General features: G+C 39.7%; 1 protein-coding gene across 3 annotated transcripts; it reads right to left on the reverse strand.

Moving 5' to 3' along the window:
- Positions 1-18,394: 18,394 nt before the first annotated feature.
- Positions 18,395-53,590, reverse strand: CEP78 (centrosomal protein 78). Of its 3 annotated transcripts, XM_070375735.1 has the most exons (16): positions 53,068-53,590; positions 48,600-48,772; positions 48,436-48,508; positions 47,134-47,237; positions 45,219-45,393; positions 42,714-42,827; positions 40,261-40,325; positions 39,861-39,984; positions 37,611-37,746; positions 36,151-36,196; positions 34,406-34,534; positions 22,866-22,943; positions 21,226-21,392; positions 20,216-20,387; positions 19,838-19,885; positions 18,396-19,032 (listed from the first exon to the last, which is right to left on the reverse strand). In XM_070375735.1, exons 1-16 carry the CDS (start codon positions 53,318-53,320, stop codon positions 18,469-18,471), a joined length of 2,421 nt encoding a protein of 806 aa, XP_070231836.1. In that variant the 5' UTR covers positions 53,321-53,590; the 3' UTR covers positions 18,396-18,468. The 3 variants fall into 3 exon arrangements, with proteins under 3 accessions (XP_070231838.1, XP_070231836.1, XP_014332848.2); XM_070375737.1 differs by lacking the exon at positions 22,866-22,943 and having other exon boundaries at positions 18,395-19,032; XM_014477362.2 differs by lacking the exon at positions 19,838-19,885 and having other exon boundaries at positions 18,398-19,032.
- Positions 53,591-62,325: the final 8,735 nt, after the last annotated feature.

Genomic DNA, 62,325 nt, shown 5'->3' on the forward strand with positions numbered 1-62,325 from the left:
CAGGTTCACGTTTTGCTTATTCAAACACATTGAGATGCACCTCTTTTAGGGCCAACCAAAATTGAGCGACTGAACTGAACTGAACTCTGGGCAATGTATTTAAAAATATATAAGGGTTGAAAGGCCCCTCTGGATGGTGCTGTCTAGCCCCTCATCTTACAGAGGACTAGAAAGTAAATCATCGCTGATCATACAGCACATTTAATGGCAGAAGCAGAAACCAGATTGCTCTTCTTTGTTCTTAGACCAGTGTTCAAAAGACTATTTCCTGCTATTCTCCATTTCCTTGTGGAGGAAGGTAGTAGCCTAGTCCTGTCACTAGTCCATATTTAGAGGAACACTGGATGGCCTGTGCTCAATTCGCTTAGCTGCATCCCTGGGCTCTCCTAATTGCAACCGCCCGAAATCTCACTCAAACCATCAGAGGGGAGATGAATCCATCTTTGAACCTAGAACCAAACTTCAGAGCAAATGGGCAAAGGTAAGGATTTGCTTCAGGGGCAATTTGGACAAGACACCCATGTGCTGGGACTCTCTTCCTTTGTTTTTGTTTTGAAAATCATGTTGGAAGGACTCCAAGGGCCCTTGGGTCACACACCCACTCCTACACTCAGAGGCAGAACAACAGGATAAGCAGCAGCCACTGAACTGTGATACTGAAGCGAAAGGAACTAGTTCAAACCCCAAAGGGGATGCTCCTGGCAGAAAAAAGCCCATGAAGGCTGGAAAGGCAAACATGACATTCTCCCCTTTACGTTTCCCCTCCTTTGCACAGCTGGGCCCAGTGACTTCATCTCAACTTCTGTCAGTGACCAGAATCCTGAGATGTTCTGCTGATTTGCCTGGCCCCCCAGACATTTCAGTTCATCACCATGCAGGCAGATTCCTTAGAGTGAGATATTAGCCCAGCAGAAATCCAAGTTTCAATAGAAAATCAACAATTAACCTTATATTCTGAACCAAAGTTTTAAGCGATATTACAAAAGAAAGACATTTTTATTTTTAAATCAAGTTCTTAACCACTGCAAATTGCACGTGAACTTAAATGACTGAACTCAGAAGACTATACATTACTGGAAAATATTTATCACAGGCAAGAACACTTTCTATCCCAGAGCTTCAAAAAAAAAAAAAAAAATCTCTTTTCTGTGCACCCTATTCTATTATTTCAGATTGAGCTTCTGAGATTTATTCATTTCATTCTTCTTCACTCTTCTCAAAAAGAAGAGATATTTCACCCTCTCGTTTAGACTGGTTTAAAAAACTACAGCATTGTTTGTTCTACAAAAGTCTTCTGTTCCATTTATGTATTTCAGCCACAGATTCCAGAGCTTTCCCAAGTCTCACTAGTTTCAAACAGTAAGAAGGCCAACAGGAACAGACCCCCTCTCCACAGGAGTGGAGGCTCAGATGTTCTGTGCTGCCTCAGACTCTGGCCACAATTGATTGCTTTAAGTGTTACCCCCAATCCAACGTGTGCTCCTCAAAAATCTTTTTTAGGATTTTAAGGTCAAATATATATACCAAAAGATGTTCCATCTTAACCATTTTTAAATGTGAAAAGAAAGTGAAAGTCACTCAGTCATGTCCAATTTTTTGCAATTCCATGGACTGGGGCCTGCTGGGCTCCTCTGTCCATGGAATTCTCCAGGCCAGAATACTGGAGTGGGTAGCCATTCCCTTCTCCAGGTAATCTTCCTGACCCAGGGAGCAAACCCAGGTCTTCCACGTTGCAGGCAGATTCTTTACTGTCTGAGCCACCAGGGAAGCCCATTTTTAAATGTACAGATCAGTAATGTGAAGTACATGCACATTGTCGTGCAACCCATCTCCAAAACTCTCTTCATCCTAAAGAACCAAAGTTCCATACTTAATAAACAACTCCCCAGGCCTCCCTCCCCCTAAGCCCTGGCAGCCACCACTCTACGTTCTGTTCCAGTGACTATGGCTACTCCAGGTGCTTCATAAAAGTGCAATAATACAGTATTTGTCTTTTTGTGGCTGGCTATTTCACTTAGCATAGTGTCCTCAAGGAACCTTTCAGATTCCCTTCTTTAGCATATGTCATAGCATACGTATGTCAGAACTCCCTTTCTCTTTAAGGCTGAAGAATATTCCATTGTATGTATATACCACATTTTGCCTATCCATTCATCAGTCAATAGACACTTGGGTTCCTTCCACTTTTTGGCTATTGTGAATACTATGAATTCACAATACTGCTATGAATATGAGTGCACAAATACCTCTTTGAGACTCTGCTTTCAATTCTGAAGGGTATGTACCCAAAACTGGAATACTGGATCATATGGTATTCTATTTTTAATTTTTTTTTGAGAAGCCATCCTACTATTTTCTACAGCACCTACCCCATTTTACATTCCCACCAACAGTGCATAAGGACTCCAATTTCTCCACATCCTTGCCAATGATTGTTACTTTCATTTTAGTTTTTTGTTCTATAGTAGTCATCCTAATGGGTGTGATTTCATTTCCCAAGATTTTTAAATGAAACTAAGGGAGGAATTCTCTCCCATGATGGAAGCTATGGAGATGGGACTCTAGAGTTAATTGTCATATTTCTTGACACGTGAAGACAGTCTGTGTTGTTATTTTAATTTTATCCCATTCAACCTTTTATTTATGTATTTGTGGTTGCATTGGGTGTTAGCTGCGGCATGTAGAATCTTTGTTGTGGTGCACGAACTCTCTAGTTGCAGCACATGGGCTCACTATTTGAGTTGCATTGGCTTAGTTGCTCCATGGCATATGGGATCTTAGTTCCCCAACCAGAGATAGAACCTGCACCCCCTGCATTGCAAAGCAGATTCTTAACCACTGGACCACCAGGGAAGTTCCCATGTTGAATTTTTAGGACACAAATTAATTCTACCCATTTCCCCTCCAAAGTTTGGAACCAAACTAAAACCTTTTTAAAAAGCACGATAGACTTCAATGGGGATAAAAATAAACAGCATCAGTACCTTTCAAGGACGACTGGAAACTATGACTGGAAGTCTAGCTTGTCTTCCCATTCCTCTTCCCCCACTAAATGGAATTTATTTACCAGGCAACAGAGGCAAAGAAGGCCCTGGTGGGTTTACTATACAGAAAGACTGCATATGGCCTAGGGACAGGCAGGATCCACAACAGAACCAGAGGGGGAAGGCAGTGCCTGGAACTACCCCTTCGCCTATCTCACCACCAGAATAAGCCACTCCTTCATCTTGGAAGAAAGGAGTCTGGAAAAAAGAATGGAAGTTCAGTCCCCAGAAGCTCTGAAAAACCTTATTTTTGTGGACGTTGAAGAAATCTCCCTCCCCTTGCTTCCCCAATAGTTATAACCTTTGGGCTTCTTAGGGCTTCCCTGGTGGTTCAGACAGTAAAGCGTCTGCCTGCAATGCAGGAGACCCGGGTTCAATCCCTGGATTGGGAAGATCCTCTGGAGAAGAAAATGGCAGCCCACCCCAGTACTCCTGTCCGGAAAATTCCATGGACAGAGGAGCCTAGTAGGCTATAGTCCATGGGGTCGCAAAGAGTCGGACACGACTGAGCAACATCACTTTCATTTTCACTTTGGGCTTCTTACAGCATAGGACTCAGCTCTGCAAAAAGGCAACTGTTCTTGCTGTGAAAGGATGCTGTATTCACATGAGTAGGGCTGTTTCCTGACATCGTTACAACTTCTTTGTGAAGACACTGAGGTCAGCTCTGGGACCTAAAGGCTCTGAAATGGGTCTGCACAGAACATATTAAATTTGCTCGAGGCTGTTCTGGTGCCCAAGCATGAAAATTCACTCTCCAATCTGTCTTCCACTTCACATTCTCCCACGTAGGACATTCAACAGAGCTCACTGGAGATTATGTAAGGAACTCAAATGAAGGCATGAAATGACTCCAAATAATAAATGCCAGCAATATTAAAATGCCCTGATTTGAACTATATGAAATGTCTCTACATTATTAAATTCTCAGGGAGGAATTAAAGTCCAAAAAAAAATAAATATCCTTTCTCTTGAAGGTTGAGCTCTAAAGAAATCAAAAGTTGACAATTATTTCCTGCCCAATTTCTTTTTGGTTCAGGGTCAGGAAGAGTGTCTCATTCAGCAATGGTGGTAGAGTCTGGCTCTTTCCACAGCTGCTTCCCCTGCAGAACAATCCTGGCTTCAGGTTCTCCAGGCTGTCACTCCCTTGGTCAGTTGTCTGGAGTTGGTGACTTGTGAACTTAAACTCAGATGGGAGAAACCCATTCTCATGGGGTCAGTACTGCAGCCAAAGGGCCCTCTCCTCATCTGGCGGAAGTCTAAGGCTGGCTGAGGCGTGGGTGCCGTGGCGATAACTCTTCTCAGAAGCTGCTTCTCCTCAAACCCAGAAAGAGGAGGCCCACCTCAAAGATGCATCTCTGCCTGCTTGGAAGTTAAGACTGACCCAGCTATAGCAAGCACATTGCTTCTTCCACATGGGCCTCTGCAGTTCTTGAAGAAATGGAGCTGTTTTTAACTTCTCCAAGAGTCTCTCTCTAAAGGGAGGCAGGCCTGTGACATGAAGAGCGGCTATAGGACCAGAGCAGCTGCAGATGCTACCACGGACTTAGAAAGCCAGTCACCTGCAAGACCAAGGCTGTTTAACTCAAGGCCCAAGGCACTCGACTCTCCAAGGGAGAATGGACGATATGGAGAAATATTATTGATATTTATAGTTATTATAGTTATAATATTATAATATTAATAGTTAGGTAAGACACATCTTTTCATTGTAGGGAAGAATTGTGGGTTTCAAGTTAACCAGACATGGAGAAGCTCTAAATGATTACATTGCCTCTGTAAATCATGGAGGCAATTTACCTCAGGTTAGTGGAAACTTCAGTCCTTGTCCTCTTTGAAAAAAGAAATACTCAAAGGTGTGGACAACTGAAAGTCTTCAGCCTGGTATTTATTTTAACCTAAAGGTCTAAAATGCTAACCTCCAGAGGATAAACAAAAAGGACTTACTGTATAGAATAGGGAACTATATTCAATATCTTGTGTAAACCTTCATGAAAAAGAATATGGAGATATATAACTGAATCACATTGCTGTATAGCAGAAATTAACATCACATTATAAATCAACCATATGCCAATAAAATCAGAATTTTTAAAAATTCTATGAAGTTTTCTCTTTCATTTTACTTTTTTTTTTTTTAAGAGAGAAAAACTTGCTCTACATGTTAAGGACTTTGAGAACATTAAATAACCCAACTAATGCTCACTGGTCTTTCAAGAACAAAGTTAATGATTTTCTGGTCTATAGGTAGCCTTACCCCCTTCTAAACTGCTTGGTTGGTTGTTGTATTTTGAATCCCCACTGGTTTGACATTTAAAGCCTGTGCAAAGAGAGCAGGGGTGCTTGGCCAAGCCCTTTCAGCCCTGTAGTACATGAAGTGCCTGCGAGCAGCCAGTCACCCATACTGGTTGAAGTCAAAGGGTACTTGTCCTATTGTTTTTAAAACTCTTCGACCAAATTATATTTTAGACTTCTCCTGTAGGTGTGTCAATTTGAAAACTCAAGCTTTTCATGTAACAAAACGGTTTTTAAAAGGGGAATCTAACAAAAATTACCTGAAGAGTAGTGGGAATTTAAGAGCTCAGGGAATCTAGGCTTTGGACTTCCTTGGAGGTTCAGTGGTTAAGAATCCACCTGCCAATGCAGGGTACATGGGTTCAATCTGTGGTCCAGGAAGATCCCATATGCCACGGGGCAACTAAGCCCATGGGCCACAACTACTGAGCCCACACGCTGCAACTACTGAAGCCCGTGCCCCCTAGAGCCTGTGCTCCACAATGAGAGAAGGCCGTGCTCACCACAACTAGAGAAGGTTCATGCACAGCAGTGAAAGCCCAGCACAGCCCCCAAAATAAATAACAGATAATAAAATGAAGTTAAAAATTTTTAAATTCATATGAAAAAAGAGAGCTGTGCTTTGGAAGTAATAATGCACAAATGGAGAAGGACTTCAAGCCATACAATAAAGCACGTGTATGAAAGACCTGTGCTTTCTATGTGGCAGTTCTGTCAGAGAGACAGGATAAATATTTGGGGACAGGACCCATTAGTGAACTGTGAACCCTATTGAGCAAGTTGCAAACCTAATTCTCATTGAAGAAATGCAAATAGAACACATCAGAGTGAATCACTAGAAGTACAGTAAGAACAATCTGATGAAAATTTCCACTCATTTTGTGTACTCACAGGTAGGTGTGAACCAGGACAATACCTATCACTTTGCATAAAATAGAATTCTTACTGTGGGTTGTGGCTTTTTTAAAAAGTTTGAATACACTATTATGTAGAAACACCTCAGGCATCCAAAACACTGAGAGGAGGTTACACGGTGAAGCTCATTTTCCACAGCTAGACTAGGACAGACACATTTTGAAAAACAGACACAGGACATACAGTGTTAGAGATTATATATTTGCATTATCCAAGTTTTCTGTGATAAAGAAAATTGTCATCCACAGAAACATGATTATAAACAGATCAAATAACCTAGAAGTAAATGGAGTAAATAATATAAACCTCTTTTTTCATTCCTCCTCTTCCAATCCTAGTGCCTTGGGCAAAGGAAACCATCAACAGTTTGATACGCATTATTACAAACGCTTTTCTAGGCACGCACAGACACACATATGCCATACATATGTAAATAGGTTCCTAACCATACGTACGTAAACAGTCAGTCAGTCAGTTCAGTCGCTCAGTCGTGTCCGACTCTTTTCGACCCCATGAATCACAGCAGACCAGGCCTCCCTGTCCATCACCAACTCCTGGAGTTTACTCAGACTCACATCCATGGAGTCAGTGATGCCATCCAGTCATCTCATCCTCTGTCGTCCCCTTCTCGTCCTGCCCCCAATCCCTGCCAGCATCAGAGTTTTTTCCAATGAGTCAACTCTTCGCACGAGGTGGCCAAAGTACTGGAGTTTCAGCTTTAGTATCATTCCTTCCAAAGAACACCCAGGGCTGATCTCCTTTAGAGTGGACTGGTTGGATCTCCTTGCAGTCCAAGGGACTCTCAAGAGTCTTCTCCAACACCACAGTTCAAAAGCTTCAATTCTTCGGCACTCAGCTTTCTTCACAGTCCAACTGTCACATCCATACATGACCACTGGAAAAACCATAGCCTTGACTAGACAGACCTTGTTTATTGGCAAAGTAATGTCTCTGCTTTTGAATATGCTATCTAGGTTGGTCATAACTTTCCTTCCAAGGAGCAAGCATTTTTTAATTTCATGGCTGCAATCACCACCTGCAGTGATTTTGGAGCCCCCCAAAATAAAGTCTGACACTGTTTCCATTATTTCCCCATCTATTTCCCATGAAGTGATGGGACCAGATGCCATGCTCTTAGTTTTCTGAATGTTGAGCTTTAAGCCAACTTTTCACTCTCCTCTTTTACTTTCATCAAGAGGCTTTTTAGTTCCTCTTCACTTTCTGCCATAAGGGTGTTGTCATCTGCATATCTGAGGTTATTGATATTTCTCCCAGAAATCTTGATTCCAGCTTGTGCTTCTTCCAGCCCAGCGTTTCTCATGATGTAATCTGCATAGAAGTTAAATAAGCAGGGTGACAATATACAGCCTTGATGTACTCCTTTTCCTATTTGGAACCAGTCTGTTGTTCCATGTCCAGTTCTAACTGTTGCTTCCTGACCTGCATATAGGCTTCTCAAGAGGCAGGTCAAGTGGTCTGGTATTCCCATCTCTTTCAGAATTTTCCACAGTTTATTGTGATCCACACAGTCAAAGGCTTTGGCATAGTCAATAAAGCAAAAATAGCTGTTTTTCTGGAACTCTCTTGCTTTTTCCACGATCCAGTGGATGTTGGCAATTTGATCTCTGGTTCCTCTGCCTTTTCTAAAACCAGCTTGAACATCTGGAAGTTCATGGTTCACGTATTGCTGAAGTCTGGCTTGCAGAATTTTGAGCATTACTTTACGAGCGTGTGAGATGAGTGCAATTGTGCAGTAGTTTGAGTATTCTTTGGCATTGCCTTTCTTTGGGATTGGAATGGAAACTGACCTTTTCCAGTCCTGTGGCCACTGCTGAGCTTTCCAAATGTGCTGGCATATTGAGTGCAGCACTTTCACAGCATCATCTTCCAGGATTTGAAATAGCTCAACTGGAATTCCATCACCTCCACTAGCTTTGTTCGTAGTGATGCTTTGTAAGGCCCACTTGACTTCACATTCCAGGATGTCTGGCTCTGGGTCAGTGATCACACCATCATGATTATCTTGGTCGTGAAGATATTTTTTGTACAGTTCTTCTGTGTATTCTTGCCACCTCTTCTTAATATCTTCTGCTTCTATTAGGTCCATACCATTTCTGTCCTTTATCAAGCCCATCTTTGCCTGAAATGCTCCCTTGCTATCTCTAATTTTCTTGAAGAGATCCCTAGTCTTTCCCATTCTGTTGTTTTCCTCTATTTCTTTGCATTGATCACTGAGGAAGGCTTTATCTTTCCTTGCTATGTAAACAGGATACTGCAATTAAATATTATTGTGCAACTTGTTTTCCACAGCACTTTGTCTTACAAATATTTTCATGTCCACACTATAAACCTGTTTTTATGTGCTGCAGAGTATTGCGTGGTAGGAATTGACATGTACTAATTCAACAATTTCTTCATTTATGTACAATTACGTTGTTTCTAATTTATTATTTCAAAAAATGCTTCAATACACATTCTTATACCTGATTCCTAGGACACTTGCATAAAGATTCTTTAGACTGGATGCCTACAGTCAAGAGTTTTAAAATCAGAGTCTTGCTCATGTTGTTTAGTTGCTAAGTCATTTCCAACTCTTTGTGACCCCATGGACTATAGCCCTCCAGCCTCCTCTGTCCATGGGATTTCCCAGGCAAGAATACTGGAGTGGGTTGCCATTTCCTCCTCCAGGGGATCTTCCAGCCCCAGGGATCAAAGCTGTGTCTCTGGCATTGGCAGGCAGATTCTTTACTGCTGAGTCACCAGGGAAGTCCAAAATCAGAAGGTAGATACATTTTAAAAATTAGTATACACTGCCAAATTGTCCACCTGAAAGGCTCTATGGACTAATACTTCCTCCAACAGTGACAGAGTGCGCACTTACTCACATTATCTCCAGTGCTGCTGCTGCTGCTAAGTCGCTTCAGTCGTGTCCGACTCTGTGCAGCCCCATAGACGGCAGCCCACCAGGCTCCCCCGTCCCTGGGATTCTCCAGGCAAGAACACTGGAGTGGGTTGCCATTTCCTTCTCCAAGGCATGAAAGTGAAAAGTCAAAGTGAAGTCGCTCAGTCGTGTCCGACTCCTAGTGACCCCATGGACTGCAGCCCACCAGGCTCCTCCATCCATGGGATTTTCCAGGCAAGTGTAATCTCCAGTACTAGCTATTACCAATCCTTTCAAATCTGCCTTTTCAAGGAAGAGGAAAGTGGTCCTCATTTTAATTTTTGACTGTTTATGAAGTTGAACGTTTATGCTTGCTTATAGTTCTTTATAAAAATATCTTTATGCCCTCTGTCCATCTTTTGTCTGGTTTATAACTGCTTTAATATTATGGATCTTTAATTATTGTTGGGGGCCAGAGTGAGGTACTCCGCCCGTGACAAAGGTCATGAGGAAGGAGGCTCGACATACGCAAAGGCGGGATCGAGCCTCAGGAGTCCCCCTGGAACTCCTCGAGCATCTACCCCCATAACCAGAGCCTGCCTACTTTACTACTTTGTGCTGTCACCTACATCTCTGACTTTACGGGGGGCTGTCCCCCACCACCTCTTTCGGAGAAGGAGTTAACCTAGAGCTCCAGTTAATAATAATTCCTGGGCGTGGTAAGAGTGTTTTAACCTACAAACTCCTCTGAAGGTTCTCTAGCCTGCCTGACAGGCTTGTCCGGCCACATGTGATTGCTCACAGCCTCCCAACCGTGAGAGGCACGAGATGCTTTAAACCTTCTAAAAACAGGTTCCTTAGAAAAGTTAGAAAACTATTAGTATAAGTATAATGGGCTGATTAGAAATTGTATTGGTGAAGGGTTTTTCATTTGTTGAGCCAATGTTTGTTGCTAAGTCTCCATATCCCCTGCCCTTACACACATTAATGAATATATAGAAGAAATAAGTATTAACCTTTGATATTAATCACGTTAGACCTTAGGCTAAGTAAATTCTTTCCTTAACTAAAACCCACTACACCGCCACCCTATAGGAATGTAACTTTATTTGGGTGGTGTCTGTTTTGAGAATAATCATCCCTGGAGAAATAAGTGTCCTGGTTGACTGACCGCTGTCACAAGGAGAGGGTCATAAATTGTCAGCAGGCCCCCCTGGCCAGAAGATGATGTAACACCCCTAAGATCTCTGTATACATTTGTATGAAGCACCTGACTTTGATAAAAGTCAGGACTGCTGACCCCGCATGACTTTTGCATAACATCTCAGTGTATAAAAGTAGACCATGGAAAATAAAGAATTGGGATCAGTTTCTCGAAATACTGGTCTCCCCATGTCTCTCTCTCTTTCACTCTGGCTGAGTCTCCATCTGGAGCGCGGAACCCACCATGCTTACTAATTATGCCTGGGCTTCTAAGATCCAACCGGGGAGGCCTCAGTGTCTCCTCTCCTTCGGGAGAACGGAAGGACGCCTGTGGCCTACGTAAGTGGTGCAAACTTCTTGTCTTGAAGTTTTATTGGTCTCCCGCGTAAACCAAGCCACTCAGCCTCTTTTCTCCACTGAATTTTCCTACTGAGCTATCCTCATTCTATTACTCTTTATATCCTTAATTAACATTTAATTAAGCAATTGTTTCCTGATCTTCGCCTACGCCGTCTCTCCTTCGCATACCCTGGATCAGCCGGGGCTGGTCCCCGGCAAATTATGTTGTATTTCAGATAATCTCCCAATCTTTTGTCTCCTCTTTATATTTATGTATGATTTTTTGGCCATGCCACATGGCATGTGAGGGATTGCAACTGTTCATGCTGCAATGGAAGCATGGAGTCTTAACCACTGGCCTGCCAGGGAAGACATTAAAAAAAAAATGCAATCAAATCTATCAGTTTTTTTTTTCTTTCTTTCTTTCATGGATATTGGGCTTTTCGTCTTGCTTGATAAGGTTTTCCTCACTCCACCTTTATAAAAGATATTTTCCCCCAATATTTCCTTCTAATTATATTCATATTTCCATGCAGAGTTGGACACGACTTAGCAACTGAACGATTGCAGTTCAAATTCATTTGGATTTTAATTCTGGTACATGGTATGAAAGAAAAAAGTTTTCCAAGTAGTCAATAATCTCAGCATCATTTATGGAAATGTTCAACTCTTTCTGATTAGCTATCAAACCCCCATCTCCTGCATTGCAAGGCAGATCCTTAACCACTGGATGACCAGGAAAGTCCTTTTAGAAATGGTTCATAAGTTCTCCAAAAGAATGTTTTATATTCATGATGGATAGAAAATACAATGTTTTGAAATCATGGTGGATAATATTTAATATCTTCCCTCTCCTATTTTTGGGAGGGGGAAGGGCCTGAGATTTTTATTTTAAAATTATACAGTAAAAATGATGCTTTTGAGGGGTGGGTACAGTTCCATTAAATTAACTTACGTATGGATTCATGTTACCAGCAACACAACCAGACTATGGAACAGCTCATCGCTGAAAAAAAATCCCTTGCTCATCCTCTTGGTAATCAAATCTTCTCCTGGCAGTCAATGATCAAATCTCATTGCCATAGTTGTGCCTGTTCAAGAATAGTATATAATGGAATCACAAAGTATGTATCTTTTGAGATTACATAAAGATGTAACCTTTTGGCTTCTTTAACTTAGCATATGATTTTGAATATACGAGTTAAAAATTTACTCCTTTTTAATTGCTGAGTAGTATTTCATTGTGTGGTTGACCATGATTTGTTTATCCATCTACCTGCTGGAAGCTATTTTGATGATTATGAATACAGCTGCTATAAACCACTGCTATAAAACATGTACATGTTTTTATGTGAACACAAGTTTTCATGTGGGCTTCCCTTGTGGCTCAGCTGGTAAAGAATCTACCTCCAATGCAGGAGACTTGGGTTCGATCCCTGGGTTGGGAAGATCCCCTGGAGAAGGGAAAGACTACCCACTCCAGTATTCTGGCCTGGAGAATTCCATGGACTGTATAGTCCATGGGGTCACAAAGACTTGGACACGACTGAGTGACTGTCACTTATGCTTTCAAGTTTTCATGTAACTTGTGAAACTGCTAGTATATTTATGTTTAAAGACACTGCCAATCTGTTTTGAATGCAAAATGCATCATTTTACATTTCCACCAGCAATCTGAGAAGTTCAGCTGCTTTGCAACCTCATCAGCCCTTGCTTCTGTCAGATCAGTTCAGTTGCTCAGTCGTGTCCGACTCTTTGCAACCCCATGGACTGCAGCACGCCAGGCCTTCCTGTCCATCACCAACTCCCAGAGTTTACTCAAACTCATGTCCATCGTGTTGGTGATTCCATCCAACCATCTCATCCTCTGTCATCCCCTTCTCTTCCCACCTTCAATCTTTCCCAGCATCAGGGTCTTTTCAAATGAGTCAGTTCCTTGCATCAGGTGGCCAAAGTACTGGAGTTTCAGTTTCAGCATCAGTCTTTTCAACGAATATTCAGGACTGATTTCCTTTAGGATGGACTGGTTGGATCTCCTTGCAGTCCAAGGAGGGACTCTCAAGAGTCTTCTCCAACACCACAGTTCAAAAGCATCAATTCTTTGGTGCTCACCTTTTTTTATAGTCCCACTTTCACATTCATACATGACCACTGGAAAAACCATAGCTTTGACCAGACAGACCTTTGTTGGTAAAGTAATGTCTCTGCTTTTTAATATGTTGTCTAGGTTGGTTATAACTTTCCTTCCAAGGAGCAAGATTCTTTTAATTTCATGGCTGCAGTCACCATCTGCAGTGATTTTGGAGCCCGAAAAAATAAAGTCTGTCACTGTTTCCATTGTTTCCCCATCTATTTGCCATGAAGTGATGGGACCAGATGCCATGATCTTCGTTTTCTGAATGTTGAGTTTTAAGCCAATTTTTTCACTCTCCTCTTTCACTTTCATGAATAGGCTCTTTAGTTCTTTGCTTTCTGCCATAAGGAGTGTCATCTGCATATCTGAGGTTGGTATTTCTCCCGGCAATCTTGATTCCAGTTCGTGCTTCTTCCAGCCAAGTATTTCTCATGATGTACTCCGCATAAGTTAAATAAGCAGGGTGACAGTATACAGCCTTGACGTACTCTTTTCCTATTTTAAACCACTCTGTTGTTCCATGTCCAGTTCTAACTGTTGCTTCTTGACCAGCACACACATTTCTCAGGAGGCAGGTCAGGTGGTCTGGTATTCCCATCTCTTCAAGAATTTTCTAGTTTGTTGTGATCCACACAGTCTAAGGCTTTGATGTAGTCAATAAAGAAAAAGTAGCTGTTTTTCTGGAACTCTCTTGCTTTTTTGATGATCCAGCGGATGTTGACAATTTGATCTCTGGTTCCTCTACCTTTTCTAAATCCAGCTTGAACATCTTAAGTTCACGGTTCATATACTGTTGTTACAGGCAGTATTAAGATACCTAATGTAGGTTTTCCATTCTCACTCTACTGTTAAACAGTCAACACATCTTGTCCATCCTATTACTCCTAAAACACTCAATCCATGATTAATGAAATAAATAGTACTGTAGTCTCTTTGTAACAATCAGGTAGTACCTTCTAGAAGAAATCTAACACTTCAACATTTTCCCTAATCCCACCTTTCAGTCTGATTGAACTAAAGACTTAGCTATTCATGTTTTACAGGGAGACTAATTTAATCCAGTGACGTGTAATCATATACTCTTACAATACTCTGTCATTTATAAATTCTACTCAGATAGGGAAAGGTGCTTTCTGAGAGCCCTGCTCTTTTGCACTTCCAATGCAAAAGGAAGGCTTTTCCCTCAGTGCCTTCCATAAACCCTTCCTCTCTTAAAAAGGAAACAGGAAAACAAAGTAATTAAGAGCATGGGTTCTGCCTATCCATGAAATATAAACAGAATCAGGAACACAGAGAACAGCCTGGTGGTTGCAAGGGGAGGGGGTGGGAGAGGGTTGGATTGGGAGTTTAGGACTAGCAGATGCAAACTGGTATATACATAAAGGATAAATAAAAAGGTCTTATTGTATAGCCCAGGGAACTATATTCAATATCCTGTGATAAATAATAATGGAAAAGACTATGTAAAAAAAAAGAAGTATACATATATGTATAACTGAGTCACTTTCATAATAGCAGTAATTAACATAACATTGTACTTAAACTATATTTACATAAATTTTTAAAACTGGCATAAAAATGATCATCATAAATACAAAACAAATGAAACTAAAGTCCATTAAAAAAAAAAAAAAAAGCTTGGATTATGCGTTCTGGTTGAATCCTAGCTCATCAATTATTTCAGTTCAGTTCAGTCGCTCAGTCATGTCCGACTCTTTGTGATTCCATGAATCGCAGCACGCCAGGCCTCCCTGTCCATCACCATCTCCCAGAGTTCACCCAAATTGACGTCCATCGAATCAGTGATGCCCTCCAGCCATCTTATCTTCTGTTGTCCCTTCTTGTCCTGCCCCCAATCCCTGCCAGCATCAGAGTCTTTTCCAGTGAGTCAACTCTTCACATGAGGTGGCCAAAGTATTGGAGTTTCAGATTTAGCATTAGCTCTCCCAACGAACACCCAGGACTGATCTCCTTTAGAATGGACTGGTTGGATCTCCTTGCAGTCCAAGGGACTCTCAAGAGTCTTCTCCAACACCATAGTTCAAAAGCATCAATTCTTCGGCACTCAGCTTTCTTCACAGTCCAACTGTCACATCCATACATGACCACTGGAAAAACCATAGCCTTAACTAGATGGACCTTTGTTGGCAAAGTAATGTCTCTGCTTTTGAATATGCTATCTAGGTTGGTCATAACTTTCCTTCCAAGGAGTAAGCGTCTTTTAATTTCATGGCTGCAATCACCATCTGCAGTGATTCTGGAGCCCCCAAAAATAAAGTCTGACACTGTTTCCACTGTTTCCCCATCTATTTCCCATGAAGTGATGGGATCAGATGCCATGATCTTAGTTTTCTGAATGTTGAGCTTTAGGCCAACTTTTTCACTCCCCACTTTCACTTTCATCAAGAGGCTTTTTAGTTCCTCTTCACTTTCTGCCATAAGAGTGGTGTCATCTGCATATCTGAGGTTATTGATATTTCTCCCGGCAATCTTGATTCCAGCTTGTGCTTCTTCCAGCCCAGCATTTCTCATGATGTACACTGCATAAAAGTTAAATAAGCAGGGTGACAATATACAGCCTTGATGTACTCCTTTTCCTATTTGGAACCAGTCTGTTGTTACATGTCCAATTCTAACTGTTGCTTCCTGACCTGTATATAGGCTTCTCAAGAGGCAGGTCAGGTGGTCTGGTATTCCCATCTCTTTCAGAATTTTCCACAGTTTATTGTGATCCACACAGTCAAAGGCTTTGGCATAGTCAATAAAGCAGAAATAGCTGTTTTTCTGGAACTCTCTTGCTTTTTCCATGATCCAGTGGATGTTGGCAATTTGATCTCTGGTTCCTCTGCCTTTTCTAAAACCAGCTTGCACATCTGGAAGTTCATGGTTCACGTATTGCTGAAGCCTGGCTTGCAGAATTTTGAGCATTACTTTACGAGCGTGTGAGATGAGTGCAATTGTGCAGTAGTTTGAGTATTCTTTGGCATTGCCTTTCTTTGGGATTGGAATGGAAACTGACCTTTTCCAGTCCTGTGGCCACTGCTGAGTTTTCCAAATGTGCTGGCATATTGAATGCAGCACTTTCACAGCATCATCTTCCAGGATTTGAAATAGCTCAACTGGAATTCCATCACCTCCACTAGCTTTGTTCGTAGTGATGCTTTGTAAGGCCCACTTGACTTCACATTCCAGGATGTCTGGTTCTAGGTGAGTGGTACACCATCGTGATTATCTTGGTTGTGAAGATCTTTTTTGTACAGTTCTTCTGTGTATTCTTGCCGCCTCTTCTTAGTATCTTCTGCTTCTGTTAGGTCCATACCATTTCTGTCCTTTATCAAGCCCATCTTTTCATGAAATGTTCCCTTGGTATCTCTAATTTTCTTGACGAGATCCCTAGTCTTTCCCATTCTGTTGTTTTCCTCTATTTCTTTGCATTGATTGCTGAGGAAGGCTTTCTTATCTCTCCTTGCTAGTCTTTGGAACTCTGCATCAGATGCTTTTACCTTTCCTTTTCTCCTTTGTTTTTCGCTTCTCTTCTTTTCACAGCTATTTGTAAGGCCTCCCCAGACAGCCATTTTGCTTTTTTGCATTTCTTTTCCATGGGGATGGTCTTGATCCCTGTCTCCTGTACAAAGTCACGAACCTCCGTCCATAGTTCATCAGGCACTCTATCAGATCTAGTCCCTTAAATCTATTTCTCATTTCCACTGTACAATCATAAGGCATTTGATTTAGGTCATACCTGAATGGTCTAGTGGTTTTCCCTACTTTCTTCAATTTAAGTCTGAATTTGGCAATAAGGAGTTCATGAGCTGAGCCACAGTCAGCTCCTGGTCTTGTTTTTGCTGACTCTATAGAGCTTCTCCACCTTTGGCTGCAAAGAATCAATCCGATTTTGGTGTTGACCATCTGGTGATGTCTATGTATAGAGTCTTCTCTTGTGTTGTTGGAGAGGGTGTTTGCTATGACCAGTGCGTTTTCTTGGCAAAACTCTATTAGCCTTTGCCCTGCTTCATTCCGTATTCCAAGGCCAAATTTGCCTGTTACTCCAGGTGTTTCTTGACATCCTACTTTTGCATTCCAGTCCCCTATAATGAAAAGGACATCTTTTTTGGGTGTTAGTTCTAAAAGGTCTTATAGGTCTTCATAGAACCGTTCAACTTCAGCTTCTTCAGCTTTACTGGTTGGGGCATAGACTTGGATTACTGTGATACTGAATGGTTTGCCTTGGAAACGAACAGAGATCATTCTGTCGTTTTTGAGATTGCATCCAAGTACTGCATTTCAGACTCTCTTGTTGACCATGATGGCTACTCCATTTCTTCTAAGGGATTCCTGCCCACAGTAGTAGATATAATGGTCATCTGAGTTAAATTCACCCATTCCAGTCCATTTTAGTTCACTGATTCCTAGAATGTCGATGTTCACTCTTGCCAGGAATCTCCTGTCTCCTGACCACTTCCAATTTGCCTTGATTCCTGGACCTAACATTCCAGGTTCCTATGCAATATTGCTCTTTACAGCATTGGACCTTGCTTCTATCACCAGTCACATCCACAACTGGGTATTGTTTATGCTTTGGCTCCATCCTTTCATTCTTTCTGGAGTTATTTCTCCACTGATCTCCAGTAGCATATTGGGCACCTACCGCCCTAGAAAGTTCCTCTTTCAGTATCCTATCATTTTGCCTTTTCATACTGTTCATGGGGTTCTCAAGGCAAGAATACTGAAGTGGTTTGCCATTCCCTTCTCCAGTGGACCACATTCTGTCAGACCTCTCCACCATGACCTGCCCGTCTTGGGTGGCCCCACATGGCATGGCTTAGTTTCTTGAGTTAGACAAGGCTGTGGGCCGTCTGATTAGATTGACTAGTTTTCTGTGATTATGGTTTGTGTGTCTGCCCTCTGATGCCCTCTCGCAACACCTACCGTCTTACTTGGGTTTCTCTTACCTTGGACGTGGGGTATCTCTTCACAGTGCTCCAGCAAAACGCAGCCACTGCTCCTTACCTTGGACGAGGGCTATCTCCTCACAGCCATCCCTCCTACCTTGAACGTGGAGTAGCTCCTCTCAGCCCTCCTGCGCCAGCTGTGTAACTGTGGGCAACTCACATAACGTCTCCTCAGACTCATCTACAAAATGGGTATAGAAGTAGTTCCCTACCTTATAGGGTTGCATAACCTGCAGCATGATTAAGTGTCTTGGTAAATGTTTGATTCTGCCTGGTTACTGTGAATTAAAATACACCAGTGACTTCTGGCCATATGATTTATAATAGTTTGACATTTAACTAAATGGTAAAACTATTTATTTTTCCCACCCCTCTCTAGTCCCCTTACCCTGCTTTATTACTCATATTTTCTCCCACCAGAGTATTACTTTTAAGACAGTAGAGCTTTATCTTGTTCACTGCTGAAACAGCACCCAGAAAAGTACTGTACATATTAAGCCTTCAGTAGACACTAGCTGAATGAATGGTGCAAACTGTCAAAAGGGAAAATAAACCATACACCAAAATGTTCATTATAATAAAAAGTATGGATAAATCTTTCTCTAATGGCTCCCAGTCATATATTTTAAAACACCAAATGCTATAATAAAAACAAGTAATTTATTAAAATTTGAAGGTAAAAACATAATTTTAAAAGATTTAGACCTATGTCAGGCGTGATAGAGTATGGATGCTTTCTTGAAATTCAAAATCAGATCTAAGAGTATCACTTTCAGAATGTTCAAGAAGATTCGGTTTACTTCTAGTTGTCTTTGATGAAACAGTCAGTATTTCACTCTCTTTCTTAACAGAAATGTGTTTTTTCGAAGACTCGCTTTTAATTGGTTCATTAACCAAAGAGCTATTTTGCCCGATTCCTTTGGTTTTCTGCTTTACAGGTGAGTCAGAGCAGGAATGCAGGTCCTTCCCAGGCTGTTTCTTAGCAGAGTGCTTTTTGATATATTCACCTGTTTTGGTCATTTTTTCTGAGGCAGGCCTGCTATTTCTAGATAATTCGTCTTCTTTTCTTTGACTTCCAGTTCCACAAATTACATCTGCTGGAGGAGAACATGCTCTAGCAATGAAATCTTCAAAAGATTCCTGCCGCTGTTCTGTGACTGGGACTCCCAAGTTGTCTTTGGAAGTCTCTAAGGTCTCCTGAGTAGAGGCTGGGGCATGGAAGGTGTCGACAGGCAACGGAATTCTAGCATCACCTGTAATTTTCTGAAACTGGAGAGAAAAACAAAAGACAAGACAAAAATTCAGTGATGAACAAGGCCTACCATTAAAAGCATTCAGTCGCTTCAGTCATGTCCAACTCTCTGTGACCCTATGGACTCATAGCCTGCCAGGATCCTCTGTCCATGGGATTCTCCGGGCAAGAATACTAGAGTGGGTTGCCAGTTCCTTCTCCAAGGGGTCTTCCTAACCCAGGGATCAAACCCATGTCTCTTCAGGTGTCCTGCATTGTAGGTAGGTTCTTTACCTCTAGCACCACCTGGGAACCTATCCATTAAAAAGTGGAGTCCGAAATTTCAATGTTACTCTGTGATCTTATTATTAAAACAGTCAGTTGATAATTTAGAAGATTTCAGAGCCAGTTATTTTCTAATTATATCTTCCAAGTGATTCTCAACTTAGACATATCCAAGATTATGTCTGCTACATTTTCAGACTTCAGTGTTTAGGGTAGTTAGTACCTATTTCCTTTCCCTTACTAAAAATAAAACCCTATTCTCTAAGAAAATTAATTTCTTTTCTATCCTCCAGGTCAATGTAAACCAGTTTTTTTACACAGTTTTACAAAATGGAAAACATGTAAAAATGTGACCAGACTGTGTATCCAAGCTGTCAGTTTCCAAGACCAGTTTGAGACTGGCTAAGGTGAGAGCTGGAGGCTCCGCGAAAGGCTGGAGGAAAAGCTGACAGGTTTCCCCCTTCCATTCCCATAACCAGGTGACTCACTATAGTACACTCCCTATGAACCATGTCTGGACCACTTATTTTAAAAAATTATCTGTATCAGTACTTGTACCTTCATTAGTGTTCCTTCATTGTAAGCTGACTGCATACAAATAGAAACCTAGATAAAATATGAATAGAATAGGCATTTATACAATTTAAAATTTAGGATATTTTCTCTAAGGTTTTCTTTCTTCACTAAGGATAGTTTGCTTTAACTCATAAATTTTCAAAAGAATTTCCAGTTTTCTTATTTACAACAATGCAGTATCATGAAATTTACTGGGCACAAATGTACTAATCTAAGATATCGGAAAGGAGCTCAAAGAGGCTTCTAGCTCCTCAGCATATGAACTCTCAGATACCGATCATTATTATCTTCTTTCTGACGTGGAAATTTCCTTTTTGCTAATTGCTCTTAGAATCGTTAAGTTCTGTTCTGTCCACTTACTTGGATATTTTGCATTTGTCCTAAGGCACTCTGCTGTAATTCTGATTTTTCTTCTTCAAGTGCCTTCTTTTTTTCTTTAGGTGGACTACTAACAGTAGAATTCATCTGGGGATGACCTAGTAAATGAAAATCTGACTGATCTATACCAGCCATTGTGGCCAGCTGCCCAAGCCTGGACCAGAGGAGAAAAGGAGAAAAAGACAAAAGTTACTATAATCACAGAAGAGCAGCTTAGATATCCTCAGGCCTACAATCAGGAAATACTTCTAACATCTTAAAAGCCAACACCTACTCCAGACTACAAGCGTCTCTCTCCCCCAAATCCTCAGCCCTTTCCAGGGTTATCCTCTGGGATACATCCCATCTCCTTGCCTATTAGCACTCCATTTCAAACACTCTCACTAGCAGCTTCAACATCGACCACACACACCATCCACTGCCTCTCACCTGCATTCCCACACTCTACTACTATTCCTCCAGCTCCCAAGAAGCGTCTGCTTCTTCCTTCCCAACACCAATTCATTCCCTGACCAAACAGCACTCCATCAATTATCAATCTCCACTTCCCTCTTTTGACAAAACTGCTCCTGGTTGAGAACCACTGACCTGCATCTTCCCTATACAATTGTTTTTAAGTCCAAGACAAAAACAATCTTAACTCAAACTTATTGAAGGAGAAAAATAAGTGAAAGGTAGTAAAATTCTTACCCATTCCCAAATATTTTCAATTAAAATTGCCTTCAATGTAGTCTTTACAAAAAATTATACCTACTAATTACTCTGTCTACAGGTTACTTGTTTATAATGGGCTTCCCACTCTACCAAAGCAGGCTCTCCTATTTGCTTTTCTTTATAGATTTACTCATTAAAAAAAAAATCAACTCTATTACCTATAATTCACTGCATTTGGCTAAATATGGTCATGGAAGTAATAAAAACCGCTCAGGTTCCTCAGCAAACTACCTCTAAAGTTACAAAGAGAAGAATGCCATGAAGAGAAAAGAACTAACCCAGCATCTTTAAGGAGATCCAAGAAAGCATGGAACTTCCGGAAGGAATTCTCAATGCTGCCCAAAACACCTTCATCATCCAGGATCATGCTTGTCAATGAGTGTGCATGAAGGGCTTCAGACAAAGAGAAGTTTATATTTCTTAACTGGGCATTTTCATGTTCCAACTATAAAAGAAGATTGAAAATATTTGACATGATTTTTTCTCACTGTCATCAAAAGAAAACAAAAGTAGTCTCATCTAGTTTAAAGAACAAAACTAAAACATTCAGAGTGCAATTTGTTGTTCAGTCACTCAGTGGTGTCTGATTTTACGACCCCGTGGACTGCAGCGCACCAGGCTTCCCTGTCCTTCACCATCTCCTGGCATTTGCTCAAACTCCTGTCCATTGAGTCAGTGATGCCATCCAACCATCTCATCCTCTGTTATCCTCAAATGTAATTAATTTGTAATTAATCTAACTCTCCATCAGTAAAGACAGAGACCACATCACATAATAACCAAAAGGCAGAGGCACTCAACAAAGTTTCCTATACAACATATAAATAAATAAATATATACAATATATAAATAAACTGAAATGATTGTTTTATTAATGATCTTTCAAAAGATCAAATTTTAAACTGGTTAAATTCATAATGGATCCTCATTCCACATTAGAAAACTACCTGCTATTAAGTTTGCCTTAAATTAGAAAACGAAGCACAGAACCTAATTTGAACAAAGCATATTACAACTCTGCTGAATGTTAAGGAATAACTTTAGTGAGCAAAATATCTAATGCTTAAGTTTAAAAGTCCTAAATCATAACCAGCCCAATTTATTAACTGTACCATCACCAATATTCTCCTTGGCTTCGTGAAATATTCACTCCCATGCACTCTTCTTTAGATCATCATTTATGATTTGCCCTATATAAAAATCAACTCTAGTATTTCTCAGAAAGGCCATTATGTTCATGATGCCCTCATGTCTTACATAAGCAGGTGTTTAATATTTATTGAATGAACTAGTGTCCACCAATCCAGTAGATGCCCTTTCAAAAATCCCTCCCTACACTCACCCTGTAATAAATTGTATTTATATCGAACGTTTTAGCTTATGCTCTGCTTTCATGCACATTACCTAATGTAATTCTCACAGTATGTATTTTTACTTTCATTGCATTCTTACTAGTTTTCCAATCTTATATTTATTTAAATGACTCATTTTCCTAACTCACTGCCAGTAAAGTCTCATCATGTCATTTATGTTACTAGATATACAATACATACACAAAATATGCTTTCTTGAATTGAATAATCATGAACAGAAAATAAGCTAACATCATATAAAGCACACACAACACACAAAAAAAAAGATTTTTGCATTTTTAAAAACATACATTCTGGGATACGTAATATAATAATATATATAAACTATAAGCCGATGTCTAAAAGGAAAATGGGAAATGAGAGCTCTATTTCATCCTGTATTTAGATCGTATGATCACTAAATACCAGTAAATGTGAAGGTCCATATGATACCCCCAATTTGCAATGTATTAGTTTTCAAGTTTACAAACTATATGCATATGGCTTAAAATCAAATCAAAATAAAACCAAGAAGCTTTCAAAAGTGTAAGAAGAAACTTGTTTACCTCACTGACTCGTTTATCAGCCTTAAGCCTTATGACTCTTTCCTCCTTTAACTGCTTTAGGCACTCCTCCAGTTTTCCCTAGTGTAAAGAAACACAGTAAATAGTATACCTAATTCATAGTATGATATTCCAAGGCATTTCCAGCTATAGATTTCATCATGATTTAGGGGCAGAGCCAGAAGTGAACTCAGACTTTAATCTGCTACCTGGAATATCATATCATGCTAGTGAAATTAATTATTGAAATATATCAAATTAGCATAGTAAAGATTTATTTAAATCCCACTCTTTCCAACATAAATCTGTGGCAGCTCACCATAAAAGGTGTATGCGTATAACATAGTAAATATTAAGACCAAGAAAGAAAAATTCCACTTTTATTTGTGGGTCTCTTCACAGCAGGAAGCCATATTAATGAACATGCTTAACATACCCGAGTTACATAACTGCAGATTCAAAAGCATTTTTTAAAAAGAGTAATCACTTTTAAAGCAACTTACTATATGTCAAGCACTGTTCTGGAGTTTCCTGGGCATTAAATATGAGGAAAGAACAATACTAACTTCATGTTATCTTACAGATGAGAAAACGGAGGCAGAGAAGCAGAGTAAGTAGAGCAGCACAGCCAAGCTCACACCACTAAGTAGCAGAACCAATACTGTGAATTCAGGAAGCTGGGTGCCATTCCTGTCCATAGAGATAGTAGTCTTTCCATTCACCAAGGTCAGTAACATAAAATGAACACTGGTAAACTCTCACAATTCTTAAGAACTCATGAAATCAAAAGATGCTTACTCCTTGGAAGGAAAGTTAGGACCAACCTAGATAGCATATTCAAAAGCAGAGACATTACTTTGCCAACAAAGGTCTGTCTAGTCAAGGCTATGGTTTTTCCAGTAGTCGGGTATGGATGTGAGAGTTGGACTGTGAAGAAAGCTGAGCACTGAAGAATTGATGCTCTTCAACTGTGATGTTGGAGAAGACTCTTGAGAGTCCCTTGGACTGCAAGGAGATCCAATCAGTCCATTCTAAAGCAGATCGGTCCTGGGTGTCCTTTGGAAGGAATGATGCTAAAGCTGAAACTCCAGTACTTTGGCCACCTCATGCGAAGAGTTGACTCATTGGAAAAGACTGATGCTGGGAGGGATTAGGGGCAGGAGGATAAGGGGACGACAGAGGATGAGATGGCTGGATGGCATCACTGACTCCATGGATGTGAGTTTGAGTGAACTCCAGGAGTTGGTGATGGACAGGGAGGCCTGGCGTGCTGCAATTCATGGGGTCACAAAGAGTCGGACACGACTGAGCGACTGAACTGAACTCAACTGAACTGAAGACACAGGTCCTTGAAGTGGAGGACACTGCTTATGGGTAGGCAGAATTCTAAAAGAGATCCTAAGATTCCTATGCTGAAGTACACAATCCTGCCAGTTTTTCAATCTAGGTGCTGTAGTGAAGGGATTTTGTAGATGTAATTAAGGTTCCAAAATCAGTTGCTCTTAAAAGAGGGAGATTATTTTGGGTGGATGTGATATAATCAGGCATCCAAGGAAAAGGAACTGGACTTCTTCTAAAGATCTGAAATACAAAAGGGACAAGAGGGAGATTCCTCATTGCCGGCTTTGAAGAAGTCAAGCATGATGTTGTGGCAGGGAATACAAGTGGGAGGCCTCTAGCAGCTGAGACTGTCCCCCAGCTGACAGTCAGCGTGGAAACAGGGACCTCTATTCAATCAAGTGCAGGATCTGAATTATGCCAATAAGCTGAAGAAGCTTGCAAGTATTCTTTCTTGGAACCTCCAGATAGTAACACTTTCAGACTGACATCTTGATTTTAGTTCTATGACACTCATAAGCTTTGTTGAACATCCAGTACAAACATGAACATCCAACACTGGGGGCCTGATGTCTTACACTTAAATTTCACACACTTTAACACTCTCTGGAGGGAACCCACATGTTCCCACTATGTATCTGAGTGGAGAACTCAGTCAACGCTGTGCCTGAACCTACGGAACTGTGAGCTAGCAAAATAGGTATTATTTTAAGTCAGTAAGAGTATAATAAAGGAAAATTAATATATTACTCAATCTCCAGGTTCAAGAACAAAATAAATGACTGTTATTGTTTTAAGTCATTGTTTCTGGGTGGTTTCTTATGCAGCAATAAATAATCAGAATACCTATGAAAACAGTAAGTTGTATTTATACATTTTAAATGCTTTCAACAATCACTTAAAGAATAAGGAATTCTATTCTATGTTATCATTGTGAGAGGAACTGGTATCACTTTATGGACAATAACTTTTGGTACACAGCAACAATCTTACATCAGCAGTTTACCCTAAGGAAATCAGAGATGTGAGCAAAGATTTATCTACAAACATGATGTCATAAGATTATTTATAATCAAACTCTAGAAGAAAGCTAAGAGACTCCAAATTGGGGTTGGTTTAAATAAAAATAGCACACCATATGAAGGAATGCTCTATGAAACCACTAGGAAAATAACGATGATAAGCGGGCTCAACCAGAGTTAATGAATGGGCCTGAGGAGTTCTATATTCAGAATACATCTGTGTGTTTTTCTTGGAAGATGGTCCATAAGCTTTATCAAATTATCTGATTTAGAAAAATATTTAGTGACATGAAAAAATATCTTTAATACCTTTTTAAGACAAAAGAGCAGAGGTGGCTTTTATTTCCTTCAATAAGTTGTTCACTGCTTTCAAAAATTTGCTCAATGAACATACTTTTATGCTCAGAACATGCTTTAAAAATTGACAGTCTAATAACTTCAAATTCTTTACAGTTTCATTACTAAAGCCAACCAAGTTTTCAATGGGAAAAAGGAGAAAAATTCCTCTACTTTTAATAGAATGGTTAAATAAATCTTCTAAAATTGATTTCAAAGAAATTCTAAACAAATAAGAAAACAAACAAAAAACCCTCACCACAGTCTGAGAAAAGCAGACTAAATTACAATATTCTTGACTGGTTCTAAATAGCACACTAACGTGCAGTAACATGAAATAGTTTCTCCCTCTAGTGGAAAGTATTAGAACAGAGCATTAAATTTTTCTGAAAAAGTGAACCCCTCTCCTACAAAATAATTCATGTCCCTTAAACAGAAATATGGAACCAAAAAAATTAGAAAGTAAAATTGCTTGATATTCTATTACTTAGGTAAGACTAATGATAAGGCTTTGGAGAAATCTTTCCTGTCATCTGCTCTCCTTCCTCCCTTCTATACACTGGCTAGGTTGCTTTTTCTGGAACCAAGCTCCCATCATATTGTATATCATATCAATATAATTTAAATATATTTAAATCATATTGTATACCTTTTTTTATATTTAAAATGATTGAAATCAATCATTTCTCATATAATCAGGGGATTCATAACCTGGATTTTTTTTAAGTGGGCTACAAAATATTTCACTGAGTGGGGTTGCTGTTGCTAAGTCACTTCAGTCGTGTCCGACTCTTAGCGACCCCATGGACTGCAGCCCACCAGGCTCCCCCGTCCATGGGATTTTCCAGGCAAGAGTACTGGAGTGGGGTGCCATTGCCTTCTCCACTAAGTGGGGTTACTGGTCCACTATTCCTTTGATTACACATTTAAATCCTTTCCAACTTTTCAATATTATAAGACAAAATAACCATTTTTATGCATGAAGACCTTTTTCCATATTTAGAAAAATGTTCTGGCAACAAAGCCATAAAAATGAGGCTGAGATCAAAGCAAACGGATGTTTCTCAGGCTTTGAGGTACCTATCCCCAAACTGCTTTCTAAAAGATTCCTAAGATTTTATACAGCCATCAGCAATGTATCACTTGGTATATAATCACTACAATAACTTTTGGCTTATTTCCTCACTTAGAATGCAAGTTATTTGAAGAAAGAGGGTGTATTTTATTGTTTATCCCCAGAACCTGCACCTAGCACAAAGCAGTCAGCCATTAAATAATTGCTGAATAAGGAAAATCCCTACCAATGCAAGTTGTATACAGTATGAAAGATGTGTGCTTTTTCTGTAACTGGATAAGTGAAAACTTGGCATCTCCCTTAAGTGTGTACTTCTTTGCTTATAATTAGTAATTAAATTTCTCTTTTAAATTATATTTTAAAAATTCTGAAGCAAAATCCTGGCCCTATTCGTTAGCTCTATAATCTTGGACAAGTTCCATAATGCTAGACCTCAACTTTCTTATCTATAAAGTGGAGATAAGCTCCCACATCACAGAGCTCTTGTGAGAATTACATGAGCTAAAGCATGTAATAAAACATGAGCTAAAGCATATAATAAAACTTATAAGCACTCTTTAACAAGAGTGCTTGGTACACAGAGTATGTTCAATTAATGTTGAGTGAATGAACATGTGAATGCAAACAGCAGTGAAAGGCTTAAAATGAAATAGTCTCGTCCCACATCCACATCCAGCACCCTGCTGCTGCTGCTGCTGCTAAGTCGCTTCAGTCGTGTCCAACTCTGTGTGACCCCATAGACGGCAGCCCACCAGGCTCCCCCGTCCCTGGGATTCTCCAGGCAAGAACACTGGAGTTGATTGCCATTTCCTTCTCCAATGAGTGAAAGTGAAAAGTGAAAGTGAAGTCGCTCAGTCGTGTCCAAATCTTAGCCACCCCATGGACTACAGCCCACCAGGCTCCTCCATCCATGGGATTTTCCAGGCAAGAGTACTGGAGTGGGGTGCCGTTGCCTTCTCCATCCAGCACCCTAGAGGTGACCAATTCTTTGAGCAGGTTTGCAGGTTTTTACTTGTAAAATATTATATGCATATTGAGAAGTACACAGAACAAAAGTGTCAATGTGACAACTGAAAAGCTGCAGGTGTTGGGATTTTCAGAGTACATCACTGATTTACTGAGTGTACTTCTCAGATGTAGTGGTTTCCCCAGGATTCAGAAAGCTGTCATGGATCAGACAGACAGCAGACCACCAAACAGTGACTATGACCCATAACTTACACAACTTACAGTGACTTACATAACCCATAACCACCACTCAAATCTGCAAGTACTTGTCAGCATCTTAAAGATCCCACATATTCCTCCCTCATCTCAGGCTTCTTTCCCCAGTTATAAACACCATCCTCATTTCTTGACAATCATTTCCTTTAACCTGGTTGCATCTTTCACGATATGGAAAGATAGCTCGGTTGGTAAAGAATTCTCCTGAAATGCAGGAAACCCAGGTTCAATTCCTGGGTCGAGAAGATCTGCTGGAGAAGGGATAGGCTACCCACTCCAGCATTCTTGGTCTTCCCTTGTGGCTCAGCTGGTAAAGAATCTGCCTGCAATGCAGGAGATCTGGGTTCGATCCCCAGGTTGGTAAGATACCCTGGAGAAGGGAAAGGCTACTCACCACTCCAGTATTCTGACCTAGAGAATCCCATGGACTATCCATGGGGTCTCAAAGAATCATACATAACGCAGCAACTTTCACTTTCAACTTTATGTAGAGGATCACAGTGTACACTGTCTTCTCTATTTTATTTCTTTCACTCAACACTGTTTTAAAAAATTCATCCAGATTGCTATCTGTAGTTATATTAGGTTGGTGCAAAAGTAATTGCAGTTTTCTGCATTGTTGAAATTTGCTATTTGATGTTGGAATACATTCTAAATAAATGTGGTTATATCGATATATCGTTTTAATGTGCATTCTTACTTTATTTTTTTTGCTAATGATTTATTACTTGCTGTTTTTATTTAATACTTATTTTAGACTATGGAAATGACAACTGGCAACATTAACAACACATTTGGCCCAGGAACTGCTAACGAATGTACAGTGCAGTGGTGGTTCAAGAAGTTTATAAAGGAGCCAAGAGCCTTACACATGCGGAGTACCGTGGTCGGCCATCAGAAATTGACGATAATTGAGAGCATCATCAAAGCTGATCCTCTTACAACTACATGAGAAGTTGCTGAAGAACTCCACATCAATCATTCTATGGTCATTTGGCATTTGAAACAAATTTGAAAGGTAAAAAAGATTGATAAGTCACTCAGTCGTGTCCAATTCTTTGAGACCCCATGGCCTATACAGTCCATGGAATTCTCCAGGCCAGAATACTGGAGTGGGTAGCCTTTCCCTTCTCCAGGGGATCTTCCCAACCCAGGGATCGAACCCAGGTCTCCCACACTACAGGAGGTTTGCCAGCTGAGCCACAAGGGAAGCCTGGGTGCCTCATGAGCTGACCAGAAATTTTTAAATCATCATCATTTTAAAGTGCTATCTTCTCTTACTTAACAACAATGAACAATTTCTCAATTGTATTGTGGTATGCAACAAAAAGTGGATTGTATATAACAACCACTGACAACCACCTCAGTGGGTGGTCCAAGAAGAAGCTCCAAAGCACTTCCCAAAGCCAAATTTTCACCAAAAAACAGTCATCGTCACTGTTTGGTGGTCTGCTGCCTGTCTGATCCATGACAGCTTTCTGATTCCTGAGGAAACCACTACATCTGAGAAGTACACTCAGTAAATCAATACGATACTCTGAAAATCCCAACACCTGCAGCTGGCATTGGGTTGCAATGGCAACACCTGACCTCACGTCACACAACCAAAGCTTCAAAAGTTGAATGAATTAGGCTATCAAGTTTTGCCTCATCCGCCGTATTCACCTGACCTCTTGCCAACTGACTGCCACTTCCTCAAACATCTTGACAGCTTTTTGCAGGGAAAACACTTCCACAACCAGCAGGAGGCAGAAAACGCTATTGAAGAGTTTGTTGAATCCTGAAGCATGGATTTTTATGCTACAGGAATAAGAAAACTTATTTCTTGTTAGTAAACAAGTGTTGACTGTAATGGTTCCTATTTTGATTAATAAAGATGTGCTTGAGCCTAGTTATAATGATTCACTGTCTGAAACCATAATTATGTTTGCACCAGCCTAATAGTCCATTCAATTTTACTCCTTGAAAGCTTTTCCACTGTACAAACATACATAATTTATTTAATGTTTAACTCTTACAGGACACTTTGGGTTTTTTCTGTTTGTCCTAACGCATGCGCATGAATCCTGTTGTACCGGTTATTCTGGTGCATTTACCCAAGGCGGGCGTGAGGGCTGCTGGGTTACAGGGTATTTATATACCTTCAGTTGATGGAGAGTGCTAAAGGCTTTTCAAAGTACTATTGATGTATACTTCAGTATAAGCAGGGTAGAAGATTCTCATAGTACTCCAGGTCTATAATACCTGATGCTATCAGACTCTGTCAATCTCACTAGCATGTAGTTTTTTTGGTTTTGGTTTTTTTCTCATTACTTAATGAAGTTGGGCACTTTTCCATGTTTACTGGCTATCTGGATATCCTTCTTTATGAAGTTTAAGAAAACTAGTCTTATTTTTAATTTTCCATTTCCAAATACTATACTTACATGACTACTTCTGACTAAATTTGAGGCAGTATCTGTTAACTTTCTAATTTACTAGGTAAGGATTTAGTTCCTTTACACTCTTTCCTATATCCACACTGCTTAGTAAAGTTATGTCATTATTAGTTTTTCCACTGGTCATGATCTCTTCCACATGTAGTGATATACTTAAAAATCTATATTGCTGATCAACTATAAACTCTTTCAATGTTCCGCTTTGTAAAATGAGGACATTCGTGTCGTTTCCCCTTTTTTCTACCCCGTCTACCTTCTAAACCTAGCTTTTATATTGTCAAAGTTGAAATTTATATTCTGTTCTATGTGCAGTTAGGCTTCCCTGGTAGCTTGGACGGTAAAGCATCTGCCTACAATGCAGGAGACCTGGGTTCGATCCCTGGGTCAGGAAGATCCCCTGGAGAAGGAAATGGCAACCCACTCCAGTATTCATGCCTGGAAAATCCCATGGACCAAGGAGTCTGGTGGGCTACAGTCCATGGGGTCACAAAGAGTCGGACACCACTGAGCAACTTCTCTTTTTCTTCTTTATGTGCAGTTAAGTTTTCTGTTATTTGAGAGTCAGTATGGAGCAATGTTTAAGAGAAGAGGCAGAAAGCCTGAACTCAAAGCCCCCATGCAACCATAAATCAGGGACAGGCTGGGCAAGTTCCTGCTCTGGCTTAGCTTCCTTTTCTGAAAAGCAGGAATGATACTAGCTAACACCAACCTCATAAGGTTATTCAGGGCATTAAATGAGTTATAGGCATTAAATGTGTTATTCAGAGCATTAAATGAGTTATATGTTAAAAACACTTAGAATATAATATATACGGAGTACATACCAGGACACGATACGTTTCAGTACATACTAAGTGAATACTAACATACTAAGTATAGTTCAGGTTAGTTATTTGTTACTACATGCAAGTTGACAATAAAAGCTGCAAACCAAGACAGTATTTCTACTATTACAATTAAATTAATATTGCCCACTGCAGACATATACTGTGTCTCTACGTATAGATTATACTTCTTATACTGTTTCCGTGTCATTACCCTTGTATAGCATGACCATATACCCTCAGATGCCTTGGGGTGTTCCAGTTTATACCTGCTGTCCTGATGTTACAGAAGTATAGTGACTCCTTACATTATTAGTGTTCTGGTTTGGACAACAAATTAGATAGGTGGTCACTGCCTCTGTGTGTCACTGAAAAGGGGGACACCTGTAATGTCAGGTTAAAGTGGATTCTTCTCTTGCTCATCAGTAGTAGTTTAAAATCTACCGTAGTTTAGGAAATTCACTGGCTATTCACTATAGGAACTCACACTTTCACTGCCAAGGACATGAGTTCAATCCCTGGTTGGGGAACTAAGATCCTGCAAGCTGAGGTGCAGCCCCCTCCCACCCTCCAAAAAAATCTACCATAATTTAGTTCACTTCATGTTTATGTCAGTGTAGCCTTTTTTCCTCTGGAGTTCAGTTTCCTCCTCCTCCTCCTCTCCCTCCTCCCTTCCAACAATATCTAATGCATAGTAAGTACAAGACGCCTCAATGCGTTTCTAAGCTGTCAATCACACAACTAAGGGAAGGCTCTCAAATCTATACCAGCTGACTCTGCACTGAATCCACTGTTTCCCGAATCCCCTATTACCTTCCTTCTTAGTTTATTCCCTCATTTGGCCGTATTATTTCTACAAATAACTTGTATAGCACAGGGGGTAAGCTTTTCAAATTTCTTTACGTACAAAATATCTTAGACAGCCTCCACTTATGACTGATAGTCTGGCTGGATACAAAACCCTAGGGTGAAAATTATTTGCCTGAAAAACTTTGGAGTTATCTTTCTAATGCCTTCCAGAATCCATGGTGCTGATGACAACAATGATAATGTCAGATTTTCTTTTTTTTAGGTGACCAGTATTTTTATCTCTGGAATGGATGTATCTTTTCAGTATTTTAAAATTTCATAGTGTAGAGTATCTAGGTAGAAGCTATTTTTGTTTAGCTATTTTCAGTTTGAGGCCTGAAGCTTACTTTCAGCTATGTGGAATTTTCTTGCCCTTTGACAGCTTCCCTCCACTTTTTTCTGGATCTAGAATTTTTAATAGGAACATGCTGGACCTCCTCGATGCAGCCTCTCCCAATATATCACTTCTATCACATTTTCCATTCTTTCTTTTTTATATACTGAGAAATTTCTTTAATTCCTACTGAATTTATTTCAGCAACCACATTTTCATTTCCAAGAGATTTATCTGCTTTCTGACATTCCCTTTTTAATTAACACCCTATTCTTATTTTAAAGTTTCCAGCTCCTATTTTAAGGCTCTTTAAGGACACGAATTAGGGTTTTTTCTTAAATTATTTTGTTCCCTAAATTTTCCCTGGTCCTACTAGGATTTGTTTTTACTCTTTTCCCACCTCTCTTGTTGTAAGCTTTACTCAACTACGAGGCGTATGATAGTTATTTTCTATTTAAGAATGAGAGCAAAAAGCTCCCTGGAAGTCACTGACTGACTGGCTTTTCTAATGCAGGAAAAAGTGGGTAGTGACTATAATAGGATACCCCCAGGCACTCTTTTCTAGGGTGTAAAAACTCACAACAGCTGCCCTAGTTGTCTCCAGTTTAATTTTTTCAAAATGAAATTATCTCATTTCAGGAAAGTGAGGGTGGGGCTGGGATTCAACTCTTTCAAGCACAAACTCAATGAGCTCCCCCTATTTCACTCACCTGCTTAAGTAACTTCACTCTCTCCCCCACATGCACCTCTGAGTATGGAGCTATTTCTGCAGGGGGATCACATTCCCCCTCAGCTGCAGGCGGTCCCTGGGCATATTGGAGGTGATGGTTCCCCTTGTTCTACTGCTTCAGTTTCACATTCTTCCACTTGTCTCCTGTCTTTCAAAGATATTCTGAAATCTCTTGATTGTTGGGGGTTTATATATTTAAACACTTTGATACCATCATTGTAATGTCTTGTTAAAACAAAGAAGAGCTGAAAGGGCTCTCAGAGCATCCTGGATCTATTCTGTAGTCACAGTTTATAAAACTTCTTGGTCTTTCCCAATGTCTACAACTGCTTTTAGAAATATCAATACAACACCCCGACCTACTGGGGAAGGAAACGAATACAACACATCTAAAATGACAACAAATGTGGGTTAGATGCCTAGGGTCCTGTCTTACTCTGCAACTTACCAGTAAACTGCTTATGTGCTGCAAATTGTAGGTGCTCATTTATAAGATGAAAAGGGGGTAATTCTACATGAACTACAGATTCCTCCTACTGTAATATTTCATAATGAAATTTCTCTATATTAACAGTAATTTGACCTAAAAAACTAAAATCTTTACTTTTTCTTTTAAAAATCAAACAGTAATTTCCGTTGTCCTTTAATAATGGGCTAGTTCAAAATTTATCAAGATTTCATACTAAAAGAAAATCATACTAAGTGATTTTAAAAATTGAACACAGACTTTGTAGCACAGTAACAAGGCGCCCTGAAACCATGCTTCCCTTATTTTCTACAAAGTATCGGCTCTGCATTTAAGTGGAAATAAAATTAATATATTATTTGGAAGAGTAAAAACTTCTTATGAAGATCAATTTTTCTTTTCTGTCCATACAAAGAGAAGTATGGAATGACATTGGATGTCCAGTTTATTAGGCAATATAATGGAGCTTATTGCTGTTTTATTTTTAGGAAAGGAGAATATCAATATTGAAACATTTTTTCAACTTTTCATTAAAAATGAGGCCATACACCCCTCCTATAAAAAGAACTGTCAATTTTCTCATCTGTAAAACAAGGACACTGAATCAGCTGACTACATTCATTCAGAACTCAATTCCTTCAAGTTTATCTTAAAGATTCTCCCTATATCTAATATTAAGGTTCTAAAGAAAAGCAAATATGTAACTAGTGACATGTTCTGATTGTTTATTTCTTAGAGTTCAAATGTCCACCATTCACCTTGGTCTAAGCTAAGTTCAAGGGGATAAAACGTAGACAGAAGGGGAAAACAGAAAGCTCCCACACAAGTTGTCAAGTGTTGCAGTCAGACGCAACTAATCTGTTTGAAAAATAATCTTCTCTGTATCTTTAAAGTGATAACTTTATACCTGCAATGCTTCCTGTTTCAAATTGATTTTCTCTGGCTCTTCCTGAACACTTTCTGTGGAATCATCGACCTCTTCGATTTCTGAGGAGGAAGGACTCTCTATGGTCACAGTCACAGGAAAATCTGATTGCTTTAAAAAAAGAAGACAAAATTGTATAGAAGACAACATGAACAAGATACCAAATATCCAAATATTAAAGGACATTTAACACAAGCGATCTGAGGTATCAAGTCATTACTTGTAAATGTCTCCCACTGCTCCTTAGTCTAACACAAGCAATGACAAAGTAAAATTATAGTAACTTATTTTTGCTATGTTACTGTACAGACCTCTGGTGTACATGGTTAGGATTAGTATTTGGAATTATCTGTATTATTTTATTAAGTTTCTTTCATAGAAGACAAGTAAGGAGCCAGGGTAAACATTTTTTCTCAGATCACCTTTATACTGCAAACTAGAAATTTATTCTTCACCATCAGACACAAGTAGTCTGGAAGAAAATGTAGTTTTTAGGAGGACAATTCATCAGTAAGGGGACTGGTAAAGAATCAGAAGAATAATTAGAAAGTCAACATATCTAAACTGTGAATAATAAACAGAATTTTTTAAAAAATTAGTCACTCCAGTATTTTTGCCTGGAGAATCCCATGGACGGAGAAACCTGGTAGGCTGCAGTCCATGGGGTCACTAAGAGTCGGACACAACTGAGCGACTTCACTTTCACGCATTGGAGAAGGAAACGGCAACCCACTCCAATGTTCTTGCCTGGAGAATCCCAGGGACAGAGGAGCCTGGTGGGCTGCTGTCTATGCAGTTGCACAGAGTCGGACACAACTGACGCGACTTAGCAGTAGCAGTGGCAGCAGTCACATATACATACACAATTAAAACTGACCTATCAAAACTTTCATTTTCTCATCATCCTTCAGTCAAAACTAGTGTAATTATAATTCAATTCTCCTATTGAGCTTCACTGCCACTGGAATGTTGTTCAATAAGACACTTCCATTTAAAAACCGACCTGGTCACAACCCCATAAAAGTCTATAAGTCAAAACGATGTGTGTTAGTTTTATATAACTGTGCAGAAGACAACTCACTAGGATATCATTCTGACAAGCCCTGCAGGAGAGGAAACTCCCATTGGTAGAATGAGGCATGCACTCCTCTACCAGACATCCAGGGGCAGGACTGACACCCAAGGTGCTCTTCTTTTAATTTCAGCAGAGCAACTACACAGTCTCCTAAGACCACTGGCAGGATTAGCTTGCTCCAAGGCCATGAGGCTGTAAAAGAAGGCAAGTGTGCAGCCTTGGTGAGGAAGAAGGAACGCTCAGAGAGCAGAGGTTTGGGATATGTCGCTTCATATTGGCTTGAAAATCAGGAACTTGTACAGACAGCCCCCAAACAACATTTTCTGAAAACACATGAACACTCTTGGGTATGACAGCTCCACGTAAGGAGTTAGAAATTGCAATCAAGTTCGTTCTACTGGGTAACCACTGACTTGCGGACTGGAGAACCCACTTCCTTGTTTACAGACATAACCACAAGGTTCCCAGTGTGCCATATCCATACAACTACACAGAGGCAATGGGAGAACGACGAGACAGGTTTTAAATGGGTTTATTTCAGAGAGGGAACTGTTTTTTTGTAAGGCTCTGTTCAATTTAAAAAGTAAAGAGTATGATCTCCCACCCTTCCCAATTCAACCCCCTGTATACAATAAATATAATAACCACATACCTGCAACTGATTACACACATCACGAGCTTTGATTAATGGAAAACCCCTAAAAAGATATTAACAAAATGAAGTTGTATCTTGATGTACACACATCACCAGTTAATTGCATTTAATATAAGTTTTTAGTATCATGTACAATATCCACATAGAATTGTATGTAAAAATAAGTCAGCTCAAAACAAGGACCTGGAAGGCCTCTGCTATGAAAAAAAGTGAACAGAATTTAGCAGACCCGCTTTGTGACAACTCTATGAACTGCTGAGAGGCACCTTTGGCTCCTACATTCAGGGTGGTTGAGATTTCAGTCTACCTTCTTAACTGGTGGTACGGATCATTCTCTAATTTACAACTCCTTGTGGTGAGGATGGGCCTGAGATTAATAAATGTCTTAAGAAGAAGATATGAATACACAAAGCTCTTAAACTAAAGTGCAAAGACTGGGAATTCAATATTATAGTTTATGCTTTAAGAATCTATATTACCATTTGCAAAAGTAGTCAGTTGTCCAATGGGGATTATAAATATCAACTAAATGTGAGCAATTGAACAGGTATTTTACATAGTAATTAATTACTTCAAGTACTATTTAAAATCAATTCTCTATGTTTTCTTAAGCAATTGTTAACACTAAATTTCATCAATGTGCTCAGATGCTCAGTTCTGTCTGACTCACTGTGATCCTACAGACTCTAGCCCACCAAGCTCCTCTGTCCATGGGATTTTTCAGGCAAGAATACTGGAGTGGGTTGCCATTTCCTCCTTCAGGGGATCTTCCCAACCCAGGGACCAAACCCACGTTTCCTGTGTCTCCTGCATTGCCAGGTGGATTCTTTACCACTAGCGTCATTCTAATTTCATGAATATTACCAAATAAGTCACTTGAAAATAACCTAGAGCAATTTATTTCATCTCGCAAGCCTAGAGCTATAGTTGAAAAATTTTACTCACAGCCCTATGACAAAATTACTATGAACTTATCCCTTGGATAAGTAATCAGCTAAAGCTAGTTAAGTCTAGTTTGACAAACTAAATCTGATTTACTGAATTAAGCTGGTTGATTTAGATTAGTTCTAATCCATATTTCTCATCCATTCTGCATTAAACCATTCCCAAGCCTAAAATGTCTTTTTTCCCATTCCTACAGATCCAAATGTCTCTTCTGTACTGTAGGGCTTGACTCAACTACACCTGCCTTTACTGAAACTTTTCTCATTGCACGATTGGAGAGAATTTTAGTCTCCTCAGGACACCCATGGGGTTACCTCTGTTGTGACACTTGAGAAACAACTTCAAACTCCCAATTATTTTTTGTTTTTCTTTCTTAGAGGACTCATTAGGCAGAAGCCATGTGTGAGTTATCTTTCTTTCTCTATAGAAACCACCAGAGGCCTCCCACATAATAGAAGCTCCAAAATAAAGAATTCTAAATGACTAAAAGACAGGGAATGAAAATGCTCTACCTGTTCCTTTTTGCACGTTCTGCAGTACGCCATGGGAGGAAACCGGACACACCAGGCGGCAGAGGTTCAGGAGCATAAGAATCTTTACCAGTGGAGTGCTTCTTTCCATTACTTACAGGTTTCTTTGTGGCCAATCCTATGTTTGAGAAATCATGAAAAGAAGGAATCAAATGCACTAAAAGCCTACAGAGCAACTATCACATGCGTACACACTGAAAGGAATAAAACAGGCGCTTTACAATGACGTCAAGGCCATTAAAAACAGGATCGTTTTGTAAAAATGTTTTACATAGGCCAGCAATTTTTAAAAATGTAAGTCCACTACAGTAACAAGTTATTTTAACTAAAACAAAAGTACTGAGGTATGCAGAACACGCAAAAATAAATTTTCAAAAAATCCCAAAGAATGATACATTTTATGTATCATGCAGAGACACTCAATCTGAATCTTAGAACACCTTTGGCATTTCTGAATCCCAAGAATAGAGAAACATAAATACACCCATGACTTCTGCCAAATAAAATCTTTGGGATTAGACCAAAATTTCATTTTAAGATTAATTTTTCTATGTAAAAACAAATAAAAGTTATGACTGTATACAAGTTACCAGGTGGTAGATGAGTCAATGTTACCCTCCTATAAGTCTGTTGACCTTCACTGTTCATTTGATTTCATATAGAAAACACACAAAAAAAGTGAAACCCACTGGATGAAAGAGTGAAATGCGGAGACTTACCCTACACTTCAGTACTAAAGAGTCAAGTATTTTTATAAGAAATATTTGGTAGCAAAAAAGAGACTTACAAGCTAATATTTTCTTTAGAACAAAAAAATTCACATTTAAATGTTTAATTTGAACATTACTGAAAACAAACATCATAGTTAAAATGATTGTATTTATTTTTCAAACCTACTGTACTTTAGTAGCATTAGGATGGTGTGTAAAATAAGAGTGTATGTGGTGATACAGGACAAATGTTTCATTAGTGTAGCTTACTGATAACCACCACTTGATCCTGGGTGATTTCTTTGGATAAATTTACATGCCTCAAAATACAGAGGGGCTCAGTTCATTCTGTGCTATTTTGTTTTTTAACTTAATTACATTCAAGAAAAAAAGTCTATATGCACGTGGTTTGTATGGGTACACCTTTACTTGCAGAAAGTAATGCAAATATATTTGTAATTAAAATTTTAAAAATTACATTTGTCTCTTTAGGAGATAAAAACATTTCTGATAAAAGCCCCCATCTTTTTAAGGCATACATAATTAATTGTAGATGGGACACAGTTCACACAGCTATTTAACTCCTATACTCACCTGGATCTACCTACATAGCCAGACATTGATTTGGCTTACCTCTATGTCTCCAAATAACTGAAGCAAATACAAAAGAAAAAAAAAAGCCCAAGAAATAAAATAAAATTACTCTTAAAATAGCTCAGTGAGCTTGCAAACATCAGTTACATTTCCACTTTGTTTAATCATGCTAAATTTAAAAAAATTTGTTTTATTCTCATTCCATGATGCCCTATTCTATACCACCACATACTAATGTTACAGAATTTCTAAGATGTTTTATATATACATGTTTTATTTACCTATATTTATATTTCTAATATTATAGCAAGTCAAATTAGCTATTTTAAGAATACTTTATACATGATATAAACTTTTAATAATAGTATATAATTAGTGTGATATAAAAATCTTAATTTCTTTTTATATACCATTTGATTGATTACTAAACTATTACTGTCTTAAAGTAACAATTGGCAGACAAATCATAAGCTATTTTTGATTTAATAAACACTTTGGACAACTTCTATTTAATACATTATTCTCTAAGCAAGCTGATTAATGGGGAATCAAAATCATACATCTTTTAGTAGGAAAAAAAAAAGAAGTTGTATTTCTGAAGATGCTTATAATAGCTTATTTCAGGTTATTTCCAATTTTTCACAAATTTCAATTGCAAAATACTAGAAGTAATCATCAACCAGGAAATATTGTCAAAATAACAAACCTTTTATGAAATGTAAACAGAAGTAACCAACAGAAGTTGGTTAATATTAACATCTCTTTAAATTCATTTATAATTTCTATATTCTATAAATTCTCATAATACATATCAAGGCAATTATAGTCCTATTAATAATATCTATGTGGTTAATACTGGCTGTTTTAATTTCAGCACAATGGAAAACATAAGGGCTATAAGTTCTAGTAGCATTAAAAAAAAAGTTACCAATTCTAATAGTAGCTTTTCCTTTCCGACTACCTCCCAAAATTATGGTTCTCTTTTTCTGTCTAGCAGCTTTGGATGGTTCCTTCACTGGTTCCTTCACCGATGGAGAAGTTATCCATTGGTACTGAGAAAGAAATAATAAATATGCCATTTAAGTTACAGATAATTTATGAAGGTTTGATTTTAATTGGAAATTAAAATATTTTAAGTTAATAAAAGGTTTCTGACAGCATTTCTGGGAACCTGAATTAAAGAATTACACAATATTTTCAAAAACAGAAAAGCCACTTGATTTGACTAAAAACTTAGTTTAAGATGGCCGAAAGTATCCTTATAATTTTTTATAAGAAAGAAAGACATTAAAGTGAAATTCTTTCTAGAAGACTAAAACATGTTGTACCTCTGACTTGGCACTTCTTCCATTCTGGAGAACTTTTTTGATAATGGCTTTCATCACAGAATGATCTAAAGTAAAATAAATTGAAATGAGAGTATTTATTTCCCAATGAGTGGCTATTTCCATTTAAAAACAAAAGCCAACGAATTACTGCTTTTCCCATAAAATTAAATATGAAATCTACATTATATAATATATACCAATTTTTCCCTTTGTATATTCTAATTTCTTCCTCAAAACCTAAGATGCCATCTTGCAGACTGACCCCAGTGGCTACTATTTGGGTAGCAGCAAAGGTCAAATTTAAACACTTCGCATCTAAAGTGGCATTGGGTACCTTTGAATAGAAAGCAGAGTCTGAGAACTGTCCAGACACTCAGATACCTCAAAGGTATCTAAAATATCAAACCAAAGTCTCGATATTCCCTCAAAAGCTGCTCCTCCCATCAGCCCCCTTCTAAGTGGTACCATTCAGTTGTGCACATAATCATCAAGGACTTGACTCTGTTAATACCTCCTTCATACTCCACATCTAATCCATCTGCAAAGCTTGTTAGCTACACCCTCATAATACAATCTGAATTCAATGGCTTTTCACTTGCTCCAAACTTTCAAGCTAAGCTAAGCCATAAACATCTCTCATTTGGATCACTGAGACAGTCTCCTAACTGGTCTCCCTGTTTGTCTTTGCCCCAGCCCCCCAAGTCTATTCGCTATGCCAGGGTCATCTTATTGAGACATTATTTAGATCATGCCTTTTTCCAGTTTAAAACACTCTACTCTTTTAGAATAATCCATCTGGTCCCATCACTTCATGGGAAATAGATGGGGAAACAGTGGAAACAGTGTCAGACTTTATTTTGAGGGGCTCCAAAATCACTGCAGATGGTGACTGCAGCCATGAAATTAAAAGACGCTTACTCCTTGGAAGGAAAGTTAAGACCAACCTAGATGGCATATTCAAAAGCAGAGACATTACTTTGCCAACAAAGGTCCGTCTAGTCAAGGCTCTGGTTTTTCCAGTGGTCATGTATGGAGGTGAGAGTTGGACTGTGAAGAAAGCTGAGCACAGAAGAATTGATGCTTTTGAACTGTGGTGTTGGAGAAGACTCTTGAGAGTCGCTTGGACTGCAAGGAGATCCAACCAGTCCATCCGAAAGGAGATCAGTCCTGGGTGTTCTTTAGAAGGACTGATGCTGAAGCTGAAACTCCGGTATTTTGGCCACCTCATGCGAAGAGGTGACTCATTGGAAAAGACTCTGATGCTGGGAGGGATTGGGGGCAGGAGGAGAAGGGGACGACAGAGGATGAGAAGGGGACAACAGAGGATGGCATCACTGACTCGATGGACGTGAGTCTGAGTGATCTCTGGGAGTTGGTGATGGACAGGGAGGTCTGGCGTGCTGCAATTCATGGGGTCGCAAAGAGTCGGACACGACTAAGCAAATGAACTGAACTGAACTGAACTGATGTCTTTACCCTGGCCTTCCTGACTTTACAAGATCAGGCCCCGGCTAGCTCCTTGACCTCATGGCATACCACACTCTTCCTCACTCAGTGCTCTGGCTATGTTGGCCTCCGTGCTTTTCCTTAAATATTCCACCCACCTACATGCTTGCATCCTCATTGTCCCCTTGTCCTGAAATGTGCTTTCCCCAGATCTTCCATGGCTTGCTCCTCTCTTCATTCAGGTCTCCACTCAAACATTACTTCTCTGGTAAAGTTGTCCCCTAGAAAGCATATTCAATGTAGGCCTACCTGCCCTCCTCACTCCCTTTACATTAAGATATGTTTTTACTTCCTACTATCTAAAACTATACTCCTCATCTGTTTACTCATTTCTACCTGAACTCCTTCAGTAGAATGTAAGCTCCATGAGGGCAAGACCTTGTCTGTCTGGTTCAGGGCTTTATCTCTGGTTTAGTGCCGAAACCCGTATCTGGTACACAAAAGGTATTAAAAAATTTTACTTGTTAAACTGACAAAGGAATAAAGCACTTGTTCCAAGAATTGCACAAGAAGGAAATAAGGTGCTTGGCAGAAGCAAGATTACCTAGGTTCACCTTCAGAGTAGAGGCAAGAATGATTTACAAGTATAATTCACTTTAATTAGTAAATTATCTGCTGAAAACATAAGGGAAATGCAACATTTGGAAAGTGCAGCTGACCTTGAACAACACAGGTCTGAACTTTGTGGATCCAGTTACACAGATTTTTTTCAGTAAATATATACTACTGTTCTATTTGATCCAAGGTTGGTTGAATCCACAGAGGCAGAATCACTGACTGTAAAGTTATACCCAGATTTTCAACTGTGTGCGGGTCAGCACCAGTAACCCCAAGTTGTTCAAGGGTCAACTGTGTAGTTAAACACGTTAGTTTTTTTAAATCGTCAATACATTAAAAAGTGCTTTTGTTTTGCTATTTAATCAATTAAAAAAAAAGTGACCACATACCAACAAGTGGATTTTTTCTTATATCCAGAACAACCAGAGTTCTATTGGTTTCAAGGGCTTTTAGTAAAGCATTTGCTCCTTCATTGGTGAGGCCACACTGCTGCAGGTCAAGTGCTTTTGGTGAAAGACAAAAAGGTCACTTGCTAACTCTATACAGATTAAACACATAGACAATTCTCATTTTCCCACATGTGGAAAAGTCCTGCATAAAAGCAGTCATAGCAGGTTTGTAATTTGGGGTACTGAAAAAAAACATAAAAATATATGCACACGCACATCCAATTTAAAAACCTCTTCTTGGATGTACAATGATTACCCTGCATTTAGTACCAATAAATCATCCAGCATATTTTATAATTACAGAACTGAAGAATAAATTGCATATAACCTCTGAGCACAAAACAAAACAAAATGAATCTCAGTTCATAATGAACAAGGGTAGTGGAAGTGAAAGTTGCTCGGTCATGTCTAACTCTTTGTGACCCTATGGACTATAAGTCCATGGAATTCTCCAGGCCAGCATCCTGGAGTGGGTAGCCTTTCCCTTCTCCAGGGGATCTTCCCAACCCAGGGATCGAACCCAGGTCTCCCACATTGCAGGCAGATTCTTTACCAGCTGAGCCACAAGGGAAGCCCAAGAATACTTGAGTGGGTAGCCTATCCCTCCTCCAGCAGATCTTCCTGACCCAGGAATTGAACCAGGGTCTCCTGCATTGCAGGTGGATCCTTTACCAACTGAGCTGTCAGGGAGGGCAAGGGCAGTAGTGGCACTGTAAATCTCACAAGCAAAAACTGGTGTAGCTCAGAAACTGCACTGCATTCTATTCATCATCATCTTGAGTTCCAAATCACTCTTGAAACTGGTTAAAAGGGGAGAACAAAGTAGAAAAAGTATAATAACTGCTTTAGAATAAAAAAAAAAGAAGTCTAAGAGGATACAAATAATAACAAATTCAAAGAATATGTGAATAGAAAATACATGCCAAAAACCTATCATGAAAGGATGTTGGTCAACAACACTTTCTGTAAAAGGTCAGACAAAATCCAGGACAAATGATCATGAATTCTAATAGCTCTGGGGCTGAACAACCTATTCATTTAAACCAAAGTTATCATCGGTACAAAAGCATAGGTATTAAAAAATACTAAATGAAAGGAAACTATCATCAGTCTTTTTCTAAAGTGCTATATGTCCCTGGGTTGGGAAGATCCCCTAGAGGAGGAAATTCAACCCACTTCAGTATTCTTACCAGGAAAATCCCATGGACAGAGGAGCTTGAAGGGCTTCAGTCCGTGGGGTCGCAAAGAGTCAGACACGACTGAGCAACTGACCACAGCATATATACTATTACATTAAAATAACTGGAGTCTTTCAAAACCCCATGACACACAGAAATAGCAAGGTCAGACATGTGGATCTGACAGGATATGATGCAATCCTTACAAACTCTTACAACAGACAAATGGACACAGGGTATAATTAACCAACTAGCCAAATTAATACAAACAGTCCCTAAATCTCACTAGTAAATCAAATGAATACAAACTAAAATAAAACGTGATTATTCACCTATCAGATTAGGTCATCATGTAATAAAAGCTTTCAGAATCAGTATGCCCTTTTGATTCATCAACTCTCTAAGAATTTAACCAAAAGAAATAATCAGAGATATAAACCAGGATGTGTATGAGAACTGTAACTGAAAAATGGGACACAGCTTATATACAAGAGTGAATAAGCTATGTGACGTATTTATATAAGGGAACACTGAACAGTCACTAAAAATGATGCTATAGATGTAAATACTTTATTAACTGAAAAAAGTCACATAAAAAAGGGAGAGGTCTTCATTTTTGTAGTTTTACAGATTTTAAAAGTGCTGTAAGCCAGTGTTTGTGAGGGTTAAGCTACAAATTGGCACATTTCTGAATGGCAGTTTGGCAATGTGTACCCAAAGTATTAAAAATATCTCACACTTAGTCATTTCACTTTTAGTAACTTATTCTACAGAAGTAATCCTGACGGACACAGAGATGTATATACAACGTGTTCACATTGTTTCTGATAGGGAAAAGCAAATTGTCTAAATCTAATTGCAAAGAATTGATTAAACTACAGGACATCAATATGATGGAATACTACATGATACATCATTAAGTGAAAAAAATAGGAATATGCAATAGCAAGTATACTACAGTCTATTTTTGTAATCCCTAAGTGTATAAATACATTTATAGAAAGAAAAAAAAAAAAAGAGACTGAACATATATACACCAAAATGAATGGTGATTATGCCTGGGCATTAAGATTACAGGTAATTGCTCTCCTGTTACTCTGTATTTTCCATAAAGAATATATGCAACTCAGAGAAAGTTTAAAAGTAAAATAAAAGCTATTGAAAAAAAATGAAATTAAAAAAATTAAAATCGTATGGCAACAGTATCATGCCCAAAGCTAAGCACATCTAGTATGAAAAATTCAATATATTCAAGTTTAGAATTTACCTCTAAGCCATAAATCCTCACTAAGAGATTCGGCAAAACCACTTGCACCAAGGTCCCCAATGAGCGTGTTGCAGTTCAGAGTGATGCGCCTCAAACCAGCCATGCAGTCGAGATCGGGTCTCCTGTAACGAAGACTCTCGGCCCAGGTTTCTTCATGCCTTCTGATGGTCTGATACTTCACAGGTTGAATGGGAGGAAAGTAAGTCACTTGAATGAACAAACAGCATATGCCTACTGAGTACAGCTTATTATGTCAGAGATTTATACACATGTACGTGCCAAGCATATATGACAGGAGAAGTTAAACAGTCAATTCTGCTTTAGGGATTCAGTGACCCAGATTCAAGTCTGTCAGTGATCAGACTCTAGCCACTGGATGACTGTTTTTCATTAGCTATATAAAGTTTGACAATTCATTTACAGTCTATGAATTTTATTTCCCTTATTTGCCAACCCAGGGAATTAGTTCTAAATTCCGTCATTGCTGAGGCTCTAAATTTTATCATTCTGTCTTCCAGTGGTCTCCAAACACTTGACTGGGCACCCTCTAAGAAAAAATTTTAATATGCATCTTATTTATTAACAAGTTACATACATGAAGTTCTATACATATAATTTGTGTACACTGTAAACGACACAGATATTTTTTAAATGATACAAAAGTAAATGGGTTCTAATATCTTCTTCTAACTTCTAAGGTATTACTTTAAAAACTATATTTACAAAATGGATCTCACATACTACTTCAGGTATACACACCAACTTTAAAGGCCTGGACTATGCAAACTCAGTTTGATGTGCCTTGATGTGCCGAGAATTTGACATTTAACCACTAGCATTATCTTAAAGACATTCAGTTCTTTATATTCATAAAATAAATTTTGTTAACAAGGAACTCTGACTTTAAAGGAAAAAATCTTATTACATTTTTGAACAAGACTCAAAGTTCCTCTGATACTCTAAAAGAAAAATCATTAGTGTCATTTTTCTATTAACAATAACCACACAGTGCTTATTATGTGCCAGGCACTATTTATCCAAATGAGTTCATTTAAACTTCATAACAAAGCACAGAGGTTAAGCAATTTGCCCATGGTCATCAGCTATGAAACTGGGAGAGATGAAATCTAAACCTAGGACATTTGGCTTCAGCACACAAGCTCGCCACCATTTTCTATCCCAGGGATCAATGGATTTGCCCTGTATAGGTGCAAAACATTTTTAAATGTTTATAATTGAAATTAAAAAATTTTCAGCTTTGTGGGCCATACAGTTTCTGAGGCAACTACTTATCACCATGGGTGTAGGGTGAAAGTAGCCTTAGTCACCATTCAAACAATGGGTGTGGCGATGTTCCACAAAGCTTTCTTTACAAAACCAGGGGACGGGCTGGATTTGGCCCCCCAGCCATAGTTCACCTATCCTTGATCTGCACCATCAAAGCATTAAAAAGGCTTCATGTCAAATTATTAAATAATTTTAGGCCTAAACACAGTAAATATAACCACTATAAAGTTGTTAAGGCAGTATTTCTAAAACTATAGAGAGCTCTGAAGTAGTAATTTTTATTAGTTTATAGACTATAGCAGCTAATAAACACTTCATTTATTTAAGTCTTGAAGACTATAATGACACAGTTTCTTCACAGTATTACAATAAATGTTTTCAATAACTAAAAAGACATAAAAGTATTTAAATATTATTATGTAGTATATATTAAATGTCTTATTTCTAAGATTAAGTGGACTATCTTTACTAAATGGAAGAATCTCAAACTGAAAACTGGTCATATTCTTTCAACAAAACTAAAGCTGCACTCACACGTATCAAAAGACAAAAATCACTGCCATTTGTATCAAAAAATTAATGTGCTTCAGTCACATATGTTTTCATGAAAGTTTAAACATGAAATCACCTTTAAGATCTTGGCCATGTGATCTGCTCCCTGCCATGTCAGATTACACCCCGTGAAGTTGATTGTCTTAAGAGTGACAGAGTTCTTTATACCTTGACAAACAACTAAAAGAAAAAACAAAACAAAACAAAAAAAGAAAACCACACACACAATAAGATGAAGAGCCTATACATTGGTCAAACTTGACTTATTTGCTTTTCTTGAGTCAACTGGAGGTTTATAGCTAGATTCTTAAAATCACTGTTGCCAATCTTCCCCAATAGGTAACTGACGGATAGGTGCATTCTAAAATAAGTCATAACGAAGTGCTAAAGTGTTCCACTTTACAGCAATAGTTTAATTCTGCTGCTGCTGCTGCTAAGTCGCTTCAGTCATGTCCAACTCTGTGTGACCCCATAGACGGCAGCCCACCAGGCTCCCCCGTCCCTGGGATTCTCCAGGCAAGAACACTGGAGTGGGTTGCCAGTTTAATTCTACTTAGATACTAAAACTGAATACACTGAGTACTGAAAACTTTATTCCTCACCACTCAGTTAAGTATTATATACCTTTTAAGACACACGGGAAAAAAGAAAAACCTAAAATGCATAAGACTCTTACTTTTATTTCCAATGATATATCCCAATTTTCAATCAACAATTTAAATGTCAACTATAAACTCAGAATCTTATTAGGTACTATGCAATATAATACAGTAATATAAGATAGACGATCTCAAACTCTGTTCCCTGAAATTGAAATGCAGCCCACCTTAGCCCTCCAGGCCAGTACTGGGCACAGTGAACACCCACGGATGCTTAAGGACCCCTGCAGTCACCTTCTTTGTGATTACTTCCATGATACACCCCTGCCAACACTACTGAGTTTGCTCGCCTTTTAAATGCTCTTACAGTACTTTGAATATATCTCCTACTTTAACACATTCCGCAGTGCATTATAATTATTACTGAAGATGGATGTTTTAGCCATTTAAAGATACAGATTTTTTTATGCTCTTGACATCTTGCTATTTCCCTTCCCATAATATTTCTTAAAGAGAAACCACAAAAATATAAACAAACACAAAAAACAGAAAATACAAAATGTGTGGTTTGGGGCTTAATGCAAACTGAAGTAAAAGTAGTGCTCAGAGTACCCAGCATGACAGACTTCCGTGGTACAAATGAGAACGGACCACGGTACGAGCAGATATGGGAAACAATCCAGCCGGGGACAGCACCAAGGAAAGGTACACAGGACTCAACGTGGTGTGCAGTGAATCACAAGACCAGTCTGATGGGAAGACTCAAGACTGACACTCACTTTCTAAACCTCCATCTCCAATCGGACAATTCGCAAGAGACAGGTGCACCAGAGTGGCCGATTTATTCAATCCCTTTAATGAGGAAAAAAAGTTCAAAATTTTATTGGTTTAGTTTCCCCCCAAAGCAACTATCAAACGTTGGCAGGACTCGCTGAAGGCTTACCTTTGTCAACATCGTTAAGTCTCTCTCTCTCAGAACTAGCCCGTTTAGCTCCAGGTTCCTTAGCGCACCTGACGCACTTAAACAGCACTTAAGAGCTTTACACAACTGGAAGGTCACGTCTTTATTTCTTATCGCAGGAACACGACTTCTGTAAACTTTATTCCTGTCAGAAGCTAAAGCAAAACTATTGTAAAATGAGTGACTTCAACCATACATTTTATCATCATTAAAAAGCATCCACTCTGGGCTAAGGATTAGAAAAGACTCCTGCCCTTTAAACCCTCTTTATGGATGGACATATGTAAACTCAAAACTTTAACCACATGAGATAAAGAAAGATAATCTATATGTACAGAGGTTCCTATGGAAGCAAAAAGTTATATCTAAGTGATGGCTTCATGATCACCCTGAAGCTGAATCTAGAAAGATGACACTACTTAGAGTTGGACAGGGAGGTGGATTAACTGCAGAGAGCACCCTTGTGAAGACATTCAAACCGGACACCTGCTGGGCACTGTAAATACTGCAGGTGGGGATGATAAAAGGCCAGGGGTGCAAGTGGGAGAAGAAACAAATTAAAATAGAGATGTTGTCACTCCACTCCAGTCTCAGGCCACCACTGAGCTGCTTTCTGCCACTATAGATTAGTTTATTTTCTGGAGTTTTATAGATGAAACTATACAGTAGGTAGTTTTTTTTTTTCTCCTGGTCTGTCTTTTCTCACTCAGAGTAATTATTCTGAGAAACCTGTATGCAGGTCAAGAAGCAACAGTTAGAATTGGACATGGAACAATGAACTGGTTTAAAATTGGTAAAGGCATACATCAAGGTTGTATATTGTCACCATGCTTATTTAACTTATACACAGACTACATCACACTAAACGCCAGGATGGATGAAGCTCAAGCTGGAATCAAGACTACCGGGAGAAATATCAATAACCTCAGATATGCAGATGATACCACCCTTATGGCAGAAAGCAAGGAGGAACTAAAGAGTCTCTTGATGAAGGTGAAAGAGGAGAGTGAAAATGCTGGCTTAAAACTCAATGGCATCAGGTCCCATCACTTCATGGCAAATAAATAGAGAAGCAATGGAAATAGCGACAGACTTCATTTTCTTGGGCTCCAAAAACACTTAGGATGATGACTACAGCCATGAAATTAAAAGATGCTTGCTCCTTGGAAGAAAAACTATGACAAAGCTAGATAGTGTATTAAAAAGAAGAGACATTACTCTGCTGACAAAGGTCTGTCTAGTCAAAGCTATAGTTTTCCAGTATTCATGTATGGATGTGAGAGTTGGACCATAAAGAAGGCTAAATGCCAAAGAATTAATGCTTTTGAACTGTGGTCTTGGAGAAGACTCTTGAGAGTCCCTTGGACTGCAAGGAGGTCAAACCAGTCAATCCTAACGGAAATCAGTCCTGAATATTCATTGGAAGGACTGATGCTGAAGCTGAAGCTCCAATACTTTGGCCATCTGATATGAAGAGCCAACTCATGGAAAAGACCCTGATGCTGGGAAAGATTGAAGGCAGGAGGAGAAGGGGACGACAGAGGATGAGACGGTTGGATGGCATCACTGACTCAATGGACAGGAGTCTGGGCAAACTCCAGGAGATAGTGAAGGACAGGGAAGCCTGGCAAGCTGCAGTCCATGGGGTCGTAAAGAGTAGGACATGACTGAGCGACTGAACAACAACAATTATTCAGGCTGTTGTGGATAGCTCATTCCTCTTAATTGCTGGGTGGTATTTTGTTGTAAGGACGTGCTACAATTTATAAACCTAGTGATGGACACTTAAGTTGTTTCCACCTTGGGGCTACTGAAAATAAAACTGCTCTGAACATATGAATATTAAAAAAATAAAATAATAGAGATGTTGGCTGAAGCAAGTCTGGGAGACAGTATGGCTTTTATACCATAGGTCTGGGGCTACGCTGGCTCAATAAGGGTGCCACTGCTGATTAGAAAAAGGAGCCCCGCTGCTGAAGGACCAGTTAGATAAAGGGAATGATTAGAAAAAGAATCCTCCCTCAGGGCCAAAGAGCCCCATGAGGCTTGGCAGAGCACAGTTCAGATTTCATCCCTCTGTGCAAAACACAAGCTGTGCAACTAACATGCAATAATCCTGTGTGGGAAAGCTATTGCAAGCATTGTTTTAAACATATCTTTTTATTTTAGAACATCACTCAAGCTGAGTAGGCAGATGGACTTAGAGAACTAAGCCCAAGTGTAGCAAAACCACCTAAGTGCTTCTGCAATAGTCCAGGCAAAATGTAATAATATGGATGAAGAAGCAAATTTAGGAAGAGGCCAAAAGCTAGACCCACTGGATGCAAGACATAAAGAAAGTTCAGTGAAGGAACTATAAGAGAATGCTTTCTGCCATATATTTTTCTTATATTCAATGCAAAATATTAGGGAAAATTAAGTACAGTGGCCTTTAAGGTCCCTTTCAGCTGTAATTTCTTTTGATTTCTAAGTTATTACTCTGGTTAAGTAAGTACCTTCAGAGGTAAGGAAAAGTTCCTACACCTGAATGGGATGCAGAGAATAATCTGACTTCCTTTCACCAGGGGATGAGCTGAGCTGTCCTTGGAGAAGAGTTAACAGATGGTGTGAACCCCAGATCCTAGAAAAGGGCCAGGTACATGATAAGCATTCAAGTTTTTAAAAACAAATCATTTCCTCTCCTAGATCTACACACATCTCCTCTGCCAGCTACTTTCTCTCATTCATAAACATTCTCAGATGTGTCCACTTAAAAAACATCTCAGAACTATAACTCATTGGATCTTCTTTGTGCATAACCTCATGCCTTCAAACACCTGTCCTCCCCAAAACCCAGATCTATACCTTGGGCCCAGACCTGTTTACCAGTTGGCTCTAAAGCACTGAAGATGAAGTAACATCCTCTCCCCATCCCCACTCCCTTCCTACTGTGCTCTGTATCTCTCAGAAAGATGTGGCTTTTCACCCAAGCTTGCTGCCTTCCTTTATCTAACTGGTCACTAGGTCCCACCCATTCTGAATCACTGATCTCTAAAATCCAGTCCAACCATTTATAACTTAATTTGGACCCTTAGATTCAATTCATCTGCATCCAATTAACTGCCTTTCACATGGAGATCAGAGTGAGTTTCTAAATCAAAAGTCCATCTCATTGTTCTCAGTGTTTCCCACAGACTTCAGCATAAACAACCAACCTTCTGACAGGACAAACAAAGCCCCTTTCTGTCTGGCCCCACGATATTTCCAGTATCAACTCTCATCTCTTTCCCAAACCCTGAGTTCCACTCCGGTACATTAGTTTTGCCATATTTTCTTATATTTCTCAACCTCTGACACAAACTGCTCCCTCCTGCCACCCCAGAAGCTTCTACATATCCTTAGAGAGGATGGTACCGCCTCCAAGAAGCCTACTCTGAACCTTTTCTTCCAAGATTCTGTGCTTTGCACAGGGGAAAGGTGGAGGGGAAGGATAAATTTGGAGCCTGACATTAACCTATGGTGCTGCTGCTAAGTCGCTTCAGTCGTGTCCAATTATATATAAAATAGATAACCAACAAGAACCTACTGTATAGCACAGAAAACTCTACTTGATAACCTGTATGGGAAAAGAATCTGAGAAAGAATGGAGATATATATATATATATATGTATAACTGTTCATTTTACTGTATACTTGAAACTACAATAACACTGTAAATCAATTATATGCTAATATAAAATAAAAAATTCAATTTAAAAAATCCTATGCTCTGTAACTCCAGAACTCACTCTTTCAGAGTACTGACTACAGCGCTTGTATCTACCTGCTGCCTGGTAGAAGGGGAGATCACCCAGGGCAGGAGATGACTGAACTCATTCATGTGCAAGGGTACTTTACACACATAACCTGCCTAAATCTAAGAACCCATGGAAAAAGTGGTTTTTAATGTCATTTTACAAGTGTGGAGATTGCAGTTGAAAAGTAACCTGCCCAGGAAACAGACAGTATAAGCTCTGGAATTCAAACCCTAAGCTCTCTTCACATTTGTGCTCTTTCCACTATGTGATACAACTTTTTTTTTTTCTCTCTTTTCTGAGTCCTGTCTCAATCAAAAGGAAATGAAGCTGGGATGTATCAACTTCCTAATCTCTTTGTTCTGTACAAAGCAAAGTTATTCAATAGACCAGGTAACATCTGTCGAACAATTAACAATGCTCCAAACTGTGCATTAACAGAAGTGAATCCTGCAACCACCACAGACACGTGAAGCCCACGTAAACAGATGAACACAAAGATCCTTAAGGCACTCGACCAGGGTCGCGGAGCCGGCAGAGTCCTAGGCCGCATGCCCCATCTCCTGTACACACAAGGGGCACTGGGCACCCTTTCCAGTACCCAGGCTCCACCTTGCACCATCTAAAACTCCGCCTCGCAGCGCGGATGGGGGGCCCTGAAAGACGGAGCTACAAACCTGTTTCGCCAAGCCACGGCTGGAAGAAGCTCTTGATGCAAATCAAGGGCAGATCTTTATCATTCTTGAGGGTGCTCAGAAGCGGCGCCCAGTCGGCCACGCGGAGGCGGTCGGCGTTGAAGTCCAACACGCCCTCCCGCAGACAAGCGCGCACTGCGGGCAGCGGCACGGAGTCCTGCAGAGCGCACAGGTACTCATAGTGCGAGAAGAAGTCGGCCGCGCTGTCGCGGCGCAGCTTCACCGAGTCGATCATGGCCCGAGCGCGGCCGCGGGGGACGCAGGCTGCGGACACTATGCCCGCACCCCGCCTCGGGGCCCCGGGTCGCTACCCGGCTCCTGGGCGCCCACCGCCAGGCGGCTCCTGCCGCTCAGCGTGAGCAGGAGGGGCGGATCCGCCAGAAGACTCAGCGCCCCGGGCCCCAGCTAGGTCGCCCCCTAGATGCCGCGTTTCCGCGCTGCCTCCCGCCCCACGGCACCAGCCGTTGGCGCCCGCCTCATCGCTCTCCGCCGCGCGGGACTGCGATTCAAGCCGGCAGGCGGGTGCACGGATACGTCAACGCGCTCCCCGTGCGTCATCACGCAGGCCCCGCCTCCCGTGGGGATAGTGCCGGCGAATCAGGGGCGGGAGCTTCAAGAAGAGGGCGGTACAAAAGTAGGTGGTTTAGGGCATTCGGGAATTACAAAAAGTGTTTACTGGTCCAAATGAAAGTGAGATATGGTTGTATCAACGCATTTTACAATGGTCTAAACTCCCGGTAAGTGTCTGTGTTTGCACCACCCAAGAGAGGGAGTACACTCGGTAAGGATGCATGTACGGCTGAATGAGAGACACCTGTGGATCATTAAATCGTCACGTGTGTGTTAATTTCCGCAGAGAACTCTTCTCTAGTTTCTGCCTACTTGACGCAGTTGTTGGCAAATGGTGACGTGTTCCATGCATTAAGAACATTATCGTAATTACTAATAATCATTTTGTTTCGAACTGATAATGATGACTATGTCTGGTAACTAGCACTTTGTGTGTCCTCAGAGTCGGACACGACTGAAGCGATTTACGAGCAGCAGCAGCAGTTTAGTTCAGTTCAGCTGTTCAGTCGCTCAGCCCTGTCCGACTCTTTGCGACCCAATGGACTGCAGCATGCCGGGCTTCCCTGTCTATCACCAACTCCCTGAGCTTGTTCAGCTCAAACTCATATCCATCCAGTCGGTGATGCCACCCAGCCATCTCATCCTCTGTCGTCCCCTTCTGCCTTCAATTTTCCCCAGCATCAGGATCTTTTCCAATAAGAGTCTTCGCATCAGGTGGCCAAAGTATTGGAGCTTCAGCATCAGTCCTTCCAATGAATATTCAGGACTGATTTCCTTTAGGATTGACTGGTTTGACTTCCTTGCAGTCCAAAGGACTCTCAGGAGTCTTCTCCGACACCACAGTTCAAAAGCATCCATTCTTTGGTCCTCAGCCTTCTTTATGGTCTAATTTTCACATCCATAGATGACTACTGGAAAATAAAAGTTTTTTTATTTTTAAAATAAAATAGCTTTAACTAGATGGACCTTCGTTGGTATAGTTCTGTCTCCTAGACATAGTTTTAAGCACTGTTTTAGTATGAAATCATCCAATTTTCCTAACAACTCCAAAGAGAATTTATTACTGATTATGGTGGCTCAGACGGTAAAGTGTCTGCCTGCAATGCAGGAGACCCAGGTTCGATCCCTGGGTCGGGAAGATCCCCTGGAGAAGGAAATGGCAATCCACTCCAGCACTTTTGCCTGGAAAATCCCATGGACCGAGGAGCCTGATAGGTTACTGTCCATGGGGTCACAAAGAGTGGGACACGACTGAGCAACTTCACTTCACTTCACATCCACTTTGCAAAAGAAACTGAGGTAGTTAAGTAACTTAAGAGGAAGAATTCAGACAGTTGGTGTTAGATTAACTATGCAAGGAGGCCGGTAGACTGAGGTGGCTCCAGTGGACTGATGTGGCCCTTAGACTGATGTGGCCACCTACAAAAAACCAAAACCTAAGCCTATAAATGTCTCGGTTACAAAAACCAGTAAAGACAACCAGTCACAAAATCACCAACTAGGCTATAGAACGGTCGCAGATCAATAATTACTTTGCTTCTACCCTTTTACAGTAAAAATCTCTGCAGCTTCTGTGGGTGGTGTGCACCTAACCACTTCCAGTTTGGTGCTGCCTGAATTGAATCTCTTTTCACTCAAGTAAACTTTTAAAATTATAAATATGCCTCAGTTTATCTTTTAACATTGGGCTTAGACGTTGGATTTGTATCCAATTTCTAGAACAGTGGTAGTCCTCTGATCAGGCCTTGCAATTATGTTTACAGCATTCCTTTTCTACCCATTGCATTCTGAATACCTCTGCCTACTACTAACATGGGCACACGTGCTGCTGCTGCTGCTGCTGCTAAGTCCCTTCAGTCGTGTCCGCCTCTGTGCGACCACAGAGACGGCAGCCCACCAGGCTCCCCCGGCCCTGGGATTCTCCAGGCAAGAACACTGGAGTCGGTTGCCATTTCCTTCTCCAATGCATGAAAGTGAAAAGTGAAAGTGAAGTCGCTCAGTCTTGTCCGACTCTTCGCCACCCCATGGACTGCAGCCTTCCAGGCTCCTCCGTCCATGGGATTGTCCAGGCAAGAGTACTGGAGTGGGGTGCCATTGCCTTCTCCATGGGCACATATGCTACACTAAAATTTCCTAGATGTGGTCGGTAATGACTTTTACCTACAATATGCTCAAAATATAATATAGCCAAACACTACCTCTATCTTTCAACCATCTTGTGAAATGCAACATTACCATTTCTGTTGGAGACTTTCCCAATCACAACCATTCCCCAGCTGACCTTGGGCAACCGCTCTTTGGAACTTGGTATTCAACACTGCAATGGATGTCTTTATATTTATGCTACATTTGTAACTATTCTTAAACTGCATATAATATTCTACTATGTTTTCTTTTGCTACTTGCTTTGTTTAGTGTTATCTTTCCTAGGTTCATCCATGCTGACATATGAAGGTGTAGTTCATATACATTTCCCTTGATGTATAGAAATCCCAAGTAGGAAAATACAATAATTTATTTGTATAATTTCCTGTTGATGGTAATTTAAGTTGTTTCCAATTTTCAGTATAATTTCTTTATTGCGGCATCCTTTTTTTTTTAATTCTCCAGCATCATCTAATGTAATTGTCTCCTATCTTCTTAAAGCTCCCTCTTCTGTGTTTTCCATCAAGCCAGTTGATTTTTTTTATCCCTCTCTAATTCCTTCTTCTCAGTCTCACTCTCAGATGTCTCTTGCTTACCCATTTTAAATGTTGGCCTGTTTTAAATATTGGTATTCTTCAGATTCCTATCCTCAGTGCGCATCCCTTTTATTTCAGTTTCTCCGGGTGATCTTATCTTCTGCTCAGGCTTAACTTCCCCCTCCAGGGTGATGCCTTCTAACAAAGATCTCTCTCTCCAGTTCCTCCTGGAACTTCAGACTGCTTCCTGGAAAGCCATACATTTCTCATTGTCCTCAACAATCAGGTCTGTATTCCTTAGCTTGGCATATGACCTCCATCATGATTTGACTACCTCTGTTGTCTTATTTCTTGCTCCATTCCTTCCTGAATGTCTTCTCTAGACTTGTGGAACAGCATGAAATTTCTGATGTTCTGTCATTTCTATCTGAGCCTTTACAGATGATGCTTCTTTACTAAGACCCTCTTCTTCTTGCTCTTCAGTGAGCTGATGTCCACTGGTTTCCCGGCCTCAGGTTGGGGACCAGCTTCCCTGGGAGGCCTTCTTTCCCTAATCCTCTTCTCTCTTCTGTTTTTTTGATGCCTCACTACTCTACTCCCTGACAGCCCCGTGTCAAAATACTTCATATCTCCAGTGGCAAGCCTCTTTTTATTTGTTAATCATTTATTTATAAATTTATTATTTAATTGTTTATAAATAAATCTATTTATAACTGCCAAATAACATGTGGGATCTTAGTTCCCAGACCAGAGATTGAACCCATGCCCCTTGCAGTGGAAGCACAGAATTTTAACCTTTGAATTGCCAGGGAATTCCCACCATCTTTTTAGATGGTTTTCCTTCCATGAACAGTAAGCCCTTTGAAGGCAGGGACCATGTCTCATTCATCCTTGTATTCCCTATGCCTGGCATGGTGTTGGTACAGACGAAGTACTGATTAATGATTACTGGAACATTTTCATCTCTTCTCCATACAAGTCATTACTGCAGATGCAGATCAGACAAGCTTTTATCATATTAGTTAGTCATTTAACATATTAATTTAAACCTTATTTTCCTGAAGCTTACTATGTTCTATCTGGCAGGATTTCTTTCAAAGTTTGTCTGATATTCTCTCCCTGTGTGCTTAGTTGCTCAGTCCTGTCCGACTCTTTGCAACCTATTATGGACTGCAGTCCACCAGGGTCCTCTGTCCATAAGGATTCTCCAAGCAAGAATACTAGGGTGGGTTGCCATGCCCTCCAGAGGATCTTCCCTGCCTAGGGATTGAATCCAGGTCTCTTGCATTGCAGGCAGATTCTTTACCATCTGAGCTACCAGGGAGACCCAGGAATACTGCAGTACCCTGGCCCTTCTCCAGGGGATCTTCCTGACCCAGGAATTGAACTGGGGTCTCTTGCATTGCAGGTGGATTCTTTACCAGCTGAGCTACCAAGGAAGCCTATTCTCTCCCCTACTTATATTTAATTATGGCTTAGTAGTAGTGTTGGTTCCTCTTTCAGCATCTGATGTTTTCTACCCACATATTTCTAGGAACATGATGAGCAAAAGCTGCCTTCCCACAGCACCTCTGGGATCCTCTGACAATTTACGTCCATGTCTGGCTCAGACAAAATGCCTTGGCTTCTCTGTAGGGACCTGAGCTGGGAGGGACAGGCCTACTGAGTGGTACAAGAAATGGCTGTCCTCCTTCAGGGGTCTGCTGAGTATAAGTCTGAATTACAGTTTAGAATACAGATTATCATTTTGCCTCTTATTAGTCCCTGTACTCGACCCTGGTCCATCATGCCAACAATGTACCCACACTGCCAAGCTGTTTCTCTTCCCATGAAACCGTGGTGCTGATACTTTCTGTTCATCTGTAACATTCATCTTCACACCTGCTTTCAGAGCATCGAGTTTTTTGGATCTGGTCACAGAGCTATGTCAATAACATAGGCTGTCTTATTTTCAACAGCCTTTGTTATTGGTCTTATGTGGTTCCCATTTCTTTCTTCCCCTCCCTTACTTATGACTGTTTACAATGACACTTCCAAATCTCCTCTACTTTTGTCTTGTCCTGTTAGACTATTCGATGTTCCTGCTCTCTCATCTGAAGAGAATACCTCTTATTTCACCAGGAAAAGTGAGATTTCACACACCAACTTCCTCCTCTTCTGTTAACCCTGGCTGCCTTCCAGTTCATTCTCTGTAATGCAGCCACTAACCCCCTTTCTTAAAATTCTTCTGTAACTTCCCATTGTTCTTAGGATAAAGACAAACCTCCTCACAGTGGTCAAAAATGTGGAGTCACTGACTGGCTGCTGGTTGAGAACTGTTGCCATTCTCTAAGATAAGGAGCATGCTTCAGAATGTAAATCATATGGCCGCGAGGTATACTGTTTAGTTCAACAGGCAGGGCTTTCTTGATGAAAGCAGCAGTGTGTAGAGTTGCATTCTAGAGTACGCTTCCCTCTTGTGCACTGGCATTCTTGGTGCACTAGTCTGCAGAGCAGGATGTCCGCTGGACATGGTGGAGCGTGGTCTCTACAGCCTCATCTTGCTCTTGCGCCTCATTCCCTTTCATTCTCAGTCGTCCAGCCCGCAGTGGCCTCCTTTCAGTCCCGCATACTTACAGCGGCACATTGTCTCTGCTGTCCCCTCTCATGGAGTGTCCTTCTGTTCTGTTTGCACCCGATTAATTCTTCCTCATCCTCCTTATCTCTTCTTTTTCATGCATCACTTCGTCAAGAAAGCATCCCTTGACATACTTACCTCATCAGATCTCTGTATCATAAGCTCGCATAACACCTCTAGTTTATAGCCTTCATCATATTTCACATCCGTTTTTAGACAGGTGTTACCTTATAGTCCATGAGGAAGAGATCATGTCTATTTTGGTTACTCCTACATCCCCAGTGACTGGCTCAGCCACTGACAACATTTGTTGAATGAATAAATGAATGTATCCAATCAATGACTAAGCCCTGACAGTTTTTCCTTGTAACATCTCTCATAATTCTCCCTTCCATTTGTGTTGCCATTACGCTAGTTTGCCTTTAATAATTTATACGTGAATTATGGTGGTTGCTTCAGGTTGTCCCACCTTCTTGCCTATATCCTTTATTACACCTCCCAAGGTGCTTTGATTATGCAGTTGCCCTGTTCCGAACTATCCATGACACCCATTACCAACCAATGCAGCCAAACCTTTAAGATTGACATTCAAGACCCTCTGTAATTTGACTTTAATTTCACTTTCTCGATTTGTTTTTTAATAAATGGGTCTAATTGTCTCTGCATGTTTGCTCCCTTCCTTATCTACTTGTTTTTTATATATATATATATATATATATATATATATATATATTTTTTTTTTTTTTTTTTAGTCAGTGTATTTTACACCTCCTTCTCTGGAAAAACTTCACTGAGAATCCAAGCATGCTATGGATCCCTTCTTTCCTCTCAACTTGTAAACAGGTAAACAGAATATATGTGGAACTGCCGTAAGTCATCTATATCTTATCTCCCGCTCTGGTGTCTAACCTCCCTGAGAGCCAGGGTACATCTCTGTGTTCTGTGCAGTTATGATTATAACAGTGTTATAATCAGTAAATATTTGGTGATGAGTGAATGAGTCACCATAAAAAGAGTATTCTTTCATTCTTTCACTTTTTCCACTTTCAAGTTTCTATAGTCCATTGCCTAAGACAACGGTTGCTTTGTGGCTGCACAGTATCCAAGCTCACAGGGTCTTGTAAATAGCTGTTAAGAGCATTTCTCTACCATTCCATAACAGCTTGCTCTCCCTCTCAAGTGGAGCGAGGAGGATTCACTATGTATTAAGCGCCTTTGTTCACTTAGCATTTAGAGGCGCCATGACATCAGTGCTGTACACTCAGTGAAATGCCTGTTTTGTTTGTAATTTTACCTTGTGAATAACACCTATCCACAAAGATGTTTCTTTACAATTTTCCATCCTTTTAGATTCATGAAAAGCATTTTAACTACCTACAAGCAGAAAATGAATAGAAAGACTTTGCATTACATTTAATAAAAGCTTCTGGAGACATCTTCATGGTACATTACTAAACGAAACTTTAACTGTGTAAAATGTGTTGGAGAGGTACCAAGAAGTCTCAAAATCTGAGTACATAATTACATGTAAGCATGGTGGCAGCCATCTACATAACCATGATTTGGAGAAGGTTGTATTGGTCAGCTCTTGCTATGATAATGCTTTAGGATGAATCATCCCAAAACTCAGTTACACAAACAAAGATTTATTTTTCTTGGACCTGTGAGCTCTAGCTGTAGTGTCTCTCTTTCAGACCTCTAAGTGGATGTTTTTGCTCCATGCTTTGTGTAGTTTTGAGGTCTTTCCCACATATCTTACTCTGGAGCCCAACTGTAGGGCTGCGGCTCCTAGGCATGGTCTTCTCACAGAGTTCACTGAAACACAAGAGGTGAACCCAACCACACAATCCCATTTAAGGCTTCGGCTAGCATCATGTCTACTAACACTCCATTGGCCAAAACATGTCACATATCTTAAGTTGAATTTAGAATGTGTGTATATATTTAAATTTGGGTGATCTCACAGAAGATTGCAATTTGGACAATGTTGCCTTAGCATTTTTATTGGCATTTGCAAACTTGATAAATGTCATGTAAACTTTTTCACCTTTGAGAACTTTTTGAAATTGTGGGACAGTTTCTATGGGAAAAGAGGAAAGTATTTCAGCCAATAAAAGAAAAACAAATGATTGAATTTGAATATCATAATTTTGCAAACTCTAATGAGTTAACAGATCTAGTCACTGAGTATCAGTGGTTGCTAACATCACAGAAAGAAAAGAGCTAGATGTTGTCTGCTTCCTGATGAAGTAATACATCACTATCTATAGTCTTTCCAAAAGGATTGATCAGTTTCCTATTTTATAGGAAATACAGAGAACAGAGAAACGTATTGAACTTCACCATGGACATGTATTCAGGAAAACCTGTATTGTGGGAAACGCTACATGTCAAATGCCTTGTGTTCTTCAGCAGATAAATTGAAGGGCAATAACAGAATGAAAAAGTGACCTGTAAATTAAAAGAGAAAAAAAATCATTATTTAAAACTAGGCAAAACTAAACCATGCTGTCTAGGGAAGTAAAGTTGGGTGATATACTTATAAAGAAGTTTAAGGAAAAACTAATTATAAAAGTTAGGAAAATGATTATATTTTGGAAGAAAGGAGTTATAATTGGATCAGGACATGTGGAAGGGCTTTAGGCAAAGTTCTGTTTCTTCTCCTGGGTGTCAATTACAAAGGAATTTGTCTTGGAAAATCATTAAGCTATAAATTTGTCTACGTCGTTCCTTTAAGCTATGTTTTATTTTATAGTAAAAGTATTTTGTTTTTATTTTAAAATCACATACCTAGGAATAAGTATACTGGAAAGTTTGCAAAAATTCTGCACAGAAAACTGAGAAACTTTATTGGGAGAAATTAAATCATATGTAAATAAATGGGCAAATATATCATGGTCATAGATTGCAAGACTCAGCATTGTAAATCAATAATCTCTACACTTACTGCAGATTTGATGCAATAGGAAAATCAGTGATCTCCACACATTTTACAAATTTATTGCAACAGGAGTCAGAATCCCTGTGTGTGTGTGGGCATATGTGTGTGCAAATGTGTGAATAAGTTCAAACTGAATCTAAATTGGAGATTCTTAGGACCAAGCAATAGGAAGACATGAAAAATAAGAACAAAGTTGGAGGACTCACACTATCAGACAAGACTCATTAAAGCTATGATAATTACAACAATGTGGTGTTGACACAGAATTGAAATAGAGCAATGCAAGAGAAAGGTTTTAACTTAGACTCATATATGGTCATATATATGGTCATATATGACAAAGGTGACAGTACAGTGTTTTTCAATAAATGGATTTTTTCAATCAAAGAATGACAAGTCTTTTCAATATCTGTTTCTAACAAGAACTTGAT

Source organism: Bos mutus, chromosome 8, assembly GCF_027580195.1.
Source record: "Bos mutus isolate GX-2022 chromosome 8, NWIPB_WYAK_1.1, whole genome shotgun sequence".
Taxonomy (NCBI): domain Eukaryota; kingdom Metazoa; phylum Chordata; class Mammalia; order Artiodactyla; family Bovidae; genus Bos; species Bos mutus.

What these genes read in the sequence shown, in the direction of transcription:
- CEP78 (XM_070375735.1), bottom strand. Translation starts at nt 53,320, where the DNA reads ATGATCGACTCGGTGAAGCTGCGCCGCGACAGCGCGGCCGACTTCTTC. An exon ending in ACATGGCCAAGATCTTAAAG is followed by an intron (nt 45,394 to 47,133) that starts GTGATTTCATGT and finishes CAACCTGTGAAG; the next exon opens with TATCAGACCATCAGAAGGCA. An exon ending in GAAGAAGTGCCAAGTCAGAG is followed by an intron (nt 39,985 to 40,260) that starts GTACAACATGTT and finishes TTTCTTTCTCAG; the next exon opens with TACCAATGGATAACTTCTCC.